Consider the following 72,089-nt stretch of genomic DNA (forward strand, 5'->3'; position numbering starts at 1 on the left):
GCCAGGAGTCTTTTAAAAACCTAGTCTCAGATGAATCAAGTCTCAAGATATGCAAAAGCCTTAAAGGAGATGATTCTAAAGCACCAACAGTACGTTTTGAGAAATCATGGAAAAAGGAGAAAGGGGGAAAAAACTGCTAGGCTCTTGAAACAATAGACCAAATTTTTTCCCCCAAATTTTGTTACTTCCCACCGAGGCTTCTAAAAGTTACCCACCACCCCTCAAAAAGCCATCTTCTTTGATTGTTCGTTTGTTAAGTATTTTGCTGAGGGATTCTTTTATTTGGATATGATGTTTTCCAAACTTAATTTTTATTCTGGGTCAAATTAAACACAATCATAGAATATTTATTATAAGTTCTGATAGGAGGGTACCTGGGCGGCTCAGTCATTAAGCCTCTGCCTTTGGCTCAGGTCCTGATCTCAGGGTCCTGAGATCGAGTCCCACATTGGGCTCCCTGCTCAGCGGAGAGCCTGCTTCTCCTTTTGTCTGCCTTGCGCTCTGCTTGTGCTCTCTCTCTCTCTTTTTCTGACAAATAAATAAATAAAATCTTTTTTTTTTTAAAGTTCTGACAAATCTTGTTTCACCATTTTTTAATGCTAGTGAGTATCTGCCTTTAGAAGGAAAGAGCTTAAATACCAAAATGGCTGTGCTTATTTGATTTCTCTAGTTCCTAAAGAAGCCTTTTTGAGGCACACCTGGGTGGCTCACTCGTTAAGCATCTGCCTTCAGTTCAGGAAGGGTCCTGGGACAGAGCCCCGCATCGGGCTCCCTGCTCAGTGGGAAACCAGCTTCTCCCTCTCTGACTCCCCCTGCTTGTGTTCCCTCTCTCTCTCTGTCAAATAAATAAATAAAATCTTAAAAAAAAAAGAGAGAGAGAGAGAGAAGGGGTTTTTTGTACCATGGTGAACAGAGGACTTGTAATAGAAGTGAAGGGTGTGTGGCAAAGTGTATGGTCAACACTAAAATCACATGGAAATAGCACCATTCTGTGTAATAAGTCCGGGGACACCTGAGGGGCTTGAGCTCATCTAAAACATTTAACAGGTTGACTTTGTCCCTCTGCTCAGGCTTTAAGCCTCCCTATCTGTAACTTACAACAATAGCAGGAGTCATCACTGCTGCTTGAAAGACCCTTAAGAAAAGGAGTATTTTAGGGGCGCCTGGGTGGCTCAGTGGGTTGGGGCCTCTGCCTTCGGCTCAGGTCATGGTCCCGGGGTTCTGGGATCGAGCCCCTCGTCGGGCTCTCTGCTTGGCAGGGAGCCGGCTTCCTCCTCTCTCTCTCTCTTCCTGCCTCTCTGCCTATTTGTGATCTGTCAAATAAATAAATAATTTTTTTTTTTTAAAAAGGAGCATTTTAGAAATATAAAGGTCTTAAGGTTTCTTGTAGTTCGGGTGGCTCGTTTTAGGTGAGAAACCAACGTTGGAAGAGCAAGTGAATACCCAGGGCCACCCAACAAGTCCGGTCCTCAGAAGGGTCTGCTTATCACCCCCCATAGGCTCCCAAGCGCTTGGCTGGTACCCATGGAAAGCAGCTGCATGAAGTCCCTGTCATGGTGCCAAATTCTTATCTGCTGGTGTCCTTCAGATTGGGTGGGCTGGATGCCAAGGGGAAACTCAGAGTCTATGAATTCTAATCCTGGACAGTCCTGGTCACAGGGTCTTAAATTTCCCTGCAGAGCAGCAGTTCTGGGACAGATCACAGGGGAATGAAAAGCATGAGGGTGTCCTGTGGGCTCATCTGAATCAGGGCATCTCCTCGGGGCTGTTTTCAACTCCGCCATCTTCCTGTGGCCACAGAATCAATCTACGCATTTTCTATCCAGCTGTCCTGACCGTGCAAATAGACTGCAACAATCTCTTCTCAAACTCCAGTACGAGCTTGATGTGTGGCTTGTCGTTTACATCAGTACCTTGAAGAATGAAAAATTCTGAACATACCAAACGCTTGAGAGGAGAGCGGAGACAGAGTCCCCGTTCAAGGCTCAGATGGAAGGAAAAGTAAGGGACTCTAAATCATCAGGGATGTGTTCCTTAGCGCTTTCTCAAATCATGCCAGGGGAACAAGCGATCATCTCAAGGCGATGCTGATGTGGACATGGATACTAATCAACCAACATTTGTTGACTACATACCATGCCAGGCACTGGGCTAAAGAATGGACATCCGGCATCACCTTCCGTCACCACAACCCCATCAGGGACATTCTGTTATATCTTCATCCTACAAATGAGCAAATGGAGGCTCAGTGATTTTAAATCACTCGTGAAAGTCCATGCTCTTTTTCCCCCCACACTGGTCCAAAACTCGTGGTAGAACTCCATGCTCCTCACCGCCATACTGATGAGGGAGCACGAGGCTGGCTGAAGACGAAGCTTTTGCTTTGCTTTTTTTTTTTGCTGGCTCCTTGCACACCCCTCGCCATCCACTCCCCCTCAGTTGATCAAGCCACCAGGGCAAGGCCTCCTCCAGGCACCTTGTAGGCCCTCTTTAGCATATGAAAACTCCATTGAAACCTTCCTTCCCCTCACCTTCCCCCAACCGAAGGGTACATAACCTGCCATCCCTCACAGCCCTGGGCAGCAGCTCTTCCTGCCCACGGGTCCTGTCCCCGTGCTTTAATAAACCACCATTTTGCACCAAAGATGTCTCAAGAATTCTTTCTTGGTCATCGACTCCGGACCTCAGCCCACCGAACCTCACCTAGATTTTAGAACTTCATCAAAACTAGATGTTAACACCAGTCACCAGGCTAATATTGTTTATTGTTCTTTCTGGTAAGCCCTCATCTTGGTTTGCCCAGTGCTCTTCCAGGACCACCTCTTCTGTCAGCTCTCTGGGAAGCCTTCTGCGGCTCTCCAAGGGTGTGTGTTTTCTGCCCATCCTCCCAGAGCGCCACCTTCTCTCTTGGTGCTTGGCAGACTATAGTTCAATTTTTGGTGCATCTGTCCATGTCTTCCTTTAGAGCACCTTGAGGCAGGACAACTTCGTTTCATCCAACACTGTCCTGGCTCATAACAGATGATCAGCGAGTTCCCTGGATAAATATCTGAGGTGAAAATTTACTTGACAAGATTTTTTGGTTATCCACTGTTGAGGAAAAAACTATCCCAAATTTAGTGGCTTAAAAAATGACAAAAAATAAGGTGCCTGGGTGGCTCAGTGGGTTAAAGCCTCTGCCTTCATCTTGGGTCATGGTCTCAGGGTCCTGGGATCAAGCCCCACATCGGGCTCTCTGCTCGGCGGGGAGCCTGCTTCCCCCCCGCCCTCTGCCTGCCTCTCTGCCTACTTGTGATCTCTGTCTGTCAAATAAATAAATAAAATCTTTTTTAAAAATGACAAAAAATATTATCATCCCTCAGGAGTCTGAGGGTCAGGATTTCGGACAGGGCTAGAGGGGATGGCTTACCCTTGCCAGCTGTTCTCAATTGCTTCTTCACTCTCCACTAAGACACGTCCACAGCTGGCCATAATGGCTCCACCGGGATCATCCATCTGGGGCCTCAGTTCTCTCTGTCAGCTGGGCTCCCTCGTTCTCCTGTGTGTAGTCTCAGGGCTTTTCTTTCATGTGGTCTCTTCTGGATTGTTGGACTTCTTACATGGAAGCTCAGAATCCCAAATATGGAAAAACAGAAGCTTCTAGTCCTTAAGGCTTAGACTTGGATCTGCCAGTCACTTCTGCTACCCACATTGTTTAGAGCAAATCACAGGACCAGTGCTACACAAAAACACGGATAATGGAGGCCTGGTTCATTGGGAACCATCTTTGGTGCCTGGGTCCTTCTATTCGAATAGAGTCAAATCCATCCCTGCCCAAGTCTCCAAAGTAATGGTATGACTCGAGGTTGACTGAGCCAAAAAAAGAGAAGAATAGCTCAGCCTATTTCTTCACCACAAGTGGAGGGAAAACCTGTAATGAAAGCACGTAAAAGGTAGAGATTTCCAGAGAGTTTTGTGCACAGAAACAGCCAGTGGGATAGTGTCAGGTAAGAAATATCTAAATTGTTCTGTTGAGGATAAAACATACAGCCTGCATCTAGCAGCGTGCGGGTTTCATAAATGTTTAAGGATGGTCTTTCTTCCCCGGGCAGCTCTCTCCTTTTCTCCGGATCCGTGGTTTAGCACCTCGTCCCCCTCAGGCACCGGAAGCCTTGGCTTCCACCTCTTAGAGCTCTGCCCTTTGTGATTTAGAGGTTCCTTAACTGAATTTAGCTGGTGAAGTTTGGGTCATTTTTGCACAGGGACACTCCCTACTTCCTAGCTCTTGGAACAGTTTCCTTAAAGACCATCCAAATCCCTTAGACCTCATGTGGCTGAACTATTTATTTTATGGGATCCTTTCTTTGCATTTGAAGATGTTTGCTTCCAAAGAATTTGAGGATTCCCAGAGTTTTCGTTATTGTTGGTTTGTTTTTATTTCTTTTGTCCTCAGATTTTGCGCATCGAGGCGTTTCAGCTACTTCAGGGCTGTGCCTGTGTGAGTTAACCGATATTATCATGAATAAATATATTTGTCTGCAGCTTGGCAAACTTGGAGATAAAAGACTCTTTATTGATGATCCGTGGAAATGATTCCCGGGTTTCCTCAAATAAATTTCTTCACTAGAACAATGATTCTAATCTAGCCAAGGATCCAGCTAAGATTCTAACCTAGCCCTCAGAGAATCTGAATATATGGACGAAAGAAATGGGATTTTGCAGTCACAAATTTGGGGCATCATTTTCCCTTTCATTTGAATGCCAGATCCAGCCCTGAGGCTACAAAGGCTTAAAACACAGGGGTCTGGGGTGCGTGGGTGGCTCAGTGGGTTAAAGCCTCTGCCTTCAGCTCAGGTCATGATCTCAGGGTCCTGGGATCGAGCCCTGCATCAGGCTCTCCACTCAGCAGGAAGCCTGCGTCCCTTCCTCTCTCTGCCTGCCTCTCTGCCTACTTGTGATCTCTGTCTGTCAAATAAATAAAATCTTTAAAAACAAAACAAAACAAAACAAAACACCGGGGCCTAAAAGAGTTGAGAATGGGGCAGAAAGAGTAGAAAAGGGTTCAGAAAAGGGTCCAGAAATCCTGGGAGCAGCCTCTATGACACCAGTTCAAGCATTGGCCCTGCTGATTTGCCTGACTAGGCTCCAGTTGCATGGCATGCCCCATCTCGGTCATCGCCATCCTAACCCGTCTAACAAATCTTTCTGATCAAATGTTGGCGCCTGTATCCAACCTTGACATGACCTACTTGCTGCTGTCCTGCTGAGATTGCCACATGATCAAGAACACACGGAATCCTATCAAGGAAAAGGAACTGAGGAATTACCCAGGCCAGTGGTTCTGGATTTTTTTCTTGTCTTTGGTCTCTTTACACTTTAAAAAAGTTACTAAAGACCCGAAAAGCTTTGTTTAAACAGTTTATATCTGCTGGTATTTACTGAATTTGAAATCAAAACCAAGAGAAAACATTTTTAATTCACTTAAAAAACAATAAACTAATTACATGTGAATGTACCAAACATATTTCTAATGAAAAATAGCTATGACCTCCAACACATTTTAATGAGGAGTGGCAATATTTTATATGTTTGCAAATGTCTTCAATGTCTGACTTAAATAGAAGACAGCTGTATTCTCACTCCTGCCTTCTGCATGAATCTGTTGTGGTATGTTGTTTTGGTTAAAGAATATGAAGAAAATCCAGCCTCACACTGACAGGGAGTTGTGGAGAAGAAGCTTATTAATGACCATTTCAGTTCATGTGGATATTCATTGATATTACGCTAAGACTCTACAAGTGTAATTTCTGAAAGGTGGTCTGCAGAGTAGAATCTGAAATCATTATCAATGAAATTTTTGTATTCTATTACATCAAAATCCATTGGTTTAGCGTGCACTACCTGAGTTTATTTTTCTTATCCCATAGATGATTTTTGATGCTGAGTGTTATGATCTCTATTTTCCAAGAGGAAATTCAATGAAAATGTCTCCTTAGTGGCAAAAAAATAAAATAAAATTAGGAAAATTACATGTGGCAAACAAAAGGAAGGTGACAACAGTGGCAAAAGGGAATGGTGAGACAAATTTGCAGCTGAGGAATAAGGATACCTGAACTACTGTTAGAGGAAAGAAGGAAAATTGGGACTGCAATTTTTAAAAATTAGCATTTATGGAGCATTTCTCAAGTGCCCAATAGAACTATCTCATTTAATCTGTTTTCTGTGGGGTAAGATATACTGTTCTTGTCTCACAAGACAGTGGTAAAGTGCCCGAGCTGCAGAATTGTGGGACTAGACTACAACCAGCTACATCTGACTCAGTGTTTTGCAACCTTTAAAAATACAAGGTTTTTTTTTTTTTAAATTCCAAAAATAATGTAAAAACTCTTAACACACAAGGAAAAGTAAAAGACAAAACCCTCTTGCTCCTTGCCCCCACCCCTCTCCATTTCTACTGCTAAAAGTCGTAGTAAATACAGATACCGTATTTTCATGAAACAGAAAGTCACTGCTGGTAACTGCTCCACAATGCTCTTTACCATGAGCAGTGAAGGATCCCGACATTGGTCCATAATCTGTCTTAGTGATAACGGAACTAGCAAGGGCTGAGATCACTGGCTATAACTCCTACCATAGTACCAGTGTTTACACGATTATGGGTGGATTTCAGGTTTTGGCGACTTTGTAGACCTTTTTAGCATCATAGATTCGCCTATCACTGTAGTGGGAGAGAAAGGAAAAATAATGCAAAGGTCAAAAGAGAAGAGGAGATGAATGTGGGTGGTGAGGGCAACAAGGTAAGCATGGGGTGCCCTCAGTGGGTAAGCAGAAGTGTCAAGGAAAGTGGCTAGGTTCTCAGTTACAAAGAGCTAGCCTGTAACTTCTAGAGACTTTTTCCAGAAGTCAGATGCTTGGCAGTAAGAAGTCAGTTATTAATTTATATGTTTTTCCGGGGCACCTGGGTGGCTCAGGTGGTTAAGCATCTGCCTTCAGCTCAGGTCATGATCCCAGGACCCTGGGATCAAGCCCACATGAGCCTCCTTACTCAGTGGGGAGCCTGCTTCTCCCTCTCCCTCTGCCTGCTGCTTCCCTTGTTTATGCTCTCTCTCTCTTTGTGTCAAATAAATAACTAAAATATTTAAAAAATTGTGTTTTTCCTCTTCCAAACATTGCTAAACTGACTTTCTCAGTTATTACTTTAATTTTTTTCAAAATTAGTAGCCAAGCTACTATTTACCTATCACCTATTAAAATAGGATGTGTAACATTCAGTTCTTTTTATGGAAGGGAGTGTCTTTTTTTTTTTTTTTCTTATGAAGCATTTATCATGGGGGGAAAAACCTGTACCTATTTAAAAAATCTCTTCTGTAAATTGTGATGGTAAATGTCACTATCTGTTGAAGGAGCCATTGGGCTCAAGGGAAGTTGTAACTAGGAGCCCAGTGCAAAAAAACATGCACAAAATCAATTCAACTCCACAACCAAGAGAAACGCCCAAGTGTTTCAAGATTACAGTGCTGAAAGCATTTCTTTTAAAATATTCATCTTAGGAAGAGCCTGTGAAAGGGGATTTTTTGTTCTCTTTGATTGAGTCAGTATCACTAATAATAATGCTTTGGTCTCTCAAAAAGCCCCCTGAAGAGTCTTTTTCAATTTACTCATTTTTATTTGCTATTCAGTACCTTTTACATTATATTTCTTAGACTTTCCTCCCCCGCCACTTCTCTCATACAGCAGTGTAATCAAATTGAAATAACTAAAAGAGAGACTTTCCTTTTTTTCTTAACCTCCTCTGTTCCCAACCCCAACTCCTATTTCTTCAACCCAAATTCTTACAGGAAAACGGAGGAAAAAGAAAATAAGGAATGGGATGCCTTTCTACCTCTCAGCATGCATGATGGTCATGGTTAATCAAAGAAAAGGCTGGGTCAGGGTGCTTCCAGCCTTTCCCAAGAGCTACCTTTGCCTGGAAGCTTGAGCAATTTACCTGGATTCACTGAAACTTACTAGAAATTGGCCTCGTTTTTTCTTCTTCTTTTTAAATCTCATAATTCTTGACATTGGACTCTTTACAAAAACTGGGGAGCAAAAATAACTTGTAAGAAATTTTTTTTTCTTCTTTACAAATTATAGGATTATAAAGTAGCAATAAACATGAGTTTTCAGGGTACAAGCCTCTGCATGTGGGACTCAGTGAAGAGAGCCACTTCAGTTTGGGGAGTGGGGACAAAGCAGGGGCAGGAACATTGACCCCTACAGTGCCCTAAGAGGATATAATTATACAAAGAAGTATTTAAATATTTTTTACTTATGAAAATTTGCCCAATTATTTTCTCGTTTCATCAAATATTTCTTCTTATCTGTACTTACTACAAATATAGTCATCTCCCCCTCCTTTGTCTGGTCTGCTTTTGCGGGATACTTCTATTTTACATTCTAACCCAGGCATTTTAAACCTGGGCCACCCCAATCTTAAAGACTGGATTCCTGAAACACCTCACTTGCATAAAGTGCCCCCTTCATCAAAGCATGTCTCTCCCATTTTATAGGAGTCAACATTTAGGGTGCTGCTTATTGCCTACCAGAAGGGTTGCTTAAATATTATCACATTTAGCCTGATGGCAATTTTCCCAGGGAGGAACTATTACTACTCCCATTTTGTAGATACTAAAACTGAGGCTGAAAGGGGTTGCACATGGCCACTAGCCTGTGGGCAGCAGAGATTCACTTTCAGGTGGGGTTCTGTAGACATTCTGTTCACCTTAATAACATACTACGCAGCATCCTTCCCTTGAAAAAGATCACATTTGATGGAAGCTTTGGCAAAGACATCGTCTGAGAGCTGACCTCCAGGAGACAACCCACCCCCAATAAGCCGACCACCCAGAACTTACTAGGGGAGCTAAATGCCTTTAAACCAACACACTAGGGTTTCCTGTCACTAGTTACCCCCAAGTTTGTTTTTACCAGGGAGACTCTGATGCCACAAAAACCAAGTAGCTTAGCCCTGAGCCCACTTCTGCTCATGAAGATTAGATCCCAAGGGCCAGATCCTTCCTCCTATGAAGAAAGTCTAAGAAAATGGTCTCAGAAAGCAGTTCTCCAGAGTTTTGGTTTAGTTTAGTTCAAAACAGGAAATCACACTCCCCCCACCCCCCACCTCCCTCTCACCTCCTAAACTCCAGCTGTATTTTCTCTTTCTGGTCAAGAAAAACTGCCTTTTGATTTTATAAAATAACGAACACACCCCAAATTGGGCAGATGTTTAGGTAGTTTTATCCTTCACACTTTCACAAATTTTCTAAATGTTCCACACATGGAATGCAGCTTTTAAAAAAAGACAGGCATTTTAAAAAAACCATATGATGATTTCCCAGGTTATTACTTCCCAAGAAATTGCAGTGAAAATGGAAGAAAACAACAAGGAAAATGAGGTGGTGTAAGTTAAAAACGCTATATAAACATTATTTGAAAAACAACAACAACAAAAAGCTCAACTGAAACACAACTTGCCGCTTGTATTATAATTTTATTCTGCCTATTAGACCTGAGAGTCACCCCGAAAACGGTATGTGGGCTGTAGGGGTTCCTGAAAAACTTAGAATTGTAAGGTCTGGAGTGTGCTTTATGTGAGAGAAAGCATCGTGTGTGTGTGTGTGTGTGTGTGTGTGTGTAAATGTAAGACACGCACCTATATTACTTTGTAGAGCGAGCATATACATCTCAACGTGGCCTTGGCCCCAAAAGACTCTTCAGGCACACTAAGCCTTGGGTTCTTGCCTTCCAGGAACCCTGGCCTCCAGAAGAATCAGAAGAATAGAAAGTAATGAGAGTTACATTTGGAAATACAGTGATCCCAATGGGATCAGCTCCGTTCGGCCGAGAAAGAACCAATCCCAGTCTGGAGCCAAGAAGGCCCCTCTAAATGAACTTCCGTACCAAACTAGGTAAAGGGCAACAAAGACCACATTCGGACAGCGCCCAGGGCCACTCAGATTTCACAATGCCTTTTTTTATTCATACAAAAATAAATTTATTTACATTTGCTAGTATTGTGATAGAGAAGCCTCGGGACAGCGGCGCGTGTCCCCTGAGCCGGGTCCTTAGGTACCCAATCGGCTCAGCGGACCACCCAGCGCACTCCTCCAGCAAGGACGAACGTGGGCACGGGGAGGCTGTGCTGCAGGAGGAGGCCACCAGAGCTTGGGTAGGGGAGGCCGGCTGGGGGTGGTCGGGAGCCGGAGGAGGGGTGCTGCAAAGAGGTGTGGAGGAAGAAGTGGACGGAGGCCCCAAGAAGCCCGAGCTTGGTTGGGGGGGGGGGCGCAGGGGTGGGAGGCTCAAGTCCAGACGTGGAGGTGGTAAGAGCACAGACAGAAGCCCGGCTAGGAAGGGGCGGGAGCCTGGGGGGAGAGAAGGCCTTGACCGCCACGAGGAGGCAGAACCGCCCAGAGCGCTCCCGTCAAACCCCGGCCCGGGTGGTCCCTGAAAGCGTGCTTCCATCTCTCCCTGTGCAGAGGGCAGCCCCTTCATCTAGGAGGCTGCTGCCCTGTGGGGGTACAAACCTGGCCCAAGTACGCCACTCTCCCGTCTTTGCAATTTAAAAACACGCCCCGATGTTGGTCTCCCGCGAACACTGCTGTCTTTAAAGCCAATCGTCCTGAGCAGGTTCTAAGTAAGCATCGCCTAGCCTAGCACGCGCCTGTGCTGTGCAGAGCCGTGCGGTCATCGACAGAGATCTGGCTCCGTCGGGAAACTAACTCCTAGGCGGTTTGGCGCCGGGTTAGTCTACTGCTAAGGTCCGAGGTTGGATCTGGTTCCGCGCTGTACTGACAGAAGGAAGCTCTTTTTGGAGAGGCAAACTGTCCTCCCGGGGATCCGCAGCAGCCGCAGCCCTCAGCGTCCTGCGATGACAGCCGCACGGCCAACCCTTCGGGCACTGATCCCGACACCCGCCATGTGTCGTGTTCACAGTTCGGGTGGGGAGCTGTCTAGGAGAATTTAGGAGAATCCGATGGAACTTTCCCCGCATTCCCTTGCGGGAGCGGGGGGTGGTGGTTCTCACGCTCCTTTCTCTCCGCCCCCAAACACAGACGCTTCAACAATAATCCCAGCAACTGTGTTCCATCTAAGCGGTGGTCCCACATAATCTGTTGGCTGCCGAAACTTCTTTGGTGTCCGAGTCGGGTCGTCCCGACACCACGAATGGCCATGTCTGTAAAATCCAAAAGAGCGTCAGATACTGAAGGAGAAAGTACTGTCTCAAACCGAAACCGTTCTCCTAAGTGACCCCTGGAATATCCCTGGCTTTTAGTAACTCAGATTTTATCAGTGTTCTGAGAATTTCGGTGTCCTCCCTCTAAATTAGGATTTTAATTTTTCTGAATTTTGATTGTGTGAGACATGAGACGTCTGTCCATGCTTCCTTCTGGTCTTTGCCCTCAGGATGATTCGGTGAAACTTGCATGAGTTTGGGATTTTGTCTGTTTAACTCCCTTCCCCCCAACACACACACACACACACACACACACACACACACACACACACTCAGCCTTCCATTCCGAGTAGGAACTGGAATAGGTTCTTTCTCCAGCCGGGAAAGTTGGCAGGTCTGAGAGGGACTTTCCAGACAAATCCCTTTTGGGGAAACTTTTCATATTCTGCAAGAACCTTTTTAAAAATCCAAAGGCTTTTAAATAGAGCTCGGGCCTTTCCTCCTTCCCTTCAGAAAATAGGGCTTGTTAAATCGAACCGGTCAGACTCTTAGCTGAAAAAGCTGGGCGAGAGAGATCTGCCATTTGATCTGCAACCGGGTAGTGGATGCATATGGAACCCAGACTCACCCCGGACGTAGGATATTAGCCAAGAGATGCCACGGGGCAAAGTACCAGGTACAATGATCAGAATGAAGAAAACACCGAAGGGTGGAAGGTTCTTCGAGAAAGTGGCTTGGCCCTTCCCCTGGTTTTAAGAAAATTAACTGGACTCCTCACCACCCATTCCAGACCCCCCTTACAGGTTCCTCCCCCGCCGGCTGACTGTGCCTGGTGCCCGGGAGCTCCCCGAGCATATCCCGGCCTCTCGCCCCGGGCCTCGCGCGGGTGCTTACCAGGTTCACCGGGTGCACGTAGCCGTTCTCGTAGCGGTCCTCCTGCAGCAGCTGCCGCAGGTGCGCGATGTAACTGGAAGCCAGCCGGAGCGTATCCAGCTTCGAAAGCTTAGTGTCGGGGGGCACCCAAGGCAGGCTGGTCTTGAGCCTGGAGAAGGCTTTGCTCAGCACGCGCATCCGGGCGCGCTCGCGGGCGTTGGCTGCATTCCGCTGCGACTGCTTGCAGTCGGCGGCCGAGCCCTTGGGCGGGAGGGGCTTCTTGCCGCCGCCGCCCCCAGCCACACGCGGCCGCTTCCTCTTGCAGCCTTCCGCGCCGCCGGCCGCGCCCAGGACACACCGCTCTTCCTCGCCATCGGGGTCTTCCTCCTCGGCGGAAGAGTTGTCACTGGGAGAGATGTAGCTGCCCTCGGCGCCGCGAAGGGACGGCCTCTTGGAGGCGGGGACCGGGTACCCGCGCTGCAGCCCCCGCAGCTCCATCTCCTCGGGGTCGCTCACCGAGCCGGTGGACATCACTGCGTCCCCCACGCCCACGCGCGCCCGCCTTCCGCCCCCAGGCCGACCTAATGGTCTCGGCCTTCCGCTCCCTCTGGCGGAGGCGGGGGCCGGGCCGAACTCCGAGGAAGACTCGAGACCTGGGTAGGAAGCCCGGGGCCGCGGGAGCGAGCCCTGCCGCTGACCTAGGAGAGCGCCCCGGAGAAGTGGGCGTCCCCGCTCAGGCTCTGCGCGCTCTGCCGCGAGCTGCGCCTTTTGACAGGGCTATTTATTTGTACTCCTCGGAACAAACCACCCGGGCCAAGCAGAGGGAGTTGGAAAGGGGGGCAAGAGGTGGGGCGGGGGCGTGGAAGGGGTGGGGACCGCTTTTCTGCGCTCGGGATCTGTTGGTGGGGGCGGGGAAGGGGAAGTCTCTCCCCACTGAGGTTTGGGGCCCCAGGTCTGTCGGACCCTCAGATTGTCAGTGAGAGATGATGAACGTGCGTCGGGAGAGTGAAGGAGGGGACCTTGTTCGTACCCACTCTACTTCCACCCCCAACTAGTCTTAGGGCGAAGATTGCCAGACACTTAGAAACCCCGGATCTCGACCTCTGCTTCTCTCCCCATCTTTTCAGCGGAGCTCTATTTCCCAAGTTCAAAACGCGTAATGTATGACGGCCTACACAAGGATTGCCCGACAAAAGCGTAAAAGCAAAACAAGCAAATGACACTGAGCAACCCGCCACAATTAACGAACCTCCCATTTTCCTCTTCCTCTTTTCCCTATAATATGGCTTTATGATTTATAAAACAAGTTTTACTACATTGGTTCGTTCCATTTTCAAACAACATCTGTGATTTAAATGTTACCTCCACTTTGCAGAACTTCAAGCTAAAACGCAGAGATAGGTATTTAAGTAAAGGACCCCAAATCTTCAGGCTGGCAAGTAGAATATGGACTTGAACTCCACGTTTAGCATCCCTGGCTCCTCCATGCGACACGCCTCCCCCGACACACACCCAAGCTGTTATATTTGCTGTTTACCAATGTCTTGGGAATTTCATGCTTGATTTTGTTTTTAATAGCACAATGCATTAGATAGAGGATCTTGCCCCAATTCTTTGAGTTATAGTCTAGGGAATTAATTACTATTTTAGATTGTGTGTTGAAGAGCACACTCCAGGATGCAGAATGCTAACTCAGCACAATCTTCTAAAATAAAAATGACAAAACAGCATCCAGAACTAAGGTGTCCTATGTCAACCAAAAATAAGCCCTCTCCCCTCAGCCCCAAAGGAAACAAAAGGAAACTGCGGTCTCATTCTAACTCAGAGGATCTTTGCAGTACCTCATGGAGGGATGGTACTTCATGTTGGAGGCAGACACCACTGGCCAGCTACTGAGTGCCTGCTATGTGCCAGGCACGGGGCTAGGCACCTTATGACTGCCCAGTGAGGAATTAAAAGAAAACAACAAAATAATCAACCGCTATGAGGTTGGGGTATAATCCCTCTGTTTTACAATGAGGAAACTGAATCTTCACACCCGGCTAATGTGTTTACTTGTCCTTCCCCTAAAGCTCGTAGGTTCCCAAACCCAGCACAGTGCAAGGAAACAAATGTGCAGTCAGCCCAGGACAGAGTGAGCAGAAGCCATGGGGCCAGCTTCCCTCCACTAGCTCCTCAGCCGAACAAATGCTCCCAGCTTCCTGCTTGAAGTGCCACAACAGGTGGCTGGCCCCGGCTGACTTCATCACTCAGGCAGCGTTCCACCTTAGTCTCCCAGGCCAGCCCGCCCTCATGGGGGATGTTTCACATACCCCTTCCCGGTCACCCTCATTTGCAGAGGTTTTCTCCCTGTGTATTTTGTCATTTTGTTGAGAGATGGGGGAGGGGCTCCTTTTGGGATCACTTGAGTAAAAATACCCCTCATTTTCGGTTCTCTCTGGGATGGGAAAAGGCAGGGAGTATAGGACTGAGTATGGAGTTCTTTATAGGAGTGCTTGAACTTGAACTTGACTTTAGGTGCACCAGGAGAAGGAGGGAAGACAAAAATGAGAAGGGGGAGCAGAAAGATGTAAAAAGGAGATCTCAGGCTAGCTTTCTGCATCACCTATTGATGACTTGAATCTATCAGTATAAATACATAGTCTCACACATTAGAGGCAGGCATATAGGTTTTAAAAATCTGGATTGTTTATACAGGTGCAGAACAAAGTCTTTCTTTAGAAAAGATTAATGGTGGGGAAAGTGCTAGATTTTCTCTAAACAGTCACAAAAAACCTAAACCCAGCCTCAACGCTAATCAGGTCATGGCCAGTTTCTTTTTCTTAAGGAACTGACTGACCCCAACAGTTCATGCTTATTTCTTTTTCATAGCTTTTTCTTTCTCTTTTTCTTTTATGTTCTTTTCTTTGGATGCTCTATTTTTCCTTCTTTCCATTCTTTTTCCTTCCTCTGTATCTCTCTTCTTTTTCCCCTCCCTCTGTTCTCCTTCAGGAAAGACAGGTCTCTTCATTATTTTCTTTTATCTTTCTTTCATCTTTCCTTTCCTTTCTTTTTAGTTATATTTTCATTCTTTTACTCTTTTTTCAAGGTGCAGACTCCCGACGAAGATTAGTGTATCATCAAATACATTTCATATTAGTATATAACTGTAGTTTGCTTTAAACATGTTTGCAATATCTGACATTTGTCACCTCTTTACACTTTGAACATGCTTTTACTTTTCCTTCTCTCTCAATGCAACAGCCCCATGAGCTGAACTGTACAAGTATACTTATCTCTTCTGAGAGCTTGGCTGTTTGAATTGTTTTGGCAAGTTACCATACATTGCAAATGAATAAGAAAGGTTTTAGCTTTGTATTTTTTTAAAGCATATTGAAAACAATTCCTATCTGTCCACGCATTGCAAGCTTTTAGATTTGCAGCATGAATATACAGTTGTTTATGGTATCCATTAATGGCCTTGAAGTTCTTTAAGATGTGCTTTTTAAGTATGCAGTAGGGAGTGGGTGGGCTTAAAGTTACACTACAAAATAAACATTAATACATTTAATAATGTCTTGCAATCCTGGTCTTCCTGCTTATTGGCTGTATGACCTTTGGCAATTTACTTTTTCTGAGGCCCAGATTCCTAATCTATAAAATGAGTTATCTGCCTCTTAAGGAAGAAGATGTATGTATATAAGCAATTGCTTGGGCCAGAGCCCCATACGTAGAAGAAGATTGATAAATGCCAATCATTTTTATTACTGTGAATTGTTTCTCCCAACATCACACAGCTAAGTATCAGATTGGGAACTGACCCAGATTTGTGCCGCAGGACTTGTTCTGGGTTTTGGATGGCAACCAGGATGCTTCATTTGCCTTAACTGCACATGTCTACAGTTTGAAGGACATAAGCCCATTGCCTGACATTTCCCAAAGGTCTTATAAGAGACCTCACTGAGCGAAAATGGATAGGCCTGCATTAGAAACCTTTTCTTTCTCCAAGTTCTCTTACTATAAAGTCAGAGCACTTCTCCAATACTCACTTTCCCTATTTGAAAAGTGGGATAAAATTCCAAAATCAGGGCTAATGAAAAGATTAAATGAGATTGCAGCATCTGTGAAAGCACACTCAGATGTAACACAGAAAAGGCACTTAATATGATAAAATATTTTAAAATGCAATATTTAAATATTTGAAATATTTTATAATATTAAAAATACCCACAATTCAGATTTTCTAAAAAAAAAAAGAATGAGGTGGGCTAATAATTACAGACCATGGAAAGTAAGCCATTTCTGGCTACTGCCCCTTCAGACTCTGCTGTAAGTACTAATTGAGGAAGTCTGAAGCTGGGTAGGTCAGGTGGGTTTAGAGTTTAGGAAGAGCAGGGGTTTCATCCACCTTCTGTGAATACCAAGCCAAAACATTACTAAGTAAATGCTTAAGATATGGTTATTGTGGGAATGCATTTGAACAGATAGAGCCCTCCCCATGTGACTTTCCTGGTGGTAGCTAACTAAAGCTTCCTGATACCCTGAACTATCTGGTTGGCTGAAGAAACTGTCCACACCTTTGATGTAGAAAAATAAAAGAGTGTCCAGCTGGCCAAGGTGGGACCCACTAGCCACATAAAGCTACAAGAACTTGAAATGTGGCTAGTGATGTACAGCAGTATATAATATGCACCAGATATTGGAGACAGTGTGAATAAGAGAATATCAAATATCTCATTAGCAAAATGAGATAGGTTTTTAAAATCGTATCAAAAAATGATAGCATTTCGGCTATACTGGGTTAAAAGAAATGTTATTAAAACTAATTTCAGCCATTTCTTTCTGTTTTTATAATGCAGCTACTAAAAAATTTGGAATTACCTGTGTAGATCACATTATTTTCTTTTGGAAACTGTAGGGATTCATTTTGCAACTATATACTGTCTACTGTTTGCCGTGGCCCGTGTTAGGGAGACCAACTCCCCTCAGAAGACACAGTCTGAGGGAAAAAGCATGGTAAAGTGGGGAGCACAGGTGACGGTAGGTACCTTCTCCCTTACTCCTCCCATCTTCCCGGCACCTCGCCGCGTGTACTCAACCTCGTCTCACCCACCCAACCCTAGAACACGCTGAGAAACGCTTCCGGTTGGGATTTCTGCCCCTCTTTGTAACGGAAGCCTTAGCCCTGGAGAAGCGATAACTTGATTCCTCACCCTGGGGACGTCACCCTGAGCTGCATGGCCTAGTTCATCAGTCCCTCGAACCAGCAGAACTTAAGGAGAAGGACGCCTAGACCCGGGAGGCGAAGGATCAGGTAATAGCGTGCACGAGTCACGTGCTGGGCAGATCACGTGGCATGTGGGTCACGTGGCGGGGGTGGTGGTGTCACTTGGAGGCAGGGGAGGTCACCCTTACGCCAGGCCCTGGCCTGCCTTTCTTCTCTTGCACGAAGCCAGGGGCCCAGCTCCAGGTCCTCCGCAGCCTTTGTCCCGGGCCGTCCAGGATGTCCCCACACTCCCAACCCTGGAAGGAAAGGAGCCCCTGGTAGTTGGACGCCGCCGGCTCCGTGGTCGGCGCCTGTGGGAACACTCAGAATGGATGGCAGTAGTTCTCTGTTACCCTCCACACGACCAGTCCTGCACTGCTGGTTTATTTATCCAAAAGTTGCGGCAAGCGTTTTGCCTCGTTGGAGCCCCAGGAGACCTTAGTGTGTAGAGAGGCCACGGCCTGGACACATCCGGTTTGTGGACGCTCAGGGTTGAAAAGTCTGGGTTAAGAATGAAAAAAGGGGGCGGGGGAAGTGATAAGATTCAGAGGCCAGATTTTCTCTGCCAGTCAGGAGGGAAGAAAAAAAAAATCCTCATGGATTGTTTTGATAAGTAAAAATGCAAGTGGGTTTGGGAGAAGTTTTGTTTTGTTTTGTTTTTAAAGCAGTATCAGTGGTTTCTAGGTAGCCGATACCGAAGTATACTCTTCTGCCAATGGAACGCTGTGTATCTCCTGCAAAGGACTTTGACTACTCCATTGGCAGAGTTAAAGCACACCAGCTCCCGGAGAAAAAGCCCTGTGATGAAGGCCTCCAAAGGAGGAGGCCTATTTGCAGACTCCCTGGGCCTCACTGGTTTGGAACATTCTGAAGGGCAAACTAGTTAAAAAAAAAAGAAAAAAAAAATCCCTTGAGATAGCCGTTCACTTTTAAGCAGAAGCTAAGAAACGTCTGTGCCAGATTTTTCTTTTAGCGTTTATTGGCGGTTCGTTGGAAGTGTGAAAATATTCCATTACCAAAACATCCCTTGAAGTGTAGCACACAGCTCCGGTCTCCAGTATGTGGTCCCAAACCTTGTTAATTGTGGAGTTCGCCTAGGAGAGAATAACATCCTGCCATGTGGCTTGTACTGGAAAGAGCCCCTCTTCGCTGTGGACTTTAGAAGATTCTGCATCCATCAGCGGAGTGGCCTTGGGCTGCTTGCTCACCTTCTCGGAGCTGTTTCTCCATGTATAGCCCACCTCGCAGAGACTGCCCAGTGTTCAGGCGCCCCTGGAAATGGCAGAACATTATTCAAGGTTAGTTATTATGTTCTTTTCCCCATCCTCGTTCTCTTGGGCAGCACATATATTGTTTCCATGCTCTCTCCTAGCCTCCCATTTTTTTTCGTACACCCTCTCCCAATAGAGTAATTGCCCTACTCAGAGCTGCTTTCATTTTAGTAACCCTCCCACCTTCCACTCCCATCACCGCTCCTAGTGCCTCATCTCCTGTAGAACACCCAAGTGAAAACTAAATGCCTCCTGGCGCCAGAAGGAAGTTCTCATGTAATAGATACTTGTGGTGTCAGAGAGCAGGGATTCTGTACACTTTGTCAACCAGACCCTTAATCAACTCTTCCGTAAAAGAGGGGCCTCGCTTATTTACATACAAACTCTGTTTCCCTAAGCCCCAAGCCCCTCTGACCTCCAATTCTAAAATGGGCTCTCATAGATGATCAGAGAACAGGGGGGTGTTTTAGGAAATGTGCCCACTTTTTCTTAATCTCTCCCCACCATCCCCCACACCAACGTTGGCTTATTTGTGCTGCTCTGCCCAATTAGCAAGGATAATGAGCCAATTAGCTTGCAGGGCAAAAACCCACCCTGCTACATTCTTCTTTAGGTTTGATTCTCAAGCAGCACTCCCTAAAGATGTTGAAAAGAGAACCATGTCAGGTACCCTCCTGCCTTGTTTCATCACCCTGCCCCCATTCCTTCCTAGATTGCTACATTCAGGCAACTTCCTTTAGGGAAGACAGAATTAAAAGGAGAATGAAAGGCTAAACTGTAAACCCGGTGGAGGCAGAGAACATCTTGTTCATCTGGACATCCCCAATGTCAAGCAGCTTTGGAAGGGCACTACCTAAACATGTGATGGTTGAGAACCTCCACAAACACGTGAACACAGTTTAACTTTCACCCATAATTTATGGGAGGGGCACACTCAACCCATAATTTGCCCTTCATCTAACCAACTCAGTTTATTCCTATGTACTTTACCCTACTATCAACAGTTGCAGAAAGCCAATTACATTTCTCATTAACTGAGTGAACTTCTAAGTAATATTTCCTGTTTTCCTTATGCAGCTATCTACTTTTCATATATTATACTTGCCACAACCCCAGGGTTAATTCTAAATAACTGAAGAATTTGATTTATTATAAACATCCCAGCCACAAGATTTCTTCTTATAAAAATGCCATCTAGCTTTAAATACCATTTGTAACTTTTATTCCCGATTGAAAAAAAAACTCAGAATTTTTATAAACTTTCGGGAGATCACAGACCTTTGAAACCTCAGATTAAACTTTTTATCATAGACTAAGGAGAGAATGGAGCCCTTTAAAGTTGAATGGGTGAGCAGAGAAGGAGGATTCACAGAAAGAAGGATGGTAATCCGAGAAGTGAGAAGAAAAGCAAAAGAAAATAACGTCGCTGAAAAGCAGGGGAGGAGTTTCAGGATAGAATGGATGGGGATTCCTAGTTGAGATGGTATGGTAAGATTACATTTCCAAGTTTCCCTTGTGCTCCAAACTCGTAGTCATAAGGGTTAAGACATAAAACATAGGGATACGTGGGTAGTTCAGTCGGTTAGGTGTCTGCCCTCGGCTCGGGTCATGATCCCAGAGTCCTGGGATTGAGTCCCACGTCGGACTTTCTGCCCAGCGAGGAGTCTGCTGCTCCCTCTGCTTGTGCTCTGACAAAAAAATAAATAAAATATTTTTTAAAAGATACAAAAAGTAGAAGACTAGAAAGACATAGCCATGTTCAAAAGCAAGACCAATCAACACCTGTGCTGGCCAGGACTGGAACAGAAACTGGAATGTTGATTGGCGTTGAAGCTCCCAGCAGTTTTTCGGAGTCTCCTCCAGGCAGGAGCATCCCAGAGCTGAGTACCTCTGCAGGTAAGAGGAAAATAACTGTGTCATGTGAGGCAGGAGACTATCCTGGGTCTCTACTTAAATTAGGTTGCTGGAGCACGGTTCCATCTTGGTGGGTGCAGCCTCTAAGGAGGCAAAGGGAAGCAGGCCCAACCAGCATGTTGGCTCTCTGACTAGGTCATTTTCAGTTGTTTTTGTGTCTTAATTACGGGTCACACTTTTCTGCTTCTTCACATGCCTGGTAACTTTAGTTTGGATGCCAGACATTGTCCATTTTCCCTGTTGGGTGCTGGATATCTTTGTATTCCCATGAAGACTGTCCATCTTTGTTCTGGGATTCAGTTAAATTAACTTGGAAATGGTGTAATCCTTTTTGGGCTTTCTTTTGAGACCGGTAAAAGGAAGCAGAGCAGTGCTCATCCTAGGGCTAATCACTCCCCCTACTGGGGCAGGAATTTTATGAGCACTCAACCCAATGCCCTGTGAATCTTGATATTTTCCAGTCTAGCTGGAGCAGGTCTTGTTTCTGGCCCTATGTGTGTACCTGGCACTTCTCCCTTTAATCTTTTTTGGTGGTTCTTCCTTCAGCCTCTGGTTGTTTCTTCATATGCTCTTGCCGATCAGCTGACTCCTCCAGGGGTACCCTCGGCAGGTCTCGAAATTCTCTCCCTGGGTGACCCCTGCCTTTCTTCCTTCCTTCCTTCTTTTCTTTTCTTTCTTTCAAAATTTTATTTATTTACTTGAGAGAGAGTAAGGGAGAGAGAGATCACAAGCAGGGGGGAAGGGTAGAGGGAGAAGCAGACTCCCTGCTAAACAGGGAGCCCAATGTGGGACCTGATCCCAGGACCCAGGGATCGTGACCTGAGCCGAAGGCAGTTGTTTAACCTACTGAGCCACCCAGGTGCATGGACCCCTTCTTCCTGGTACTCTGTTCTGTAAATTCAGCTGCCTTGTTCTCTGCAATCCCAGTTCTGTCTTCATTCAAGGACTCTGCCTGGATTCTCCCTTTCTGCTCCTCAGCCTCTAGCCCTCCATCATAGCAATAGCTGGGGCAACCATCACAATTTTAGGGCTTGGTTTATTTGTTTCCCATCTCTTGGGGTCCACTGACCTTCACCACCTTGTACCAATGTTTCGAGAACCTCTATTTCTTGTGCTTTTGTTGTTTTGTGGTTGTTTCCGATGGAAGGGTGAGTCTTAACTATTTTGGCTACAAGTGGAAGCTTTTGGAGTTACATCTTAGGTGGAAACTATTTTCCTTTTTTTTTTTAAAGGATGAGAGTTGCTTAAGTATGGTTGTATTTTGAGGAAGAAATTACAGATACTAAAACTATATGAGAAACAGAAGGGAATGGTGATGGGCCAAGTTCCCAGAGGAGGTTGAAAGAACGGGGGCAGAGGTTGGCTTTGAAAAACAAGAAATATGCCCCTCTGCCTAAAATGAGATGAAAATAATGTGGGATGTGGGGCACCTGGGTGGTGCAGTCCGTTGGGCTTCAGAATCTTGGTTTCACCTTGGGTCATGATCTTGGGGTTATGGGATCAAACACTCCATGGGGCTCCATGCTCAGTGCAGGGTCTGCTTGGAACTGTCCCCCGTTCTCCTTCTGCCCCACTACTCCACGCACATGCTCTCTCTCTCTCTCTCAAATAAATGAATCTTTTTAAAAAATCATTTGGTGGGGCATGCCTGGGTGGCTCAGATGGTTAACCATCTGCCTTCAGCTCAGGTCATGTTCCCGGGGGTTTTGGGATCAAGTCCTACATTGGGCTCCCTGCTCAGCAAGGAGCCTGCTTCTCCCTCTGCCTCTGCTTCTCTCTCTTTCTTTGTCTCTCATTAATAAATAAATAAATATTTTGTAAAAAAAAAATAATGTGGGGTGCGACAGTAGATCAGTAGAAGTTAGTAACGGGAAATTTAAGAGGCTATTTCCTGATGGTCTCCATCTTCTCAGTAGAGTATAAATTCAGGTCATTAACTTCAAATAGATGAGTAGGCATGAGGTATCCAGATGAACAAAAGTGAGTAATGTGAGAAGTAACCATTTTAGAGACCATAAGAAAGCTCTGACTAAGTGTAAGGAAAATGATTTCAAGGGAGTGTAAGGAGCCTTAATGAGGTTGGCTGATGAGCATTTATACCCATTAACAACTGTGAAGTAATCTACATAGTAGTTGATACATAGTGGTTTTCAGTAGAAATAATTGAATCTTGATAACAAGATTGCCTGTTTACATCCTTTGTAACAAGAACTTGCAAGAATCAACCATTAATAGGTTCATTAGGTTTTGATGAGGTAGTGAGGCAATTTAGGAACATGGTGTTTAGGGTAGATACTTATAGACATTTAGATGAAGGTTCTATAGTTGCAGACGCATGGTATGCAAGAGAGAGACAAAATGAAGGTATACTTATAATTTTTTTCCTTTGGGGTTAAGTGAAGAGGGAAGGATTTACAAAAATGCAGTAACACTCTGTTGCACAAGTCTTGAGGGTGTCAATGACAGAGTACAATGCAAAAAAAATCTCACTGGCATGTGATATACAGTTTGGGAGGGGGAAGATGAGGTAGGTCAGATTGGCCCCCCACAACTCTTATTATTCTGCATACATAATTTCAATATCTCCTCACATTTTACAATAAAGGTGTTGAGGTTTAGAGAGGTGAAGTCCCTTCTGAGAATAACAGAGATAGTTGAAGGGGAACTCAGAATTCCAGAACAGGAGCCTAGCACTCTTATCATATTATGCCCATGACGATGAAATTTTATATGTCAGCTTGGCTGTGCCACAATATGCAGATATTTAGTCAAACATTGTTTTAGATGTCTTTGTGAAAGTTTTTGTTTTGTTTTGTTGGGTTTTTTTTTTTTTTTAGGTGAGCTTAGCATTTAAATCAGTAGATTTTCCTTAAAACAGATTATTCTCTGTATTGAGTAGGACTTATCAATCCGATGACTGTCTTAATAGAAAAAGACTGACCTCACCAGAGGAATAGTGAGTTCTGCCAGGAGATTGCCTTCAGACTTGAACTCCACTTCTTCCCTCTATCTCTAGCCTGCTAGCCTACATTGCATAAACTGCTTTTGGATAAAGAATGCTAATCCTGGAAAATTTAGTAAGCAGAATAATATGCTAGACACTCTGTGCTTAAATTTGGAATATTTAAATTATGAAGAAATAGTGAATCTCATAGTTCCTGAAATTTAGTCCTTACTTTAGATGCCATGGAAAAATTAGTCTAGCCAGGGAGGAAAATGTTCCAAGTAACTAAAAAATATCAACACATTGACTTGATATTTGCTTTTAATATTAGGCAACTTGGTTGAAAAATATAAATTTTAATTGGAAATTTTTCTCACATTGCTTGGATGATTATAACCACTGAATATTTTCTTTTAATAGAATTATAATTCTCATACCACAAAATTCAGTCTTTACAAATGTCCAATTCCGTGATTTTTAGTACATTCACAAAGTTGTGCAAACATTACCATTATGTATTTACCAGCCGTTTTTATCATCCCTAAATGAAATCCTGGAACAATTAGAAGTCACTCCCTACATTCTGGAAGTCACTAATCTTTCTGTCTCTGTTTATTTGCCTATTCTTGACATTATTACATAAATGGAATCATCTAATTGCATTTATAAGCCATGCAAATTATAAACCACACATATTTGTGGCCTGGTTTATTTCACTAAGTATGATGTTTTTCAAGGTTTATCCATGTTTAACATATAATAGTATTTCATTTTTATATGGCTAGATAATATTCCATTGTCTTTACATACCAAATTTTGTTCATCCATTCATCAATGGATGGACATTTGGTTTGTTTCCATTTTTTGGCTATTAGGAATAATGATCCTATGAATGTTTGTGTAGAAGGTTTTGTATGAACATGGTTTCAAGTGTCTTGGGTATATATTGCAGAGTGGAAATGCTGAGTCATACAGTAAGTCTATATTTAACTTTTTGAGAATCTATCATATTGTATTCCAAAGCAACTATACCATTTTATATTTACAGAAGCAATATAGAAAGTTTCTAATTTCTCATCCTCACCAATACATTTTACTGGTTTTTGTTTTGATTATATTCATCCTAGTGGTTGTGAAGTGATGCCTCATTGTGGTTTTGATTTGCATTTCCCTAATGACTAGTGATGTTCAGCATCTTCTTATGTACTTGTTGGCCATCCATGTGTCTTCTTTGGAGAAATAACTGTTTGAGTTCTTTGTCCATTTTTAAATCGGATTGTTGGTCTTCTTACTGAATTATAAGTTTACTTTATTTATTTTGGATAAATATATGATTTGGAAATATTTTCTCCAATTCTGTGGGTTGTTTTTTCATGTGATAGTATCCTTTAAAGCACAAGAGTTTCTAACTTTGACAAAGTCTAGTTATCTTTTTTTTCTTTGTGAGGCTTTGAGTATCATGTCTAAGAAATGTTTGTCTAATCTGTGGTTACAAAGATTTACCTCTGGATTTTATCCTAAGAGTTTTATAGTTTTAGATTTTATATGGTTGATTTTCAGTTATTTTTGTGTGTGGTGTGAGGTAAGGATTTAACTACTACTGCTACTTCTTCTTCTTCCTCTTCCTTTTCTTCTTCTTCCTCCTCTCCTCCTCCTCCTCCTCCTCCTCCTTCTTCTTCTTCTTCTTCTTCTTCTTTCTTCTTCTTCCTCCTCCTCCTCTTCTTTTTCTTCTTCTTCTTCTTCTTCATGTGGATATCCACTTATCCCAGCATCATTTGTTGTAAAAAACAGTTCTTTCCCCTATTGAATTCATATGTGGAATTTAAGAAGCAAAACAGATGGACATAGGGGGAAAAAAAGAGAGAGAGGGAAACCCGAAAACAGACTCTCAATTATACAGAACAAACCGAGGGTTGCTGGAGAGGAGGAAGGCAGAGGGATGGGTTAAATGGGTGATGGTTATTGAGAAACACTTGTGACGAGCAGTGGGTGGTGTGTGTAAGTGATGAATCACTGAATTCTATACCTGAAACTAATATTACACTGTATGTAAACTGAGGTTTAAATAAAAACTTGGGGGAAAAGGAAGGACATATCTATTCCTAGTTTGTCTGATGTTTCATCCTGAAGTAGTGTTGGATTTTGCAAAATGCTTTTTCTGCAGCTATCGAGATGATTGGTGGTTTTATCCTTTATTCTATTGAAAATTTATATATTACATTAACTGACCTTGGGATATTAAGCCAACCTTACATTGTTGGAATAAATCCCAGTTGGTCATGATGCATTATCCTTTTTTACATGTTGCTGGATTTGGTTTGCTGTATTTTACTAAGGATATTTGTGTATTCATAAGAGATATTTTTCTTTGTTATACTTTCTGGTTTTGGTATCAGGATAATACTGGCATCACAGAATGAGTTAGGAAGTATTCTCTCCTCTTCTATGTTTTGAGAGTTTGTGAAGGATTATTGTTAATTATTCTTTAAATGTTTAACAGAATTCATCAGTGAATTCATTGGCTTTTCTCTTTGGAAAATATTTTGACTACTAATTCAGTCTCTTGTTACAGATCTATTCAGAAATTTTATTTCTTCTTTTATTTTAAAGACATTTTTCATTTATTAATTTGAGAGAGACAGAGAGAGACAGAGAGAGAGAGAGCAGGGGGAGAGGCAGAAGCAGACTCCCTGCTGAGCTGGGAGCCCGATGTGGGGCTTGATCCCAGGACCTTGAGATCTTGGCCCAAGCCAAAGACAGATGCTTAACTGACTGAGCCACCCAGGTACCCCTAACATTTTATTTCTTCTTGAGGCAGTTTGATAGTCTGTGTCTTTAGCTGAATTTGTTTATCTAGATTACCTAATTTGTTGGCATACAGTTGTCCATAGCATTCCCTTTTAATTCCTTTTTTATCATGTTATAAAGTTAGTAGTATTGTTCCCTCTTTAATTCCTGATTTGAGTAACTTGAGTGTTGTCCCTTCTTTTCAGTCATTCTAGATAAATGTTTAATTTTGTTGATCTTTTCAAAGCACCAAGTTTTTATTTTGTTGACTATTTTTTATTTTGTTTTATTTATTTCCACATTAATCATTGTTTTCTTCCTTCTGCTTGTATTTAGTATAGTTTATTCTTTTTTTAGTTTCTTAAGGTGGAAGGTTATATTATTGGTTTGAAGTTTTTTTTTTTTTTCCTAATATAGGCATTTATAGGCATGGTAGATAATTTTATGTATCAGTTTGAACTTAAGGATTCCCAGATCGCTGGGAAAACATTTTTTTCTGGTCATGTCTGGGAAGGTATCTCCAGGTTAGTATTTGAATCAGTAGTCTGCATAAAAAATATTTCCTTCACCAACATGGGCAGGCATCACCCAATCCTTTGAGTGAATAGAGAACAAAAAGGTATAGGGGCAGATTCACTTTCTCTGCTTGAGTTGAGGTATCTGTCTTCTCTTGCTTTTGAACATGACCTGGCCTCTATCTTAGGTCTTCAGACTCAGGCTGAATTATAACACTAACTTTTCTAATTCTCCATCTTGCAGATGTCAGATCCGGGAACTTTTTAGCCTCTGTAATCCTGTGAGCCATTTCCTGTAATAAATCTCCTCCTATATATATCCTATTGGCTTTGTTCCTCTGGAGGACCCTGATTAATACAACAGATATAAATTTCCTTCAAGCACTGTTGTTAGTTGTATTCCTTAAGTTTTGGTTTGTTGTGTCTTCAGTTTTTTTTTAATAGGTATTTATTTATTATGTGTTATGTGTATGACATCATATGTAAGTATAACATTTTCTAATTTCCTTTGTGATTCTTCTTTTACTCTTCTTTTTTTAAGATTTTATTTATTTATTTATTTGACAGACAGAGATCACAAGTAGGCAGAGAGGCAGGCAAAGAGAGAGAGGAGGAATTGGGCTCCTTGCTGAGCAGAGAACCCGATATGGGGCTCGATCCCAGGACCCTTAGATCATGACCCAAGCTGAAGGCAGAGGCTTAACCCACTGAGCAATACAGGCACCCCTTCTTTTACTCTTTTTAAAGGTGTGTATTGCTTAGTTTCTAAATATTTTTGAATTCTTAAATGTCCTTCTATTCCTGGAGAGACAATTTCTATTATTTCAATCCTTTTAAGTTTATTGAGACTTCTTTTATGATGTAACCTATGTTCTATACTGGAGAATGTTCCGTGTGCACTTGAGAAGACTGTGTATTCTGTTATTGTTGTATGCAGAGTTCTATAGATGTCTGTGAAGTCTGTGATATTTATAGTATTGTTCAAGTATTCTATTTTTTTGGTTGATTTTCTTTCTAGTCCTATTATTAGAAATGAGATATTGAAGTTCCAATTATTATTGTTAAATATGCTAACTACTGCTTTAATTCTTAGAGTTTCTGCTTCATGTATTTTGGGACTCTGTTTTAGATTATTTCTTTTGGTTGTTCAAATCTGTTGAAATTACTGTAGTGAATTTTTCATTTTAATTTATGTATTTTTCAATTCCAGAATGTCCTTTGCTTTCTTTTTATAATTTCTGTTCCTATTGACATTCTTTATTTGGTGAGACATCATTCTCATATTTTCTTCGGCCTTTAGCTAAAGTTTTTTGCACATATTTAAAATAGTTAATATGGGCTCCTGGGTGGCTCACTGTGCTAAGCCTCTGCCTTTGGCTCAGGTCATGATACCAGGGTCCTGAGATCAAGTCCTGCATCGGGCTCTCTGCTCAGTGGAGAGTCTGCTTTCCCCTCTCTCTCTGCCTGCCTCTTTGCCTACTTGTGATTTCTCCCTCTGTGTGTCAAACAAATAAATAAAATCTTTAAAAAATAGTTAATGTAAGGAATATGTCTAGTAAATCCAATATCTGGGCTTCCTTAGGAATAGTTTCCTACTGGTAGATTTTTCCTCTCCTTGTATGGGCCATAATTTATTGCTTCTCTGCATGCCTCATAATCTTGATGACAGTGATGATGATTTTTAGTTTCAGGGGTAGTATTTAGTGATCATCAATTGTATATAACATTCAGTGCTCATTACATCAAGTGCTCTCCTTAATGCCCATCACCCCATTACCCTATCCCTGCCCCATTCCCCTCAAGCAGCCCTCAGTTTGTTCCCTGTAGTTAAGAGTCTGTTATGGTTTGTCTCACTCCATGTTTTTATCTTATTTTTTCTTCCTTTCCCCTATGTTCATCAGTTTCATTTCTTAAGTTCCACATATGAGTGTAATCATACATTATTTTTCTTTCTCTGACTGACTTATTCACTCTACTTCTGTCCCATGTTGTTGCAAATGACAAGATTTCATTATTTTTGGTGGCTGAGTAATATCTCATTGTATATATATATGCCACATCTTCTTTATCCGTTCATCACTTCATGGACATTTGGGCACTTCCTATGTTTTGGTTATTGTGGACATTGCTGCTGTAAACATTGGTGTTCATGTACCCTTCAAATCACTGTTTTTGTATCTTTTGGATAAATGCCTACTAGTATCATTGCTTGGTCATAGGGTAGTTCTGTTTTAGCCTTATTTGTATGAAAACAGAAAAGACCCCAAATAGGAAAAGCAATCTTGAAAAAGAAAACCAAAGCTGGAGGCATCACAATTCCAGACTTCAAGCTGTATTACAAAGCTGTAATCACCAAGACAGTATGGTACTGGCACAAAAACAGACACATAGATCAATGGAACAAAATAGAGAACTCAGAAATGGACTCTTAATTCTATGGTCAACTTGTCTTTGACAAATCAGGAATATCCAACATAAAAACAGTCTCCTCAACAAATGGTGTTGGGAAAACTGTACAACAACATGCAAAGAATGAAACTGGACCACTTTATTACATAATCCACAAAAATAAATTCAAAATGGATGCAAGACCTAAATTTGAGAAAGGAATTCATCAAAATCCTAGAGGAGAACACAAGCATCAACCTCTTCAGCCTCGGCTGGAGCAACTTCTTACTAGACACATCTCCAGAGGAAAGGGAAACAAAAGCAAAAATGAACTATTGGGACTTCATCAAAATAAAAAAGCCTCTATGCAGCAAAGGAAATGATCAATAAAACTAAAAGGCAATCTACAGAATGGGAGAAAATAATTGTAAAGGACATATCAGTTAAAGGGCTAGTACTCAAAGTCTGTAAAGAACTTATCAAACTCAACACCCAAAAAACAGAAAGTCCAGTCAAGAAATGGGCAGAAGACATGAACAGACATTTCTCCAAAGAGGACATAGAACTGGCTAACAGATGCATGAAAAAATGCTCATCACTCATCATCAGGGAAATACAAATTAAAACCACAATGAGATACCACCTCACACCAGTTAGAATGGCTAAAATTAACAACTCAGGAAACAACAGATGTTGACAAGGATGTGGAGAAAAGGGAACCCTCTACACTGTTGGTGGGAATGCAAACTGGTGCTGCCTCATAATTTTTTGCAAGCAAGTGAAAGTTTAAAATAATACAACGTGGCAATTCTGGAAATCAAATTCTTCCTCCTTGCCAGGTTTCACTGTTGTTATGTCGTTTTTGTCTATTTAGTGACCTTTCTGTACCAGTTCTGTGCATTCATGTGTGACCACCTAAGTTTACACTTGGTTAGCAGAGTGGCCCACTAATAGTTGGACAGAGATTTACTTAAATGCCTGAACCATTAACGCTCCCCGTCTTTGCTGGGGGCTTTCTCTGTGTGTTGGGAAACTATTTCAATGCTTAGTCAGATAATTTACAATTTTGCCTTGGCCTTCACTTTCTGCTTGCACAGAACCTCTAGGTCAGCTAGAGGTGAGAGTTTAGGCCTTTCAGATCTTTCCTAATCATGTGCACAGTTTGGGAATGTGCACAGACCTATCTGTGTTTGTGAGTTTTTTAATTCCCAGAAACAGCTCAGAGCTTTTCAAAGCCCCTGTGAAATTCTCATTCCCCAGATTTTCCCTTTTAAATTTTTGATTAGCCTATTATTTCCCCCCACTCCTATTTACTACTTTAGGTTCAGAGTTAAACAATTGCCTATAATTGTTTTTGACAATGTGCGTGGGGAAGAGACTTTTTGCACCAAGTGACCTCTGAGTCAGGTTAAATAAAGATATCTTTTCAGTTAGGGTCTTCCAGGAGCTAACAGGTCAAATAATGACAGTTCTCTCACAATGAAGCTTTAAAGGAGCCCCACCACATTTTTCTTCCCACAGCAGTTTTCACTGTGGTATTGAGCTGTCCATTTTCAAGGCTACTGTAGAATTAGAGAGGAGGTATGGGAATAGGACAAATTAACATGGCACAAATCACACTATTCTTACCACGATTCAGCAGTTTTTCTTTAAAAACTACTACCAAGCTTGCTGGGAGCCTTTGGTTAATTTCTAGTATTCCGAAAATATTGACTCTGACAATTTTGGTGAGTTTTCTCATTGCTTTTATGGAGGGGAGAATTTTTGAAGGTCCTTAATTTGTCATTTTTGCTGACATCATCCCCTTTCCCACTGAATTTTAATATGTATTATGTATATCATTAGATCCAATTACAAGTTCAATAAATTAAGCACCAGTTCTCCTGTTCATATGTAAGAAGGAGAATGTTAATAGGTACCACATATGTTGAGGAATTCACATTCAGTATTTTCTGAAGTTTTCAGCTCCCCTTGGTGCAAGAATCAGAGCGAGCAGTGGAACCCAAAGAACAGCTAGCTTTTGGGATTCAAAATATTTTCTTTACATTGCTTGTTTAACACAGCCTCATATGTAAATACACTCCTCCGGGGTATCTGCGTTTTTACCTCTCCATCTTCCTCAGTCGCTTCTCTATGGTGAGACTTTCCATGACAAGAACTGAATCATTCCCTTGAGAGGATCTGGTGTAGGAACAACTGTGACTGAAAGATTTTTCCTCCTAATCCAAGAGGGAAAGCTACTTAGAGGAAGTGAGGGGCTTAGCTTTTTGCATCTACGATGATGACAACTTGATGTTCTCTAATACTTTTATAAAACAATCCATAGGTGTATAAAAGCAAACAGAAAATATTTAGCTTCTTATATTTTTATCTCCCAAATACTTTTACATACAAGCATGAGTCTACGACTACCACCAAGTAACATTAGTCATCCAGCATACATTGAATCAATAAATTCTGTAATGAACCCGGTTAATTTAAGTTCATTCTTTCAGCAAAAGCATGATGAGCACCTACCATAGACTAGGCCTGTGATTGCATTTGGTCATCATTCTTCCAGAATTCCAGAATTCTCATATTCCTTCTCTAACCTGGTTGCAACCCTGGACTGTGGAATTGACTTTATTTTTACTGCCCCTTGCTTTATTGTAAACCCAGAACAAAGCGACCCAGATGTCATACAAAATATCCAAGATTTTTCTTTCTCTGCACCCCCCCCACATAAAGTAAAATTAAAAAACTACCTATGAAACCAAGAAATAGTAGAAATAGTTTTTTTTTCTTTTTAACCTCATAGCACTTCCTAGTATAGGACAGGGAATACTAGAGAATGGTCTTCTGTTAGTTCTTTCTCCACCTCTTTTGCTTAACATTCAGAGATATACTTAGATACTAATTTGAGATAATGAGACTGTGGGAAAATTTTCCTCTTGAAAGAGTCCACTCCTATACCAAATATGTTCAGTGTATCATTTCCAAAAATATTTCATTACTTCGCTTTGTAGAGTTCAGAATATCTTGGTTTAGTTTTAGAAGTAGTGAGGTCGCTAAGGTTTTCCCATTTACCCTCTGTCACCTTGTTTCTTCTTTGTGCATCGGCAGACATAGTTGTATGTGGCTTGATATTCCCAGTTATGTGGGGGAGGGTGGGAACACCGACAGCTGCCAGAACGGCTGTGGTGGTGGACGGCTGGATGCAGGTGCATATACTGCCTCAATTTGACAGGCTTTCAGGCCTGCATAATCTCTAGTGATATCCAATATCCTATCCAATAAGGTTCTTAAAAACAACAGAACCAATACACTTACATATATTCACCATGGCATGGAGTTCCATAATGTTTGCTCAGATCTACATGGATAAAACATCTGCAATGTGTTATTTTTGTGATCTGCATGGTCACAGTGTTACAGTAGCTTAGCAATTAAATCATGCACCTGACATTATGATACTTGGTTATCTCCATGATTTTCTTTTTGCCTATACCCAGTATAGTACATACAGATTAGAATTCTTAAGTTTTCATAGAAGTTTCTTGCCAGAGTGGTACAAGGGGTAGGTGGCAACTGCTGATTGAGTTATTCTTCTGGGAGAATGTTCGTGCCTCTGACTCTGAGATTCTTTTCAACTTAGTCGCATTCTGCCACTAACTCACTAGGCCGTGAATGAGTCACTTAACTTTCTAAATCTCTATTTTCTTGGTTGTAAAATGAAATGAACAGCCCCTGCCTGGTAGCACCCCAAGGCAGTCTGAGAACGAAATGATAAGAATGCATGAGACGAGAGCTAAAAATTACTTCTCCTCCCTGTGAGGTTCTCACCTGTGGAGAGAAGAAGCGCTAGCACAGTGAGAGTCCAAAGTATCATCATTTCAGGCAGAGAAGTAGTGAATTAAAGTCATGGCTCTGGGAAACCTAGATTGGAGGATGTGGCTCAGACCTGAGGCCAAGGTCAGGTCCCCTCCTACCTAACCCAAATAAAACAACTCTGTATTGGCAAAGAGAGCTGAGTCTGCTGCAGAGTCTTCCAGTCCACTTACTGAAAGTTCACAGACTGCTTCTGGAGGGCCGGAGGGACTGGGATGCAGAGAGAATGGCAGGCATCCCTCCTGAGTGGAACAGGCTCTCTGGAAGTGGTTTTGTTTTGTTTTGTTTTTTTTGTTTTGTTTTGTTTTGTTTTTAACTGAGTGGCAGGAAGTGCTATGGCTTGCATCAGAGTAGGAGAGGGATCTCACTGCACGAGTACAGATCTGTCAAGGAGAACTAAATGTCATGCCACAGATGAGCAGTGATCTGTGATCTCATTAATCTTGGAAAAAGGCTCCCACCAAACAGATTAGCACCTCTCCCACCTGAGAGGAGGGACAAGAAAAGGGAGAAGGAGTTTGGGAGTGTTATCATCTCTCTCCAAAGTGAGGAAGAGACTGGAAGTTTACCACTCTATAGATTTATGAGAGAGAAAGAGAGTCCCCTCCTCTCATCCAAGGAGGGCAATGAGATATGCAGATGGATTGCTATTATAGAGTTTGTCTTATTGAAAAGTCTGAGGAAATTGTTTAAATAAGTTACATTAAAAGCTACTCGCCCAGTCCCTTCATTTTACAGTATGAAGGAGCCAAGAACAAGTCGGTGACTGGCTCAACTAGTTGATGGCAGTTGTCTAGTTCTTAGAAAGATTAGGTTCAGAAAACAGGCCACTTGCCAGCAGGGTGAGAGGCCATGGGCTACCAGAGAGCAGCATAAGACCACTGAGTGCTCTGGGGAACAGGGAGAGTGTGTTCTTACAGAGGAGAGGGAAAACCAAAACGGATGTGGTGGAGATGAAGATCATAATTTTGTTTAAAGCAATTTTGTTCAAATATTAAATTATAGCTATGCTTTAGATAATCAAGATAAAGTCAAGTCATTAACATGATTTTAATTATGTGAAAAGGGAATAGGTATTTTCTTCTCACTGCCCTTTGGAAGGTGCATTTTCTTCTCTGTAGTATTTACCCTCCAGTCCTTATGATAGAAATAATACACAGGGATCCTTTGGGAAGCAATACTCTCAGTCCATCTGGTAAAAATGCAGTTGACCTACCCCCAATGCTAATGGATAGTCTGCTGACTAAGACCTGACCAGACAGAACATTTCATTTCCCTGACCACAGGAACTGATTCAGTGGAGGGCATGTGGTCCAATCTAGGCAAATGGCAACCTTTTCCTGGACCTCTTACAAATGAGGATTCCCTTTGCTGGAGAGTTCACAGCTGAGATGGTATAATATAAACGTAGAGCTACTGTTGACCATCTTGTCACCATGAGGAAGGAGTTGGCTTCAGAATAAAGGCAGCCAAGAGGAAAAAATATTTTCCAGAGGAAAATATTAGTCTGAAAGAGGGAGAAACCTATTTTTTATTATATTTTTGAGCATCTTAATCAGACATAGCCAAGATCAACATTCCACTACAATTTTCACTTACATGGGCCAGTACATTCTGTACTTCCCTTTGTTTTTGTTTAAAGCATTTTAATTAAGATTTCCATCACCTAAAGTCAAAAGAACCCAAATATACTTTCTCTTTGGTACCTCATGTGGGTAACATGGTTCTTCTCTCCTCTTCTTCCTTTTTTCTCTTTAATTACCCAGGTATATCCCAACCTGAATAAGAAAACAAAGAATCATATTCTATTGAAGATCAGGAGAATATTCTATTTTTTCAATAATATTACGTTATTTTTCTTACCCAAGACTGTCATTACGTTCACAGCATGGTAATAACAGAGAAGAAATCTTCTTTTAGTTATTTATTGCTGTGTAACAAGCCACCCCAAAACTTTGTGCTTATATAGCAACATAGTCTTATCATATTTGATAATGTTATCTGTCAGGAATTTGGGGATCTGCTGGATGACTCCTCTTCTTCACAGGGCATCAACTAGGGTCAGTTGGAGATGTCCAACCATTGGCTGGCCTGGTTGGGGCAGGTCAAGATGGTTTATGTCTGACATCTTGGTGGGGTGACTGGAAGGCTGGCTTCAATTGGGACCCCTTTCCATTTAGTCTCTCAGTTTCCTTATGTATTCTTTCACAGTGGCTGGAGACTTCACAAGTGATAGCCCCAAGAGGTCTTGGATGTAAGCTGCAAGGCTTCTTATAACCTAGACTCAGGAGTCAAACAATGGCCTTTTCACCTCATTTTATTGGTCAAGTAAGTTACTGAGGCCAACTCAGCTTCTGGGGGAAAGGAATTAGACAATTAGACTCCATGTTTCAATGACAAAGAGTAGGAAGGTATTTGTGCCCGTCTTTAATCTACCACAAGGTGGGATAGCAGTGGGAAGAGCTCCAGCTTTAGGGTTGGACAAACCTGTCTAAGAAGAGCTTCATCGTTCCCTAGCTGTGATTACTGAGGTTACTTGTAAAATAGGGAATAATAAAACTTTTCTCATAGACATTGTGAATTAAGTGAAGTAATTTGTGTGAAGTGTCCTAGGACAATGTTTGGTACTTAGTAGTTATTCACTAAGTTGTGGTTGGATTTATCTTTTGATTATATGTTTTCTTTCTGCCAAGGAATCTCTCTCAATTGTGACAGATGATTAAGTATGCTGAGATTTTGTGTGCATTCATTAACTCTCACTGTGTGGAGGAATTTTGGGTGGTCACAAGTTAATTCATGAACTCTAGCTGCCTCTTCTTGGTTCCAGAGCTAATATTATTGTAGATTGTTACAGATAATATCAATCTGCCTGGGCCAGAATCATTCATTTTGTAGAGGACCAGTGTCACCAAAAGGTAACAAATTCAGCATCTGTGTTCAGGGCTACCATTCTTTTTCAGCATGGCCTTTCTCAGTTCACCATAGCCCTTGCCACAAACTACACTCAGATCGGGGCTGAGTACAATTCAGCATCGGGTGTCATTGAAGGGCATTAGAAAAGCCACTTGAGAGCGCAACAATTCATCTGCATGGAAATCTCATCCGTGACATCTGGGATCCCCAGTCAGCATCAGAATTCCCTTGGTATTGACGTCAGGGCAAAGGGGGTTGTTCTACATTTTCGAAGTCCCTTGACTTGAGCTATTACCCCCCGCCTCTCTTTATGTCATTATAATCATAACAAATTGGCCGTACATGCTGGCTGTCTGAGATGGAAATAAATTTTATGGGTCTAGTATAATGGGAAAAAAGGAGAGACCTGCATAATACTCATACTTGGAATTACTAAACTCTGGGAGCCATTGTTATTTATACCCTCAGCCGAGTCTGTGGGCTTGCATTTGGTATATAAATTTCTAAGTGCTGCTGCTGAAAGTTATGTGTAGGGGGTGTTGTTAATGAATTATGAGTCTTCTGTATGATAAAGCCTAATGTTCTTTCAGTGTTTTGCATACTATTACTGAAGTGTTATGAGTAGTATATGGGTCTTGCCATCATTGTTCAGTTGGTTGAAAAAGATAGTCCTTTTAAAGGCTTCCCATTGAAAGTTTGGTAAAATAGTCGTTTCATTTTCATTGATTGTCTCTTAAGATATTTATGTTTTTACCTCGTTCAGTCATCTCATGTTGCAATATTGAGGCAATCTGGAATGTGGGTTTGCAATTTCTGTTCTGAGCAGCAGGCCAGCTGGGAGCCCTGCACAGATATCATGCTCCACTTCTGTGGGAAAATAGAAACCTCTCCCACCACTTAATGACCTCTATAGATTCAATAAATTTTTAGAAGGTATATTTTTAATAGTAATTATTGAAAATCTCTATTTTTAGTAAGGATATTTCAACTCAAATATTTGGAAGAAATGAAACAAAGAAAGATGGTGAATTATTATAATTTTTTAAATTGGTGATATTATCAATCAGATCCACAATAGATTATTAAACAAGGTATTATTATCTTATTATCTTTAAATTTTAAGATCAATCTAGGTAAGGACATTGCTTTAAGAAGGCATATATTGGGTTGAAAATTACAGTCAGCCAATGGTATATTATCATATTATTTTTCTGATAATTCAGGCATTAAACTCAATTTCTAGGAGGGAAAAAAATCAAGTTTTGTTCTATCTCATTAAGTAATTCATTGTCACTATTAAGCCATGCGAACTGTGTTTACTCCAGTAAACTATGGACACAGCAAGACCTCCTTTATTCTCTTAAATGGAAGTGTTCATTGGCTAGTGTTTGTACAGTGCTTTGAATTCCTTAAAATATACACATTGTTCACCAAATTAAATTATATGAGCTAAATATCTCATAAAATACACAGAATTATTTCCCTTTATAATTACTTTAAACCAGGATAATTTTAAATACATAGTGAGTCATGTTAGCTAAAATATCTACTTCCTTTCCATTTTACCAGCATTCCCATTACCTACCTATTTTCTCTGAGTATATTTTGTCACACAGACAAAATAAGTATTTCTACACTGATGGAAAAACAGTCATACTGAACCAATTAAAGCAAGCAAAAGAAAGAATTAGCCGAGAAAATCTGTGGTGTTTTATGGATGAGATGGTATATATAATATCGTACCTCACATTATCATAACTCACAGACTTCTTACTTTCTTAATGAATGACAATAGCAAATCTGGAAAACATCTGCCTCGGAAAAGAACACTAACTGCTCTCTGCTTAAAAAATGTTGCTCGGCTATTACTGCATAGTAGCCATGCATATCATATTGTGGTATGAGATGTCTTGGTTGCAAGAAATTAACATTTTCATGTTTGATTTCAAATGGCCTAGAACAGAATTCTGGCATAATTCAAATCATGGTAAAGCCATAGTTTGAATAAAGAACATGATTTACTGTTAGCAAAACTTCAACGATGCTACTTCGATCCCAGCAATCATTATGACTTGGCTGAAGGACATTTAAAAACTATTTTGTGATTTGGTACCATCTAAAAAGAAAATCTGCAGTGTAAAAAGAAAATCTAAAAATAACCTCTCATTTATATATCTAACTATTTCAACTGGTAAGCATGTTTTGGCTGTACAAGCATGTTTTGGTGCACAAAATACATATTTTAAAATGTCATTACTACTGTAAGAACAGGTGCTGGCAGAATAAATTCATTAACATTCTCACCTGTATTTTCATCATGGCTAAGAGTCTTCTTCCTTTCTTCTCACTCACCAGTTGATACGTGTTTGGAAGATGAAAGAATGATGCTTTCAGAAGAAGGGACAAGAAACAATTCCCGAATCAGCCTGTTTTGGGTGACCTCCCTAATTTTTCTAAGATATTGTCAAATAGTTCTGAAACTTAAAAGAAGCTCTTCATTTATTTTTATTTATTCTGAAAGTGGGAGGTAAGATCACAGTAGATCAACTCCTCTCACACTTTGGATACATGTTCTCATTGTACCAATACTGTATTGTTAATTTTGTAAACTGTTGCAAAATCATGGAGTTTGGCAAAATGCTTATTCTTTGCTGGCTTAGAAGATAAATTCAGTCATGGAAGAGAATTCATTTCTGAACTATCTCAGATATTTGCCATCATCTTTTTTTTTTTTCATTTCAATAGTGATGCATTATTACTACAAAGTGTGAAAAATTTCATTCAAGAGTGATTTTATCCAAGACATTATCTAATAGAACAGCTGGTACTCTTGTTCAGGTTGACCCAGAACCATAGAAAAGTTCGCAATTTTCACAGACTTTTTACTTGTCTTTGTTATAAACAGAGTAGGATCTAAATTACTTGTATTATTTATTTAGCTCATAATCTATTATTACGTTTGGTGACATAATCCACATGAACTGAAGGCAGAGTCTTCCATGTACCAATTGAGTTTTAAATTACACAGTTAAGTTAATCTCAGACATTTGTTAACAATCCAAAATCCTCCCAAACTGTGCAGTTTATGTCTTTAATATATCTGTATGCATAGATATAGATATCTGTTTTTAGATAATTCTACTTTTAGTTCAAAGCATAAGCAGATTTGAACTTTTAATCTTGTTAGTTCCAGAGGACAAACCCAGCAGTTGTATGCAGAAGACTGAGCTATGTTTGGTGGCAGCATGTGAATATTTCTGACTCTGAACAGAATCATATACTATTTACAGTTGTCTTTTGCATGCAGGTGCATTGTGGGAAAGTAACCTACCACTGAAGTCACACAAATCCTTTGCTTCAAGTCTCTTAGTCACATAATAAGAAATTAACAATGCTGTATTTGTTTTCTTTTTAATATTTCTCATGTTTCTTATTCTCATTCTGTAGGAATGCGTTCTAATCCAAGGACACATTCTCATACATTCATTAATCCTTGTGCTCCAAAACGATTCACATGAAAACTCAAAATCAGATGGTTTCATGTGTTCCAACTTAGCTTTTGCTAAAACAGGGTCATCCTTGAACTTGTCATCTGCTGAGGTATTGAATTCCCTATTTGATTCAATTACATGATCTTAAGAATGTGGCCATTTGCCATTTCTGTCTCAACTCCGAACACATGTTTTTGCATCTAACTGTTCAGCTTTGGAAACCCCTCAATTATAAATGACTTACTGAAAAAGAGAAGAAGTCATTTAAAGAGCTACCTAAGTAATATATAAAAATCTTTCTGTTTAAAGTATTAATTAAAGTAAGATGGTGATGAAAGTTTTAACTCTATAAAGCATTTTACTACAATGTCTGAGATACAAATTAATTATTTAAAGAGTAAAATATTCCTGTCATTGTAAAAAGGGTTTTTGTCTACTTAATGAAGTTGTAATCAAGGGACATTTTGAGAAATCAGTTGTCATTTTCTTCTAATTTAAAGCAGTGTTCCTATGTGGAATAATCCAATTGTAAAAAATTATTTTTATATTCATATAATGTGTTATTCAGTTTTCTTCTAAAAATGAAATGGGCAGATCCTTGTATCAGATATTTATAATTAAATGATTGAATCAAATCATATTAAGCACATTATTTGTCTTCTTTGCTGGATTAAAAACTCCTTGAGGGCACAGATTGTGTCCTGTTCATTCCTCAGATAACATAATGATTATGACAGTGTTTGGTAGGTAGTAGGTGGTCAATAATGTTGCTGAACTGATCTGAATGAATCTTTATATGGCCAGATGTAAAACACTTATTTTATTTTTAAATATATAACCTTCAACTAAAGAATAAGACATAAGCTCATACTCTGCATTTATCCCATATCTTTTTTTTTTTCTTTCCTTTTCAGATCACTTTCACATGGTTATATCATTTTGATCCTTTTGGGGTGGTGGGCAGGCCTAATAAGTCTTATCAGTTCATTTTTCTTATTTGAAGTCATACTCCTGGTTAATCAATTACGTGGCAGGAACTGGAAACAAGTTTTTTTTTTTTTCTTTTTAGAAACTTGTAGTCTCTTTACCATATACTTACTCTTTTATGAAAAATATGTGAGATGGGTCAAGTTGCCTCTGTCTAGAAAAAGACTTCTTAATTCAGCTGGAAGATGAAAAGTGTTGAACAGACTATCACTCCTACCCAAGCAACAGGAGAAAGAAGGGGGAAAAATGAGAAGCTGGAAATTAATGACTTTTCCTGAACCCATGAGAGAATTGAGATTGCCGGGCAAACACAACTGTCCTGAAATATAGGGAGAGACAAGCGTTTTCCAAGAAAGATATTGTCAAACTCTTTTTAGGCCAAAAAAAATGACCAACCCAGATATTTTTAATGAATTGCCAAAGGCTGAATGGGAATTTGAAGTTCCTGGAGGCTGAAGACATGTGTGTATAAGAAGTCCCACTTTCTCAAAGGATTTTCCTCTAGGAATTCACAGGGAAATTTGAGGAAGAGCCCAAAAAAACTTCCCCCATGATATTGGTTGAAGAAGGGGAAAGAATAGGAGCCACTGCCGACATATTGCCAGACTCATCATCAGTATTGTCTCAGAGAAACCAGAGCCTTAATATGCAGGGAAAAGGGAACAAAAGTGTAGACAGAGGTCCTTGGGAGAGGTGGGACTCTGTGTAGGCCCAACATAACCTCTGGAGAAGGAGCAAGAATGTCATAACTCGTGAAAGTCGCAGCGACAAGACCCAGCTTCACAATACCTGCCCAAGTATGAAGCTTACTAAGCATGTCAGACACCTCTTTCCCCAGGTCCTCTACCTCCATCACCCTATCAGGTGTCAAATACAAGTAAGCGTGGAATACAGCTAGGAGAGCTGCAAGAGACCAATTCTCTGTCTGTCCCACAGAGGAAAATGCCTAAGCCAGTGGGGAGACCCAAAGCCAATTAGGAAGCAAGCTTCAAACCCAGCCCAACTCCCGACTAGATTAAAATGAACTCCTACACTAGAAGGAAAGGTGTGCTCATCTCTATGCATAATAATTATTTCTCTCAATATCTGTTGTCTTGACTAATACGTCTAACTTGCACCAAAAGATTTACAAGACATACAAAGTAGGAGGGAAAAACACAGTTTAAAATGACAAAGGAGTTAACAGAACCAGACTCAGATATGACCTACATGTCTAGAACTATCAGATGGAGAATTTAAAATAGCTATGGTTAGTATGTTAAAGGCTCTAGTGGAAAACCTAGACAACATGAGTGGTCAGAGAGACATGGAAACTAAGGAGAACAATTCTGTAACAGATGAAGAATACCTTCAACAGATCAACAAAGTAGATTTGATATGGCTGAGGAAAGAGCCAGTGAGCTTGAAAATGTAGATCAATAGAGATTGCCCAGAAACACAAAGGGGAAAAAAAGAAAAGAAGGCCAACAAAACAAAACAAAACAAACACAAAAAACAAATAGAGCATCCAAAAGCTATTGGACATCAAATGATATAGCATATGCATAAATGGAATTCAGGAAAAAATATTTGAAGAAATTAAGACTTTTCCCAAAACCCAGCACCTATGAATGACATATTCCAACTTCATGAAGAAAGCCAGAGATAGGAAACCTTAAAGGCAGCCGCAGGAAAAAATGGCATCATATAAGTGTATCAGGATAATTACAATGGACTTCTCAGTAGAAAACATGCAAACAAGAAGACAGCAGAATGGTATCTGTAAAGTGCTGAAAAGGAGGAAAAAAAACTGACTTAAAAATATATTTCAAAGTTGAAGTGCAGATACCTTTCTCAGACAAAATTTCAAATTAACTTTTTAAGTGAAAAAAGTCTCAGACAAACAAAACTTAAGGTAACTTTTACCATAGATCTGCTCTATAAGAAATGGTAAAGGAATTTCTTGGGTAGAAGAAACATGATATGATCAAAAACTTGGATTTATATAAAGAATGAAGAATGAAGGAAAAATGGAATATATTTTTATTTCTTATTGCTTTAAAAGCTATTTAAAGCAAAAATTTAATTCTGTGTTTATCCTATTAATAAAAGTAAAATACGAAATAACCGTGGTACAAGGAACGGGAAAATTTGGGAATATACTGTTACATTGTGTATGAAGTGGTATAATATTCAAAGATAGACTCATTAACCACTAAACCAAATGTTAAAGGGGCATCTGGGTGGCTCAATCAATTAGGTGTCTGACTCCTGATTTTGGTTCAGGTCATGATCTCAGGCTCATGAGATCGAGCCCCACATAGGGTTCTGCATGGGGCGTGGAGCCTATTTTAGATCCTCTCTCCACCCCTTTCTATGACCCTCCCCCTCCTCTAAAAAAAAAAAATGTTAAAGAGGAGGTATCTAGCCTCCTCCAAAGGCAAAGGAAACAAAAGCGAAGATGAACTTTTGGGACTTCATCAAAATCAAAAGCTTCTGCACAGCCAAGGAAACAGTCAAGAAAACAAAGAGGCAACCCACGGAATGGGAGAAGATATTTGCAAATGGCAGTACAGACAAAAGGTTGATATCCAGGATCTATAATGAACTCCTCAAACTCAACACACACAAAACAGACAATCATATCAAAAAATGGGCAGAAGATATGGACAGACACTTCTCCAATAAAGACATACAAATGGCTATCAGACACATGAAAAAATGTTCATCATCACTAGCCATCAGGGAGATTCAAATTAAAACTACATTGAGGTATCACCTTACACCAGTTAGAATGGCCCAAATTAGCAAGACAGGAAACAACATGTTGGAGGGGATGCGGAGAAAGGGGAACCCTCTTGCACTATTGGTGGGAATGCAGTTTGGTGCAGCCTCTTTGGGGAACAGTGTGGAGATTCCTCAAGAAATTAAAAATAGAACTTCCCTATGACCCTGCCATTGCACTCCTGGGTATTTACCCCAAAGATACAGGTGTCATGAAAAGAAGGGCCATTTGTACCCCAATGTTTATAGCAGCAATGGCCACGGTCGCCAAACTGTGGAAAGAACCAAGATGCCCTTCAACGGATGAATGGATAAGGAAGATGTGGTCCATATACACTATGGAGTATTATGCCTCCATCAGAAAGGATGAATACCCAACTTTTGTAGCAACATGGATGGGACTGGAAGAGATTATGCTGAGTGAAATAAGTCAAGCAGAGAGAGTCAATTATCATATGGTTTCACTTATTTGTGGAGCATAACAAAAAGCATGGAGGACATGGGGAGTTAGAGAGAAGGGGGTTGGGGTAAATTGGAAGGGGAGGTGAATCATGAGAGACTATGGACTCTGAAAAACAATCTGAGGGGTTTGAAGGGGCGGGGGTGGGAGGTCGGGGTACCAGGTGGTGTGTATTATAGAGGGCACGGATTGCATGGAGCACTGGGTGTGGTGAAAAAATAATGATACTGTTATGCTGAAAATAAATAAATTTTAAAAGAAAGAAAGAAAGAAAAAAGACACTGAGGCCAGCTCCTGGCTCATCACTGCTCCTTTTTCGGGAGGAACATGCTGGTCAAGAAATCGTACTGCAACCACAGGACAGTCATGGTTTTGTAGTTTTGTTTTGTTTTGTTTTTATTTAAGGTAGAGTAACAGCAAGAGAGTGAGTGAGAGAGAGAGAGAGCAGGAGCAGAGGGGAGGAAACAGAGTGGGGAAGACTGAGGGAGAAGCAGCTTCTCCCAGCAGGAAGCCTGATGCAGGACTCTGTCTCAAAACCCTGGGATCAGGACTGGAGCAGAAGGCAGCCACTCAACAGACTGAGCCACGCAGGCACCCAGGCATTCATGGTTTGAAGGATACTGGAAAGACATGTGGAACCAGAGGTGGTGGTTCACTGAGTTAGAATCGCCCGTAACCATCCGCGATATAAAATCCCTGGAGATGTGTGCTGACTTGACCAGAGGTGCAAAGGAAAGAACTTAAAGTGAAAGAACTGCTTGGATGCCTACCAAAACTGGGAATCACTGTGAAAAAACCTGTGGCGAAGGACCTAAGATATGGCAGCATTTCCAGATGAAAATCTTTGACTTGTACAGTCCTTCTGAAACTGTAAAGTGCATTACTTCTGCCTGCATTGAGCCTGGAGTAGAGATGGAAGTTACTAGTGCAGATGCTTTAATCAACTATTTTCATAAATTAATTATCCATTGTTAAAAAGAGAGGTATAAATAAGAGATAAAATGGAATGATACAAATGCCTAATAACTTAGAGAAGGCAGAAAATGAACCAAAGGAAAAAAGAAAAAAAAATAGAGCAAATAAAAAACAGCTAGCAAGATGGTAGCTTTTAATCCAATCATAACTATAAGCACTTTAAATAGATCAGTTAAAAGGCAATGATTGTTAAGTTGGATACAGAGACAAGACTCAGTTATATGTTGCCTATAAGAGACTCACTTTAAATATAGGCGTCGATAGATTAAAAGTAAAAGCATGTACCATGCATGGTGTCACCTATCTTTCCCACAAAAGAACCACAGCTGAAGTTGTTATGTTAAATTCAGTCAAAGTGTACTTCAGAATAAGAAATATTATCAAACTTAAAGTAGAACATTACATAATGATAAAGGAGTAAGTTCTCCAAGTGCACCTAAAAGTCCTAAAGGTATACTTACCTAACAGCAGCCCTTCCCAGTACTTGAAGCAAAGTCTGATGAGTCTGAGAGGACAAATAGACAAATCCACAATCATCACTGGTGACTCCAACATTCTTTCATACTTACGGATAGAAAAAATAATTTAAAAAAATCAGTGAGGATATAAATGATCTGAACAACACTATCAATCTTGACCTAATTGGCATTTATCACTTCACCAAAGAAGTTAAGAATACATGTTCTTGTTATGTGCACCTAGAACATTCACCAACGTAGACCATATTCTGGGTCACAAAACAAACTTGATCAAATTTAAAAGAACAGACATGATCCCAAATATACGTTCTCAGATCAATACAGAATTTTTTATATTAGAAATCAATAAAAAGAAGATATCTGGAAGATCTCCAGATATTTGGAAATTAAACAATGTATTTCTAAATAAGCCATGAAGCTGAAAGAAGTCTCAGGGGAATTTTAAAATATTTTGAATGCTCAACAATAAGAAAGCGAGCAACCCAATTAAAACAGGGCAAATGATCTTAATAGAAACCTCACCAAAGAAATATCCTGATGCAAATAAACATATGAAAAGAGGCTCAGTCTCATTTGTCATTGGAAATTTTCACATTAAAGCAACATGGAGATACCACTACACACCTATTAGGGTGACTAAAATAAAAAATAATAATATAAAACCTGACAATGCTAATTTCTGGCAAGGATGTATAACAACAGGAACTCTCATTCCTTGTGGAAATGAAAAATAATAAAAATAAAAATAAAGCTACTTTAAAAGACAGTTTGGAGACTTCTTACAAAACTATACAACTCTTATCAGAGTTCCCAAATCATACTCCTAAGTATTTATCCAGCTGATTTTAAAACCTGTCCACATAAAAGGTTACAAATGAATGTTTGTAGCAGCTTTACTTATAATTGCCCCAAACAGGAATCAGCCAAAATGTCCTTTATTAGGTAAGTAGATAAATTTTGGTATATCCATAAAATTGAATATTGACAGCAGTAAAAATAAGTGAACTATCAAGCCACACACACACACACACAGCTTAAATAGATACTGGTAAGTGAAAGAAGCCAGTTTGGAAAGGGTATATAGTGTATGATTACAGCTATATGACATTCTGGAAAAGTCAAAACTACAAAAACAATAGAATAATTAGTGTTTACCAGGAATTCAGGGTAAGGAGAGAGGAATGAATGGGTGAAGCGTTTTTAGGGCAACAAAATTACTCTTCATTCCACTGTGGATCTTGTAGTAGATACAAGACATTATGCATCTGTCAAATGCACCATACTTTCAGCACAAAAAGTGAAGTTAAATGTATGCAAAGTTATAAAAAGTCTTATAGGAGGTTATGGGAACCCAGGATGGAATGCAGAATGTGACAAGACAAGCCAACTGTATGACAGATGTATGAAGGGGGAAAGGTGTGTAGGGGGAAAAGATCCTGAACTATATAATTTTGGAAATGAGTGATATCTGTAGGACTGCACTTATTGGTAGAATTTTGACCATGGGGTATGATTTAATAATTCTGATACCACCATAATGTATACTGAAATTGAACAACTAAGTAAATGGATAGCAGTGATGGGAGGTAGGTTTTTCACTGCTGACAGGGAAGTTTAGAGGAATAGATTGAAGTGATCTGTGGAAGATAGATTAGAGTTGGAGATATCAGTATGAACTTATGTTAGCTTAGTGTACATATGGATGGTTACATATAGAAATACACACACAGGTTAGGATACACGCATATATTTTCTTTCTCTCTTAGCTGAGGGCCCGATGTAACAGCAACCTAGGTAGCAACAAATATACCTTCTCTCCAGGTCTGGGTTTGTAAAATCATTCTCCAATGAAAGGAACAGGGGTCCTTAGAGAAATGCCTGATTCTACGATTGGGCAGGAAATACAGATGAGTCTTGAGCATCTTATAGTGCCATAAATGAAAAAATATAAAACCAACAATGATGGGATATATGAAAGAGACATAAAAGTCAACTGAAAGAGATCCAAGTGGGCAAAGCAGTATAGCCAACAGAATAAATTATACTGGATTATAACTCAAAACATAAAATAAATATTCATGAGTCACACTGATAAATTAATGAGTACATAAATGAATAAATAAATAGAGAAGAATAGTCAGGGCCTCATACAGAAGAATTCCAAGTAATTTGTGTAAATATTCCATTCTCAAGGAGATAGTACATAACTTTACACTTCCCAACTGTGGGCTTTATAAACATAGTGAATTTCTTCCAAAATGTACAGTATAGGAGAGGGGAGAAAAAGAGTAATTTTTCTATGGAGACACATGACAAACACCACCTCAACCAGGTGATCAAGATTAATATCAACAGGGATAAGTCGTGTTGACAATATATACCCTTGGTAAGATACAGTGAAAATTTTACTTCAGCCTATGTTTTTCCTCCCCAAAACATAGAATGCCAGAGAGAAACAGTGGACAAATACCAACTAAAGGGCATTCTATAAAATATCTGCTTAGCAATCCTTTAAACTGTCAAGGTCATCAAAAACCCAGAGTCTAGGGAACTCTCAAGGCCAAAAAGAACCTAGGTGCTATTTCTCCTAAGTGTAATATGGTATACATATTGGGATTCTAGAACAAAAAAACAGCACTGCTTAGGAACTAGAAAATCTGAATAAAGTATGGAGTTTAGTTAATAATTATGTATCATTATTTGTTCATTAATTATAACAAATGTAACACACTAATACAAGATATTCATCACATGGGTAACTAGGTGTGGGATATATGGAAACTTTGCATTATTTTTATCATTTTCTATAAACTTAAAACAATTCAAAATAATTTATTTAAAAATTTATTTGGAACTGAATGATAATGAAAATACAACATATCAAAAGCTGTGGGATGCCTCCTAAAGCAGCACTTAGAGGGAATTTTATAAAATTAAATACTTAGTTTGGAATAGAAGAAATATCTCCAATCAACAACCTGAAATTCTGGCTTAAGAAATTAGAGAAAAACAAATTAAGCCTGCAACCTAAGGGACTAAGGAAATTAGAGGAGAAATCAATTATGTTGGAAACAGAAAAAGATAAAGAAAATCAATGGAGCTTAATACTGATCCACTTAGAAGATCCTAAAATTGATATCCTTCTAGACAAGCTGATCAAGAATAAAAGAAGACAGAAATTACCAATATCACGATGAAAATGAGAGAGATTGCTAATGGTCCCACAGACATTAAAATATAATAAGTCATATATAAACAACTTTAAGTTTATAAATTTGACAATTTAGATGTAATTGACCAATTCCTTGAAGACACCAACTATTAAACTCACTCAAGGAGCATAGATAACCCGAATAATCTCGTATCTATGAAAGAAATTGAATTTGTAGCTAAAAACCTCCCAAAAAAGTAAACTCTAGGCCCATATGGTTTCCCTGGCAAATTCTACCAAATATTCAAGGAGTAAATGATGCCAAGTCCTCAGAATTTCTTCCACGAAGTAGAAGGACACTTACTAATTAATTCTACAAGGCCAGCATTACTCTAATACCAAAGCTAAAGAAAAAAATTACAGAGCAGTATCTCATTAATATAGATCAGACTTTCTCAACAGAATATTTTTAAATTGCAGCCAGCAATATATAAAAAGTGTAATGTATCATGATCAAATGAGGTTCATCCCAAGAATGCAAGGCTTGTTTAACATGTGATAGTCAATTAGTATAATTTGATGCTTTCACAGAATGCATCATATAGGAAAACACCATATGATCATCTCAATAGATGCAGCAAAAGTATCTAATAAATTACTAAATTCTTTTTTTAAATTTATTTTTTATTTTCAGCATAACAGTATTCATTATTTTTGCACCACACCCAGTGCTCCATGCAATCCGTGCCCTCTATAATACACACCACCTGGTACCCCGACCTCCCACCCCCCTACCCCTTCGAAACCCTCATATTGTTTTTCAGAGTCCATAGTCTCTCATGGTTCACCTCTCCCTCCAATTTCCCCCAACTCCCTTCTCCTCTCTAACACCCCATGTCCTTCATGCTATTTGTTATGCTCCACAAATAAGTGAAATCATATGATAATTGACTCTCTCTGCTTGACTTATTTCACTCAGCATAATCTCTTCCAGTCCCATCCATGTTGCTACAAAAGTTGGGTATTCATCCTTTCTGATGGAGGCATAATACTCCATAGTGTATATGGACCACATCTTCCTTATCCATTCATCCGTTGAAGGGCATCTTGGTTCTTTCCACAGTTTGGCGACCGTGGCCATTGCTGCTATAAACATTGGGGTACAAATGGCCCTTCTTTTCATGACACCTGTATCTTTGGGGTAAATACCCAGGAGTGCAATGGCAGGGTCATAGGGAAGTTCTATTTTTAATTTCTTGAGGAATCTCCACACTGTTCCCCAAAGAGGCTGCACCAAACTGCATTCCCACCAATAGTGCAAGAGGGTTCCCCTTTCTCCGCATCCCCTCCAACATGTTGTTTCCTGTCTTGCTAATTTGGGCCATTCTAACTGGTGTAAGGTGATACCTCAATGTAGTTTTAATTTGAATCTCCCTGATGGCTAGTGATGATGAACATTTTTTCATGTGTCTGATAGCCATTTGTATGTCTTTATTGGAGAAGTGTCTGTCCATATCTTCTGCCCATTTTTTGATATGATTGTCTGTTTTGTGTGTGTTGAGTTTGAGGAGTTCATTATAGATCCTGGATATCAACCTTTTGTCTGTACTGTCATTTGCAAATATCTTCTCCCATTCCGTGGGTTGCCTCTTTGTTTTCTTGACTGTTTCCTTGGCTGTGCAGAAGCTTTTGATTTTGATGAAGTCCCAAAAGTTCATCTTCGCTTTTGTTTCCTTTGCCTTTTGGAGACATATCTTGAAAGAAGTTGCTGTGGCTGATATCGAAGAGATTACTGCTTATGTTCTCCTCTAGGATTCTGATGGATTCCTGTCTCACATTGAGGTCTTTTATCCATTTTGAGTTTATCTTTGTGTACGGTGTAAGAGAATGGTTGAGTTTCATTCTTCTACATATAGCTGCCCAGTTTTCCCAGCACCATTTATTGAAGAGACTTTTTTCTACTGTATATTTTTTCCTGTTTTGTCGAAGATTATTTGACCATAGAGTTGAGGGTCCATATCTGGGCTCTCTACTCTGTTCCACTGGTCTATGTGTCTGTTTTTATGCCAGTACCATGCTGTCTTGGTGATCACAGCTTTGTACTAAAGCTTGAAATCAGGTAACGTTATGCCCCCCATTTTATTTTTGTTTTTCAACATTTCCTTAGCAATTTGGGGTCTCTTCTGATTCCATACAAATTTTAGGATTATTTGCTCCAGCTCTTTGAAAAATACTGGTGGAATTTTGATCGGATAGCACTAAAAGTATAGATTGCTCTAGGCAGTATAGACATTTTAACAATGTTTATTCTTCCAATCCAAGAGCATGGAATGGTTTTCCATCTTTTTGTGTCTTCTTCAGTTTCTTTCATGAGTGTCTGTAGTTCCTCGAGTACAGACCCTTTACCTCTTTGGTTAGGTTTATTCCCAAGTATCTTATGGTTCTTGGTGCTATAGTAAATGGAATCGATTCTCTAATTTCCCTTTCTGTATTTTCATTATTAGTGTATAAGAAAGCCACTGATTTCTGTACATTGACTTTGTATCCTGCCACGTTGCTGAATTGTTGTATGAGTTCTAGTAGTTTAGGAGTGGAGTCTTTTGGGTCTTCCATATAAAGAATCATGTCATCTTCAAAGAGAGAGAGTTTGACTTTTTCATTACCAATTTGGATACCTTTTATTTCCCTTTGTTGTCTGATTGCTGTTGCTAGGACTTCTAATACTATATTGAACAAGAGTGGTGAGAGTGGGCATCCTTGTTGTGTTCCTGATCTCAACGGGAAGGATGCAAGCTTTTTCCCATTGAGGATGATAACTTGCTGTGAGTCTTTCATAGATAGATTTGATGAAGTTCAGGAATGTTCCCTCTATCCCTATACTTTGAAGTATTTTAATCAGGAACGGTGCTGGATTTTGTCAAATGCTTTTTCTGCATCAATTGAGAGGACCATGTGGTTCTTCTCTCTTCTCTTATTAATTTGTTCTATCACATTGATTGATTTGAGAATGTTGAACCATCCTTGTAGCCCAGGGATGAATCCCACCTGGCCATGGTGGATAATCTTTTTAATGTGCTGTTGGATCCCATTGGCTAGGATCTTGTTGAGAATCTTAACATCCATATTCATCAGTGATATTGGTCTGAAATTCTTTTTGGTAGGGTCTTTGCCTGGTTTGGGGATCAGGGTAATGCTGGCTTCATAGAAAGAGTCAGGAAGTTTTCCTTCTGCTTCAATTTTTTGAAACAGCTTCAGGAGAATAGGTGTTGTTTCTTCTTTGAAAGTTTGGTAGAATTCCCCAGGGAATCCATCAGGTCCTGGGCTCTTGTTTTTTGGGAGGTTTTTGATCACTGCTTCAATCTCGTTACTAGATATCGGTCTATTCAGGTTGTCAATTTCTTCCTGATTCAATTTTGGGAGTTTATAGTTTTCCAGGAATGCATCCATTTCATCTTGGTTGCTTAGCTTACTGGCATATAACTGTTGATAATAGCTTCTTTTTTTTTTTTTAATAACTTCTGATGATTGTTTCTACTTCCTTGGTGTTCGTTGTGATCTCTCCCTTTTCATTCATAATTTTATGTATTTGAGCTTTCTCTCTTTTCTTTTGGATTAGTGTCGCCAATAGTTTATTGATCTTATTGATTCTTTCATAAAACCAGCTTCTAGTTTCATTGATATGTTCTACTATATCTCTGGTTTCTACCTCATTGATCTCAGCTCTAATCTTGCTTATTTCCCTTCTTATGTGTGGAGTTGGTTTGATTTGTTGTTGATTCTCCAGTTCTTTAAGGTGTAGAGACAGCGTCTGTATTCTGGATTTTTCAATTTTTTTGAGGGAGGCTTGGATGGCTATGTATTTCCCCCTTAGGACCGCCTTTGCTGTATCCCATAGGTTTTGGATTGAAGTGTCTTCATTGTCATTGGTTTCCATGAATTGTTTCAGTTCTTCCTTGATCTCCTGGTTGATCCAAGCATTCTTAAGCAAGGTGGTCTTTAGCTTCCAGGTGTTTGAGTTCCTTCGGAACTTTTCCTTGTGATTGAGCTCCAGTTTCAAAGCATTGTGATCTGAGAATGTGCAGGGAATAATCTCAGTCTTTGGTATTGGTTGAGTCCTGATTTGTGACCCAGTATGTGGTCTATTCTTGATAAGGTTCCATGTGCACTTGAGAAGAATGAGTATTCTGTTGTTTTAGGGTGGAATCTTCTGTATATATCTATCAGGTCCATCTGGTCCAATGTGTCATTCAATGCTCTTGTTTCTTTATTGATTTTCTGCTTCGATGATCTGTCTATTTCTGAGAGAGGCATGTTAAGATCTCCAGCGATTAGTGTATTCATATCAATATGACTCTTTATCTTGATTAACAGTTTTCTTATGTAATCGGCTGCTCCCATATTGGGGGCATAGATATTTACAATTGTTAGATCATCTTGGTGGATAGTCCCTTTAAGAATGATGTAGTGTCCTTCTGGATCTCTGACTACAGTCTTTAGTTTAAAATCTAATTTGTCTGATATAAGAATCGCTACCCCAGCCTTTTTTTGAGGCCCATTGGCATGAAAGATGCTTCTCCATCCCTTCACTTTCAGTCTGGGTGTATCTTTAGGTTCAAAATGGGTCTCTTGTAGACAACATATGGATGGGTCCTGTCATTTTATCCAGTCTGCAACCCTGTGCCATTTTATGGGCGCATTTAGGCCATTCATATTGAGGGTGATTATTGATAGATACGTTTTTATTGACATCGTATTACCTTTGAAGTCTTTCTTTCTGTATATTGTCTCTATATTTCTGTTCAATGTTATTCTTGGGCTTTTTCCTCCTTTAAAGAAGCCCCCTTAATATTTCCTGCAGTATCGGCTTGGTGGTTGCATAGTCTTTTAAGCCTTGCCGGTCTTGGAAACTCTTTATCTCTCCATCCATTTTGAATGTCAGTCTTGCTGGATAAAGTATTATTGGCTGCATGTTCTTCTCATTCAGTTCCCTGAATATATCTTGCCAGCCCTTTCTGGCTTGCCAGGTCTCTGTGGACAGGTCTGACGTTATTCTGATGGGCTTCCCTCTGTACGTAAGGATCTTCTTTGTCCTAGCTGCTTTCAAGAGGTTCTGCCTACAATTATAATTCTTCATTCTTACTATTAGGTGTTTCGAGGACTTTCGAGAATCTGTAATCTTGGGGGAAAACCTTTCGGCCTCTAGTACATGAACGCTGGTTCCATTCATGAGATTTGGAAAATTTTCATGAAGAACTTGTTCTACTATATCTTCTAGACTTCTTTCTTTCTCCTTTTCTTCAGGGATTCCAATAATTCTGACGTTGGAATGTTTCATGGCATCATTTATTTCCCTGATTCTGTTTTTGTGGCTTCTAAGCTGTTTGTCCCAGGCTTCCTCCTGATCCTTTCTCTCTATCTGTTTGTCCTCCAGATCACTAATTCTATCTTCTGTTTCAGTTACTCTAACGTTGAGAGAATTTAGATTAGATTGGAACTCATGGAGAGCATTCTGAAGCTCATCCCTGGTAGCTTTCAGCTCTTCCTTAATATTGAAAACATGATCTCTGGTCGTTTTCAGTTCGGCCCTAATCAATTCTGTTTGGTCACCCATGGCTTTCCCCAACCTAGCTATTGCTTGGATAATTGTTAGCCTGAATTCTCTTTCCAACATATTGTCTGTGTTGATAGCCGTTAGCTCTATTGCAGAAGGTCCATCCTCTGTATTTTTCTTCTGTTGGGCATTCCTCCTCCTAGTCATTTTGGTGAGAGATGGCTGAATGGGTGTAGCTGGGTGTATCAACTGTGGTGCAGTCAAGGTGCACCCTAGAATGCTTCTGAGTAATCAGGGTTCCCCACCCAAATGAGAGGAAAAAGAAAAGGAAAAGAAAAAAAGAGAGAGGGAGAGAGATGAAAGAAAGGTGAGATAAAAGAGAAGGTTCAGCCCAAATGGGCCCCAAGGTAAGATTTATGAAGTATACAAACAGACACAGACAAACAAAAAGACTGATAAAAGTATAATCAATTAGTATAATTTATATATAGGAAAACACCATAGGATCATCTCAATAGATGCAGCAAAAGTATCTAGTAAATTACTAAATTCTTTCATGATAAGAACATTTAGCAAACTGGGAATAGAAAGCAATTTTCTTGACCTAATAAAGGGCATCTACAAAATAAAACCAAAAACAAACAAACAAACAAAACCCAACGCCCCCCCAAAAAATCTACCTGTTTATATGATATTGAATGAGGAGAGATTTAATTTTTCCTTTAAGATCAAGAAAGGCAATATGTCTCATCACTCCTATTCAACATTATTTGGAAGACCTAACCAAGTACAATAAGGTGAGAAAAAGATATATAGTAGATACAGGTTAGAAAAGAAAAAACTGTCTCATTTCATAGACAATGTGAGTGTCTATGTAGAAAACCCAAGAATCTATAAAAAAAAAATTCCTGGAAATAATAACAAAAGTTGGGAAGTTTGCAAGATAAATACTCAATATAAAACAGTGAATTGTATTCCTGTTTATTAACAATTAAAAAGAGGTGAAACTATTGATTCACCTATTCAGCTGTTGATTTACATAATAACATGGAGGACACTTACTTGCATTTTGTCAAGTGAGAAAAGCCAGACCCAAAAGGCTATTTCATGATTACAAATACATGACACTCTGGGAAAAGGAAAAGTATTAGAATTAAAGGCAGATCAGTGGTTGTCATAGCTTGAGGAGGGAGTAGGGGTTTGCTACAAAGAGTAAAAAAAAAAAAAAAAAAAAACTAGGATGGTAGGGGATCCCAGAATGGGATGAAGACTGAAATTGTAACTCTATTACAGATGTGTTATATGTGACATAATCTCACTGGAGGCGGTAGGGAAGAGGGAACGGACATAAATTACTTTGGAAGCAAGGTTTGACTCCATATTCTAAGGATAAAGACGGTAAAGAGCTGTCACAGAAATTATATTCCAGTTGGTAAATTAGAGTTTCGTGGGGTTAGAATTTCTGGAACTACCTTACATGTACATGAGGGTTCATCAAATAAGTCAATTGACTGTATGTCATGGGAACCAGGTTTCTTACTGTCAGAGAAAGAAGTTAAAAATAAACAGAGCTGAAGAGGCTAACTTTGTTCCCCAAAAGGACTTAGAAACAGTGACGCCCAGGTAGCCAGGGGCACATCCAGTGTACAGTTCTAGGTTTCTAAATACCACTCCACAAAGGCAAAAAACAAATGCAAACAACAACAACAACAAAACAAATTAGGTGGAAAAATGACTGTTTCCAGGCCTGCATTATAAGGTTGATGATATGATGCAATGAGAAGGGTATTGACTTCTGTGATATTCTTCCCCCAAATCCATCTTCACTGCCCAATCATGAGAAAACATCAGGCCAGCACAGCTTGAGAGTCAGTCTGCTAAAATCCCTGACCAACGCACTGCCAGAGTATCAAGGTCATGAAAGAAAAGGGAAAGATGAGGGGTGCCAGGGTGGCTCAGTGGGTTAAGCCTCTGCCTTCCACTCAGGTCATGATCTCAGGGTCCTGGGATCAAGCTCCTCATCAGGCTCTCTGCTCAATGGGGAGCCTGCTTCCTCTCTCTCTCTCTCTCTCTGCCTGCCTCTCTGCTTACTTGTGATCTCTGTCAAATAAATAAGTAAAATCTTAAAAAAAAAAAAAAAGAAAAAAGAAAAGGGAAAGATGCAAACAGTCACAGACTAAGGAGTGATGAATAAACACAACTTGCTCAAAGGGCGCCTGGATGGCTCAGTTAGTTAAATGTCAGACTCAATTTTGGCTCAGGTCATGGTCTCAGGCTCATGATCTCAGGGTGGTGAGTTGGAGCCCGAGTTCAGGCTCCCTGACCAGCAGGGAGTCTGCTTCTCTCCTCCCTCCAGCCCCTTCCTTCAAATTGCTCTACTGGATGCATCTTAAAATAGAAAAGCGACCTTAGTGGAAAAACTGATGAAATGTTTTAACAAATGTTCCATACATTCATAAAATGCTTACCTTAGGGGAAGTGGGTGAGGAATATGCAGAAACATTCTGTACTGTTTTGCAGCCTTTCTATAAAACTAAAATTATTTAAAAGTAAAAAATAAAATGAAAAGCCTGCTGTAAAATTTTTTTTCATTTATTTATTTTCAGCATAACAGTATCATTATTTTTTCACCACACCCAGTGCTCCATGCAATCCGTGCCCTCTATAATACCCACCACCTGGTTCCCCGACCTCCCACTCCCCCGCCACTTCAAACCCCTCAGATTGTTTTTCAGAGTCCATAGTCTCTCATGATTCACCTCCCCTTCCAATTTACCCCAACCCCCTTCTCTCTAACTCCCCATGTCCTCCATGCTTTTTGTTATGCTCCACAAATAAGTGAAACCATATGATAATTGACTCTCTCTGCTTGACTTACTTCACTCAGCATAATCTCTTCCAGTCCCGTCCATGTTGCTACAAAAGTTGGGTATTCATCCTTTCTGATGGAGGCATAATACTCCATAGTGTATATGGACCACATCTTCCTTATCCATTCATCTTTTGAAGGGCATCTTGGCTCTTTCCACAATTTGGCAACCCATGGAATGGGAGAAGATATTTGCAAATGACAGTATAGACAAAAGGTTGATATCCAGGATCTATAATGAACTCCTCAAACTCAACACACACAAAACAGACAATCATATCAAAAAATGGGCAGAAGATATGGACAGACACTTCTCCAATGAAGACATACTTCTCCAATGTAGACATACATTCTAACACCAGTTAGAATGGCCAAAATTAGCAAGACAGGAAACATGTGTTGGAGGGGATGTGGAGAAAGGGGAACCCTCTTACACTATTGGTGGGAATGCAAGTTGGTGCAGCCTCTTTGGGGAACAGCGTGGAGATCCCTCAAGAAATTAAAAATAGAACTTCCCTATGACCCTGCCATTGCACTCCTGGGTATTTACCCCAAAGATACAGATGTAGTGAAAAGAAGGGCCATCTGTACCCCAATGTTTATAGCAGCAATGGCCTGCTGTAAAATGTTTTGATATAACATGTGAAGCTATTTGATAGTTCTTTGAGCTAAACAATGACACTTACAAATTAATATAGCCACAGGCATTTTTCTAAGAACACTAGAGTGATAAAATAATTCTGGTTTGATATCCCGTATGTTACATGGACATGTAGTTTTATCTGTCCCACAATTTTTTAATTAATATCTATTCTTTTTATTCTTTCTAATAATGCAGTCTCTCAGGTTGCCCTGTCCAGTAAAACTTTGCGGGGATGGAAATGTTTTATATCTGTGCTGTCCAGTGTGTTAGCTGCTAGCCACATGCAGCTCTTGAATACTTGAAATGTGGCTGGTGTGGCTGAGGAGCTGAAATTTTGATGTAATTTAACTTTAAGTAAATTACTGCTAGTGACCATCCTATTGAATGACGCAGGTCTAGATAACAAGCCCCTCAAGACAGCAGTGTGTCTTACTCAGTTTTTATCTCTCATTGTCCAAGCAGGATTGGAGATAATGTGGTAACTAAAACTGACGTCGCCAGTTTTGGGAGGTTCCGATCTAGTGCACGGTGGTTTTCAGCCTGGATGCTTGTGAGAGTCATGTGGAGAGGACTTTTGTGGAGGGGTTTAATTTTGTGATCCGCACACAGACAATGAAGTCAGAATCAGCTGGGGAGGTGGGGGGGGCAGTCAGGAGTAGCAAGGAGATGTCCAGATATAAGTATTATCTTAAAAGATGTAGGGCAGTTCTAATACAGCCAGGGTGGAGAAATTCTGTTTTCAATAAAGGAAGAATATATAACACAATGATGTAAAATAGATTTAGATTCCTTACCTTCTGCAATGTTCAAGATTTCTCACATTATCTAATATAAATGCAAAGTAAATTATATTTCATGCATATGATTTAAACAAGCAAATGCGAAGTAGTGCTTTAGGAAAAAGAGACGTTGTATCATCCTTTAGGCTGTTGTGACTTATGAAAAAATTATGTCTCACTGGTTTAGGCAATATATACATAAAATTATATGTATAAAATCAAGGAGAATAAGATACCTTGAACATAGATCTCTGCAGTTCAGAAAGGCCAAAAGATAAATCACAAATTACAGATTTCACTCTTTGTTGTAGTAGAAAGTGGATAAAGAGAATCATTGCTCAAATTTTTTTTTTTCTGGTCTATACAGTGCCTAGAGATTAAGTAGATTTATTACTTGGGCTCTAAATGGTGAATGAGTGTATGAAATGAAAGGTTAGCACCAAGCTAGGGTAAAAGCTAAGGAGGTGACCACCATTATGCTCTCACTCCCTTTGGATTTCTTCCTTCACATTCCTGAATCTTTGCATTTAATTTGGTGTGTAGGTTGGAAGATTATGTTTAAACCATTAGGGGAATTTTAACTGGAGAAAGGTGAGAGCTGAGGGGTAATTGTTACTAGATGACAGTATAAGGTGCTATCAAACATTCAGCTTCAACTTGGATAATCATTTATCTTCTCTGCATCTAGAATGTCAGCCATAATCATAATCAATTATGTGTTCCTTTCCTGTTGACTCCCCCCCCCCACTTTTTTTTCTAATAGAGTGACTGGGGGTTTTTTTGGGGGGGTACTGGGAGGCATAAAAACCCCATTAGTCACAGAGAATTATTTGTTGTATAGAATTACTTACGACTGATGGTGAACTGTTTTTATGGGCCATTTACTAAGACTTGGAAATGATTTACCTAGTGTGGTGGGAAGAACATGCAGTACTTGCTCTACTGGATGGATCTAGAAATACCCGTCGGAAGCCCGTGAGCTCTGGACTCTTGGTTTCAGTTCGTACCCTGATCTCAAGGTCATGGGCTTCATGCTCAGCATCGTCTGCTTCCGATTCTCTCTCTCCCTCTTTCTCTGTCCTCCCCTCCACTCAGCTTGGTCTCTCTCAAATAAATAAATGATCTTTTAAAAAATAGTAACATAATTAATCACATCAACTTAATCTTTACAACAGCGTTATCCCTACTTTCCAGATGAGGCGACTGAGCCTGAGAGAGATGATAACCAGGACACACACCTAGCTCATGTGACACAACCAGTGCATTCTCTTGCTTGGCTCCAAGCTGCCCACAGATCCCAATAACCACCTCTTAGGACGGAACTCAATACCCACAGCTGGGTCCTAGCTTTATGTCATTGTCACTGTGCTCTAAGCTTCAGCCACACTCCGGGTTGTCCCCTTAGCAGTCTGTGTTCTTCCTGCATCCTCCCTTTCCACATGCTGTCCCGGCAGCCCTATTCTTTCCCTTTCCATCCGGTAAGCTTCGGCTCCTGCTTCGTGGTCTGGGAAAGGTGTCAAATCCTCTGAGTCCTTCTCTGCTTATTACAGGACCTCGGGTTTTCATAGCCTGTTGAACAGACCTGTAACTGTAAGAGTTTTCACACTCTTTGGAAATTAGGCATTCATCTGTCTCTTTTGCTATACTACGATTATCCCTCAACTGCCAGTGGAGAGAAGAATTTTTGCCACCTCGTTGGTGTTTAATAATGATGTGTGTGGGGGCGCCTGGGTGGCTCAGAGGGTTGAGGCCTCTGCCTTCAGCTCAGGTCATGATCTCAGGGTCCTGAGATCGAGCCCCGCATCGGGCTCTCTGCTTAGCAGGGAGCCTGCTTCCCTTCCTCTCTCTCTGCCTGCCTCTCTGCCTACTTGTGATCTCTCTCTGACAAATAAATAAATAAAATCTTTAAAAAAAAATAATGATGTGTGTGTTTAATTGAAGCTTCTATTAAGATTAAATAATTAAGATAATTTTAGATTCTCATGTAGTGACCCTTCTACAGGTTGAGATTAAATAATTAAGATAATTTTAGATTCACATGTAATGACCCTTCTACAGGTTGCCCATTTTCCTCCTCTGTTAACATTCTGTAAAACTGTAGAATAATGTCAAAACCAGGATATTAGCACTAATGCAATTCACCAATTTTATTCAGATTTTCTCAGTTTTATCTGCACTCATTTGTGCCCATGTCCGTGTGTGTGTGCGTGTGTGTATTAAGATTACATAAAAATGGTCACGTGTGCCGGTTTGTGTATCCGCAACCATAACAAAAACACTGGACAGCTCTACTATCACAGAAATCCCTGCTGTGCCTTTTTGTGACCACATCTATATCCCTCCATCCCTTCCCCATTCCCCACTGAATCCCTAACCTCTAGCAACCATCTATCTGTCTTCCATTGCTAAAATTTCGTTATTTCAAAACGTCACATAAATGAAATCACTACTTTTTTTTGGCATGGCTATTCTTAACTCAGTGTAACTGCCTGCGGATTCATCCAAGTCCTTGCATATGTTGATATTTTATTCCTTTGAATCGCTCAGTAATATTCCATGGCATGTATATACCTTTCGACTTGTAAGGACATGTGGGCTGATTCCAGTTTGGGGTTATTATGAATAAAGCTGCTATGAATATTCATGTTCAGATTTTTAGGTTACCACAAATTTCAGGTTCTCTGATATAAATATCCAAGAGTGCAAATGCTGGGTCATACGGTAATTACATGTCTGGTTTTATAAGAGCCTGCCAAATTGTGTTCCCGAGTGGTTTGTATCTTCTTCTCACCACCTATATTCTCACGGGTATATATGAGCAGTCCAATTTCTTTGTATCCCACCCAGCATTTGATACTAGCATTATTGTTTATTTTGATCATTCTGATCTCTGTCTCTCTCTTCCTCCTTCTTCTCTCGCTCTCTCTTTCCCTTCTTTCCTCCTCCAGTCCTTTCGTTCCTTCATTCTGAGACTTACCCCTTCTTCGTTATGTGCAGTCTTCTGTGAGGGTGTTTTCAGGGAGTACCCACTTCTCTTCCTAGATACTTATTTTCCTGCTTCCTGTGCATAGTCAAGTAGTGTGCATGCTGGGGAAGCAGGGGTCTTTAATTGTGGGATGGGGTGCTGCCCACTCTTCCTGCTCTGGCTTCCCTTTTCAGCACGCTTGGTTCGCTCTTTCTCCCAAGCGTGGTTTCCAAATGCTCTTCTAGGAGACTTTATATATGGTTTTCACAAATTAACCTTCACCTTCTATAGCCAGTTATTTGTTCTTTACACCTAGAATTCTAGCTGATATTATCTGCTTTTTAAAATTTAAATGGATTTAATCACTAGTTCAACATATATTGCAGTATCTATTCTTAGTGACATATAGACACACAGAACTGTTATGTGATATGGATGAGGGCTAAGTATAAAAGAAAACTTATGTAGGGACAGAGAGAGAACAGTTCTATTTACCTGGGTGGAGATGGGGAAACACAATCAAGAAAAGCTTTGTGGAGGCTACAGAATTTGACTTGGGTCTTAGAAAGCAAATAACATTTGGGCAAGTTATAACCCAAGCTGAACAGCCATTTGCTAAATCTTGGTTTCATGCTTCTCCAAATAGGCCGCATAATATCCATTGAATATCTTTCCTGTATTTTCGCTACCTATTTATCACCCATTCTAAGTAGAACAGATCCTGTACTCTAATGCAATCTGCTTGCCTTAGATTGGTATATAAGTTATGGGTATCCGTGTCTGCCCAGAAAGAGACTCATGGCAGTTGTAACAATGGTCAGGGGAAGAGAATGCAATCTGGAGTGTGCTTCTAGGTATCTAGGTATCTTAAATGTGATCTTCATGGTTTCATTTTTAAAAAAAATTTTTTTTTTAGTTTTTTCTAAAAACATCCAGTTGAAACAAGGTGGAGATATCAATTTTAGGAATTCCTGTTAGCAGGAATCTCATCACGCCCAGGGGCTACCCACCTGGGCTGTGCAATATTAATGAAAGGAATATGAAGTAAACATGTAAAGAACTTCATGTGTTAGAGACGTAGTTTACCATGTTTATTATAATTCCTGAAGCCAGAGAATGGATTCCTACATGGAATGTTATGACCTCACTAAATATTGTATTTCACTTAGCTCTAGAAGCAATGAAATCTGTATCAAGTCATAAATTATGTGAGAGAGGTGAAAGCAATGTCTGAAATATAGTTAATAGATCAAAGAGAACTGATTTGAACTTATATTAAGGAATTAATTTATGACACTGTTGAGATGAGCAACATGAATCACAAAACAATGATAAATTCTGAAAAATACATCACCACCCACAGTTTTTCATGACATATGTCAGTCCCATAAAAGAGTATAAATAACATATATGCACATTTTAGAGAACAGTAAAATAAAGAGCCATATTCCCAACACCCAGTTTAAGCAATAGAATTCTCCCACTGTCTTTACAATCCCCATTTTCCTCAAACTGCCCCCTGAAGGTTGTGGTCGTATTTGGAAGACTAAATTCTGTGTTCATCATTCTCCGGCATTTCTTTATGATTATATTACATATGTATGCATCTACACACAATAATATTTTTAAATTTTGCATAATACCGAGGCATATATAAATGGAATCTACTATATGAGTTCCTCTGTGATTTGCTTTCTTTCTATCAATGTTATGTTGAACTTGTAATCACGTTGATGCCTGAGCTGCCCTTATTCCGGTTTATTGCTATGTAGGGTTTATTTGTAATAGTGTCCCACAGACAGTTCTACCCACTTAATTGTCATGAACACATATCTCAGGGCCTACTTGTAGTGGATGTAAGCATGTAGAATGTGAAATCACTTAGAAGTACTGTCTTATCTGTTATATGAGCTGAGATACAAGACTTTCTCTAGAATAGTATAAGTCTTTCTCTCTATGACCTCGGTAAGATATAAACTGGTCTTGCAAAAGTTTTACAAAACAACACTTGGATTACAGCGGATGCTTTTTGATATTTTCTATTCTGTTCTCTCCTATACGATTTCATTTTGTTTTAAAAATTATGGTTCTGTCCCTCTATATCAACCTCTAGACCTACTAGTGGATCACAGTCAGCCTCAGTTTTTAAAAATATTACACAGCCCCAGGGAAGGGCTTGCTGGATTGCAGAACCTGCAGAACCTGTCCCTGCTTTTTTGGACAACCCCAAATTAATTGCCAATCATCTGAATTAAGTCACTTCCCCCAAAGCAGCAGCACATGTGTCTTCATTCTACAACTCTGTTAACATGTGATACTGTCAGAGTTTTACATCATCTGGTTTACTATCCTCCATTTTTTTTAATAAAAGAAAATTGAATAGGAACCCAATTTTAAAGTTTACCACTGATAATCCAGATTAGAACAAACCTACTCTGTCAATTAAAAATTACACATTCAGAAGAAATCAGAAGTTTCCACTTGTGAGCATTCGAGTAGATTAGATATTTTTTAGGAAAAATAAAAGACAATGTATGCTAAGTGTATACACTGAACAGCGAACTAAAATGCCATCAGTCATTCAGATCCCAAACCGGCTCCTTTGGTGGCTCAAATTGTCCAGATCAGTAGTCAGCTATGAAAAACAGCAAGCTATAGTTGTAAAAAAATCTACTTTGGGTTCTAACCTGAGTCAACAGAAATTTTAGCACTACCAATAAACAAATGCAATGTGGCTTTCAGAGCTCCGGTCTGCGGCATATTGAAGGAATTCTGGTGTTGTCTTTCTATAGTTTCTGTTTAAACTTCAACAAATCTGTAATTCCTCGACTTTCCCACTGTCTTCAATGAACGATAGAAAGAGATCAGAATAATCTGTTTCTTTCACTCTTACTTCTAAACCCCTGAGATAAATTCCTGGTGAACATGTCACTCGCTAGTGGTAAACTAGGGGCCTGGGAGGCACAGGAGCTTGTGCTCTATGACTGTGCTTCTAACTGGCATGTGGAAGGTTTGGGAGTGTAGGATTTCTAAATTTCCATGCACACAATCCTTCAGAGGCTTGCAACATCCCCAAGCCCTCAGCCATTCCCAGTGCTGAGGCAAATCAGCAAGACCAAGGAAGTCAGTTAAGTTATCTTCTTGTAGACAGGGAGCAAATTTATTTATGGCAAATTCTTTGGCCACTTGCCAACGTGAAACATGTTCACACAAAACAGGCTGGGGAGGGGAGACAGAGAAAGGAAAACGGCAGAGTATCATGAGGTTCTTCCGAAGGCTATAGCCTCTATAGGAGTTTTAAGAGAGCTATTTGAGGGGGAGGTTTCCTACTCTGGCTTTAAAAAAAAAAAAAAAAAGTGTATCCTAATATTAGGTAGCTTGTTCTGCTGCCTGGATAATGATATTTTGTAGGATTTTAAGAACTATGTTCCATTTTGCAGAGCAGCACATAAGATCCACAAAAGGGGAGTGACCCTGGTAGGAGATAAGACAGGGAGCTTTTTGTCCTGGCTCTGTTGGCAATTTGGCAGTTGAAAACAAAAGAATTTCCACTTAGAAGTTGCCAGGAGATTTTTTTAGAAGCATAAAGTTTCATCTATATTCACAGATTAAATGCAACCCACAGCACCTTTTACTGTTTAACTCCCGGGTTGGGGAAAAAAAAAAAATACTAGGGCACCTGGGTGGCTCAGTTGGTTAAGCACCTGCCTTTGGCTCAGGTCATGATCTCAGGATCCTGGGATCAAACCCCAAACTGGGCTCCCTGTGGTGCAGTAGGGAATCTTCCTCTCCCTCTCTCTCTGACCCTCCCCCTGCTCATGCTCTTTCTCTCTCTCAAATAAATAAATAAAATCTTTAAAAAAAAATACTGGTCACTAATAGCAGAACTCTCCATGCAGAGTGTTTTCTGTTAATTAACTATGAGCTCTTAAAACTTATGTTTTAACTTATCTATTTTTTTTAGAGAGCCTGAGGGCATGCTCAAACCTATGCAAATGGGGGAGGAAAGGCAGAAGGACAGAGAATTTTAAGCAGGCTCCACACCCTGCATGGAGCCCAACTAGGGGCTCTCTATCAGGACCCCAAAATCATGACCTGACCCCAAATCAAGTCAGACGCTTAGCTGACTGAGCCATCCAGGCACCCTCAAACTTACAGTTTTAATAAACTTATTTGAGTATTCACATATATGCTTTAAGGAAATAGCTTTATTTAAATGTGAGTTGAAAGGCTGGAGAAAACCAGTAAGCTTTAGTTTATAGACATTTTTAGGTTTAACACAGATTAATATTCAGGTGGTAATGTTCGTTTATCTTTCATTCATTCACTCAACGCCATGACAGACACGTAGCTGACATTTACAAAGAGCTTTATACTTCACAGAGTACTCCCATGCGACACTTCATGGAAGTCCAACAGAACTCTGAGAACGTCTCAGTGAGTCCACTCAGACTGAGTCCCCACGCCCCTCGCCCACCAGGCTGAACCTGATGGTGTGCTTCAGGGTGCCGCTAGGCAGGCAAAGAGGGTATCCAAAGGTATCGGGACCTTGGTCACAATTTACCCTTTCCTTCCATTGTTTTACCTGGGCCAGTCCTAATGCTTTGGATGACAAGATTGAGACAAAGACAACAATGAAATGTTAGGGAGTCCTGGTGCCCCCTGAAGGCTATATTACAGCCAGGACAAGCTGTTTACAGAAATATATCCTGTTGGAATGTTCCATGTGGTGAAATCGAGGTGGAGAAGACATTTTTGCTAACTACCGATTCTCTGGTCCAGGAAAATCCAGGTAATAATTTTTGTATTGACCAAGCTGCTTCATTAATGTTATTCTTTTCTTTGCAATAACTGTAAGACTTCTGATTATTCTTTGGCTATTTCAGCTGTGGTACAAAGTAAAAAATATCCCGAAAGGGTGACAACAAGTTGAAAAATATTCCTAAATAATTATAGGAAGGAGTGATTCTTATATCTACTCGGAAGGTATCCAGAACAGCAGGAGGCTGTGCGTAAGTCCTAAAAAGCTGATAAAGTCATCTACAGGCAAACCAGTCGGCTAATGCTGTGAACTGAGGAATTCCACTTAATAAACTTTGCAGCCTATTATGAAAACAAGCTAACTTTCCGCTTTAGCTTTTGTCCACAAGCATATGTTTGATAATATTTTGCATATATTAGTAGACTACATGGAAACGGTTGCCAAGCCTTTCACCGTCTATGCTCCTGGTGGCACAGACACTGGCAAAGCAAGGAGGGAAGGAGGAAAGAGTTGGCCATGATTAAAACAAGTAGTGGAATTCTTGTCCCCTTGAAGAAGTTGGCACGGACACATGTGCCTCAGGTTCAGAAAAGACCAAGGGACGTCTGGGTGGCTCAGTTGGTTAAGCAGCTGCCTTCGGCTCAGGTCATGATCCCAGCGTCCTGGGATCGAGTCCCACATTGGACTCCTTGCTCAGCAGGGAGCCTGCTTCTCCCTCTGCCTCTGCCTGCCATTCTGTCTGCCTGTGCTCGCTCTCTCCCTCTCTCTCTCTCTGATAAATAAACAAAATCTTAAAAAAAAAAAAAAAAGAAAGAAAGAAAAGACCAAATAAGTTTCAGCTGCTTACGGGTCTTTGTCTTTTAGAAAGTGGGAAAGTGTTTGACCAAGGACTTACCTGGTGTCAAATGCTGAAGACACAAGGACTTTAGAATTCTTGTTTGCTCTCAAGATTCAGTGATTAGAATTGGGTCTCAGCCACTGGGAAGCTAAACACAGGAGCCAGTGCCCTCAAAGTATCTCCTGCCTGGTGGGGAAAATTACTAAGCCCGGGGAGGACAGCCAAGGAGGGAGGGTAAGCCAAGCTCTGGTTGTCCTCGCACTTCAAATTCACGCATGCGGAGACCATGACTTGGTCCCAACATCCGTTCTCACTTGCCTACTTCTCCCAGGGCAGGTGGGAGAGCTAGGTGCTGCTTCGCCAGTCTCCTCTCCTCTGCAGCTTGGGCAGACAGGAGAAAACAAGCAGAAGACCGCAGTGGGGTGTCAGTGGGGTTGTAGAGTAGGATTCTAGAAAAACGTTTGCTTTTCTCGTAAAAGGGACAGATGCGCCTCTCTGCTCCTTACCCCTTCTTGTCATCTATGTTAAATGGGGATGTGTTGCCAGAATCTGGGGGCAACTCTCCTCAGGAAGGAGGGAATCCCTTTAGAGGAGGGATTCCCTCCTTTAGAGTCACTGTTCCTGACATTGTTGAGCTGCCAAACTAACACAAGCTGTGCCTACGTGTGGAATTCTTGTATGAGGAAAAAAAAAACCCCTATTGACTGAGGCCACAGTAAAACTCTTTTGATACTTGCAGTTGAAACATTCCTTAATGTACGACACAGCCATCATGTGAGTTCTCTCTTGATTAAAACTTCTCAAATAACTTTGCAGTGAATGTTGTCCCACGTCTCAGATTTTTCTGGGCAGATTAAGGCAGTGCCTACATCTCCTGACAATATTCCAGGGAACCCCTTGGACAAATTCATAAGCTTCTGCTTGCATGGGTGAGCTATACATCTAATGATAGGTTATCCAAAAATGAACCTACTTACACTGTCAATTATTTTATATTATTATTCTAATGATTTGAGAAATTTATGATTCATCCACTATAATGGCATTCCCATGCCTGCAGTTTGGGTGGAATTTGTGACCCTGGTACTAGTAAAGCTAGCAGAACCTTTAAGAAGGGGTCAGTGGGGGACACTGGGTATGGAGAAGAACATAGAGAACAAAGTCTGTAAGAAAGAGTGAGAGAAAGGAAGAGAGTTGTTGGGAGCCGTAAAAATTATGTTCTATGGTGTTTCCACTCAGTTAATATTTCTGGGATGATTTAAATGAGATAGCATTGTTAATTTCAAAACAACTCTGTCTCTGTTATTCTTGGTTTATTTTAGGATCAAAGCCCCAAATTTACCCCAAGGAAAACTTTTCTTCTGAAATTTGCATATCCTACCCTCTCATACTCAGAAAGGATTCAAAACCTACTAAAAATGTCTCATCTTAGGAGCTTTGTGGTTCTGTTTTCAAGCAGAAGTGCTGGGGATAAAGTTGGATGAGCTATACCGTGAGAGAATTTCACATTTTGCTATGTGTGACGAAAACAAAATAAAACAGGTGCCCTTTATTTTTTTTTAGAGATTTATTTACTGGAGAGAGAGTGAACACGAGTGCCAGCATGAGCAGGGAGGGGCAGAGGGAGAGAGAATCTGAAGCAGGCTCCGCACCCAAGGTGATGCGGGGCCCGTTGGGCAGCCTGGGTCCCACGACCCTGAGATCATGACCTGAGCTGAAATCAAGAGTCAGATTCTTAACCGACTGAACCACCCACGTGCCCCAAAGAGGTGCCCTTCAACTGAAGCTCTGAAATTTGCAAAGATTTTTCCATTCAGCTTAACGGTAATGTGTGTTCCTGGTGTCAAATATTGTCAAGGGTTTAGAAATTGAGTTCTCCCTCATGTGGGGTATTGTGAAGGGAAATGATACAGAGGCCAAATGTGAGTAAGGTCTGAGAGTTAAAACTCACTGTAAGTGTCTTCTGAAACTATATTATTTCTGGTCTTGTTTTTCCCTGTAAAGTCAAATAAATCTTCAGAACTCATCACATTTCAAACACAATATTTTTTCATGTCCATGAAATGCTTTTCTGAAGCTCTCAAGTGTCCTTGCTCAATGCATATGCCTTTTATGTCTGTCCAGTGCTTACCAAGAACTTTATTAGCTATGCCTCCTGAGAATTCTGGGACTGAACCCCATCCATATTGTTAACCTGGCTAGATACTGAAGAAAACTGGTGAAGACTTAGCTGGAGGCCCCCTCTGAGAGCTCTTGGAATGGTGATTGTGATGAATGGCTGAATCATTTGGTACCATGTGTATGTTTTTGAAGGGGACTTTAAACATATTTTAAAATGAAAAAGGAAATGGCTGCTTAGCTGTATTGCCACTTCAGGCTGTATATTTCAGTAATATCTGGGAAAAAAATACATATATATGTATTATAGTTTGCTATAAATATATGTAAATAAAATATATATTATGCTATATACTTAGAGCATATACATATACATATATTAAGCATACATGTATGCTTATACGTATAAGCATGTATGCTTATACATATAAGCATGTATGCTTATACATATAAGCATGTATGCTTATACATATAAGCATGTATGCTTATACATATAAGCATGTATGCTTATACATATAAGCATGTATGCTTATACATATAAGCATGTATGCTTATACATATAAGCATGTATGCTTATACATATAAGCATGTATGCTTATACATATAAGCATACATGTATGCTTAATATATGTATATGTATATGCTCTAAGTATATAGCATAATATATATTTTATTTATATATATTTATAGCAAACTATAATACATATATATGTATTATATACCTATATAAATATATATAAAAATATAAATATTTATAGCATGTGTGTGTGTGTGTGTGTGTGTATACATATATATATATTTTTTTTTATAGTTTGCTTCCTGGGGCGCCTGGTGGCTTTGTCAGTTAAGCATCTGCCTTCAGCTCAGGTCATGATCTCAGGGTCCTGGGATCAAGTTCACCATCATGGGGTTCCCTGCTCAGCAGGGAATCTGCTTCTCCCTCTCCTTCTACCTTTTGTTCCCCCTGTTTGTGCCCTGTCTCTCTCTCTCTCTCCCTCAAGTAAATAAAATCTTAAAGTAATAATTTTACTCCCTATTTTAGAATTGATACTGACTTTTTTTTTTAATAGAATGTGGAGTAGGCAACATGCCTGGAAGAAACCCTCTAATATATTCACATACAATATCTTTTCCTGAAACAATGCCCAGTTCCACCTAAGTCTAGAAGGGAAGAATTCTCATGGGCTTCCTTATCCAGAAAACCGAAAATACTCTATTGACTAGGGATTCTGGCCTACCACTGATACTTTGTGTAAGAGCCTTGCTGAATATAACTGACTTGTTTCTCCAAAGCCGACTGGGAGCAAGACAAAAGGGAAGGCTCTTATGGAGAGGACGGTAGATAGGAGAGGCACTCACCAAAAGTTGGTGACTCTCCCCTCGATCACCCTAAAGGTAGACTTATTTTGGCTCCTTGCAGGACTATTTGGCAGGTGGCTCAGAGGCGGTTGACTTTAGAATCAAAAATGGCCAGGAAGATAGTAAAGAGCTAGATTTTTGGTGCTCAGTTTAGCTACTTTTCAGACTTGAACCGTGTATGACAAGAGTCAGGGGCAGAAATGCTTGTGTTGCCATAGACGGAGGCTGGAGAACTGCCCAAACAAGACATCAGTGGCATATTCTACAGTCATGTGTTTTAAGATGAGGGAGATTTGGTAGCTAACTTGTATTGATCTTCTAGTTTTGAGTTAATAAACTACGTGCAGTTTAGAGATAGAGTTATTTCTATCTACAGTCCCTATCAGCTATGAATGCTGTATTTGTAAGAAAATAAAGATGATAATCAATCTATAAAACACAGAATACTGAAGAAATCAAATTGTTGATAAGATTATGCAAGTATGAAATTGGGGATTTTTAGATGTCAGATACTGCATTTATTAGGGGAATTTGGGGAAGGGACAGTTTCGATAGAAAAATGTGAGACTACATGAACTTTCCATCTCTGGATTTCTCTTTACACTAGGGGTGAATGGTTCATTTTGAGGAACTGGAATTTAACTGTTTTTGTTCTTTTTGCTCTGTTTTTAAAGGCACATGCCTTCTATTTCTGAACATCAGAATAGACATTTACACCAGTGCAAAGTTTCTTAAACCTTAAGCTATGTCCTTGATAGGAAAGGTAAATTTGTATTGTGAGAGAACTCTGAAGAATTAGATTTTCCAGTGTTTCTTTTCAAATTGAAATATATATTGAACTATGTTTTGGAAATGTTGGGAAAAATCATACATGGAAGGGAGACAGCTGGTAAAGAGTGAGTTATTAAGGCAGCTCCAGTGTGGACAATGGGAGTTCAGTTCCAGGGGGGAAATGTTGGGAAATGGTGCATGCTTCTTGGAATAATTCCCCCAAGGAGGCAAGGAAACTTGAATACTCACATACCAGTTATCATTATCATTCCCATGTTCATTCCCTGGCACTCGTACTTCCGTAGCTCTGACAAGAGTCCTCTCTCACTACAGGCCACCTTGGCTGTCAGAGGGCATCTGGAGTAACTGAATAGTGGGGTTTTAGGGACCTAAGGGGTTCACTGATGGTATCTGACACAATGGAGGGTAGAGTTGTTGCCCCAAAGAGTCTGCACGTGGAGTTCAGGGAACATCACAGGCTAACCTTTGCGGGGGTTTTGTGTGTTCTTTTTTTGTTTTGTTTTTTATGTTCCAGAGTCATCTGCATACATGATAAGTTTGAAAACCACTAATACAGGCTATTAGTGGATCACCAATTAGCAAAGGATTGTCTAATGCTGTTCTTATTTTGTAGATGAGGGAATGCAAGCCCTGTCCCGACAGTGTAAATGACCGATGCATGTCGAAGAACCACATTTGGCCCAGGGGTCCCATAATTTCATGAATTGTGATGGACAGATGACTTGGTTGTCATTAATTTGGTTATTTGGAAATTTCAATCAGGTGAATATGTGGCATGGAGGCAGCCTGGCTGCAGTATCCTTGACTTCTGCTACTCACATGTTTCTCCCGGTGCTTGTAGACAGCCCGCCCACGTGTGCAACTTCTTGTCAGAGCTCCAAGACTAGAAAGCCATTTTCTTCCAGGAGCTAACTTTACTCCCTACCCTTTCATACTTGCTTAAGAAAAGGTCTTTTAAGTTTATTGATACCAAGGTATAAATGACTAAATTAATTTTATGTTGAAGTATTTGTTCAGTAATAGTAAGTAAAGTCCGTAGCTTCACTGATGAAGCTTTTGTATTTTCAGGTGAGGGGAAGTTCATTTTGGGTTCAGAGGGCCTGTGATTAAGTATACATACACATAGATTGCTTTTGGAAAATACTGCTCTTGTAGCCATGAAAGCGCCTTATATTAGAGGAGATTGATTTTCCCTGGGC

General features: G+C 40.3%; 1 protein-coding gene, 1 long non-coding RNA gene and 1 pseudogene across 2 annotated transcripts; 1 reads left to right on the plus strand and 2 right to left on the minus strand.

The window, feature by feature from the left end:
• Positions 1 to 9,970: 9,970 nt before the first annotated feature.
• Positions 9,971 to 12,887, minus strand: MSC (musculin). The gene is made up of 2 exons (XM_032316686.1): positions 12,086 to 12,887; positions 9,971 to 11,191 (listed from the first exon to the last, which is right to left on the minus strand). The coding sequence occupies exons 1-2, from the start codon at positions 12,593 to 12,595 to the stop codon at positions 11,105 to 11,107; spliced, it is 597 nt and encodes a 198-aa protein (XP_032172577.1). The 5' UTR covers positions 12,596 to 12,887; the 3' UTR covers positions 9,971 to 11,104.
• Positions 12,888 to 18,338: 5,451 nt separating this feature from the next.
• Positions 18,339 to 34,727, minus strand: LOC116575174. The gene is made up of 3 exons (XR_004279631.1): positions 34,702 to 34,727; positions 18,518 to 18,581; positions 18,339 to 18,403 (listed from the first exon to the last, which is right to left on the minus strand). It is a non-coding gene; the product is annotated as an uncharacterized LOC116575174 (long non-coding RNA).
• A 6,947-nt stretch (positions 34,728 to 41,674) lies between these two features.
• LOC116574933 lies at positions 41,675 to 44,584 on the plus strand (annotated as a pseudogene).
• The last annotated feature ends 27,505 nt before the right edge of the window (positions 44,585 to 72,089 follow it).

This window comes from Mustela erminea, chromosome 16 (genome assembly GCF_009829155.1).
Source record: "Mustela erminea isolate mMusErm1 chromosome 16, mMusErm1.Pri, whole genome shotgun sequence".
Taxonomy (NCBI): domain Eukaryota; kingdom Metazoa; phylum Chordata; class Mammalia; order Carnivora; family Mustelidae; genus Mustela; species Mustela erminea.

Coding starts and splice junctions, on each gene's coding strand:
- MSC (XM_032316686.1), bottom strand. CDS start 12,595: ATGTCCACCGGCTCGGTGAGCGACCCCGAGGAGATGGAGCTGCGGGGG. Junction 11,192..12,085: donor ACGTGCACCCGGTGAACCTG/GTAAGCACCCGC, acceptor TGGATTTTACAG/ACATGGCCATTCGTGGTGTC.